The sequence below is a fragment of the Branchiostoma belcheri genome, unplaced genomic scaffold, assembly GCF_001625305.1.
Source record: "Branchiostoma belcheri isolate BF01 breed outbred unplaced genomic scaffold, Haploidv18h27 scaffold7, whole genome shotgun sequence".
Lineage (NCBI taxonomy): Eukaryota > Metazoa > Chordata > Leptocardii > Amphioxiformes > Branchiostomatidae > Branchiostoma > Branchiostoma belcheri.
Window position 1 is genome coordinate 3,659,377 of NW_017804353.1, and position 60,948 is coordinate 3,720,324.

Consider the following 60,948-nt stretch of genomic DNA (forward strand, 5'->3'; position numbering starts at 1 on the left):
CAGAGCCAAGGACATCTTCCCCATCATAGACCTGGCTGTGCAGCACCAGTCCACACCAGAGTCCCAGAAACCCCCATGTGTACTCCCAGTCTTACAGGCTCACAAGTTTGTCAGTCTCAGGCTTGTTCTACTCAAGGGGTGCTCAGAAGGGTAAGCAGGGTAAACTGTATTCATGTAACAAGAAAATTCAAACTCATCTGCAAAGTACCACCAAGAAGATGCATATTTTAATCTGATATTTGAAACAGTAAATATATGTGTACTTTCATTATTTACTAGTATGATCTCATAAAATGTTTTAATGATAATGCACGTCTTATCTATATATGTATCAGAATACATTTATTGTCCTCTTGCAGTTCTCTTTCATTCTAACATTTTGGAAAGTGATGCTTGAAATAGACAAAACACACTTGCCTGAAGTAGATATTCCTTTTCTCCAGAATCACACTACCCATGTGCATGTACATGTATGTAAGAAGTTGCTGTGTTATGAATGCTTGTTTGTATATCTAACTGTTTATTATTTTCCTTCAGGACTGTTCCAGAGTTACTGGTGAGAACCACCCCCACCCCCCACCTTCCCACCACACGGATGTTACTCAAGGACTGGTCCATTATCTTACCTCTACTCAGGCTTCTTAGGACAGCTCTGGTAAGGGAACAGACTGTACTCTTCATGATGTCTGCTGTTGTTGCATGTTGTTGTTGTGTGTGTTTGGTAGTTGGTAGTGTAGTGTTCATGCCCAAAGCCAGGATTTTGTTTGGGGGGATTCTTGCTACTGTCCAAGGGACCAGTGAACGCTATAGGCGCAATCTTCCTGAAAATGGAACCTTCTGAAATGGTACTTTCTGCATTTTTGGCAGGATTTCTGAGACAAAGAGGATTCCAGTCCCACTGGTCACAAATCAGTCCACCTTTTAAAGAAAAACCTCGGACCTTTTAGATAAAAAGAGGACTTTTGAGCATGTACATGTACATGTACATGTATATCTATGTGCAAGTATCATACATACGGTGTTTGGATTTGGCTACATGTGTTAACAAAGTTGCTTTCATACAAACTTGCTGTCAATTCTATGATGTGGTCTTCCCTTTGCAGGTGCTTACGGGTGATGCACTTTCAGGTAAACTGCCAATCCAGCTTGTAGGTGTGTTAGGTGTTGAACACCTGGGAAAACCACATGGCCTCGCTGATGGCATCTGTCTCACCTTACTCTATACACTTGCAGTCGGGGAAGACACGCCTCCAGAGACAACTCATGAATATTCATGGTGTCCAGTGACCAATGAGGAGTTGAGAGCAAGGCTGATTGACACTTGCGAGAACAACAAATGTATAAAGTTCAAAGTGCATTAGAAAGAATAGATAAGTCAACTTCTTGCCAAATATTATGTTAAATTTTTTTAAAATCATTCTCCTATGGAAACATTTAATTTCAGGTCATTTGCAATTACATGTATCTTTGTGAAGTTTTGATATATGTAGATACTAAATTAGACTAAATCTAATTGCTTCCATGAAAAATTGTATTTTGTGATTTATATGTGTAGCCATCTCTTATCAAAATATACTCTTTTGCTGTGTTTGAGTTTTTAGTTTGACTAGTATAAACAATTAAAAGTCTGACCAGTTTATACTCTTCATGTAATTAAGTGCCTGTCAGGACAGGTTGATTCAAAACAGCTCAACAAAGTTACATTTTTACACATTTATTGGGTAGAGAGAAGAAACATGTGGACAAAGCGTATCACATCATCTAAGGTGTGCTTTCTATCAGTATCAATTTTAACAGGTGGCACTTGTGCAAGCAATACTGAGGAATAAATACTGTATGTAGTTTTGCAGTTAGGTAAAGAAAAGGAATGGCATCGAAATCTATACAGAATCCTCTTCCTTTGAGTACAGTGTGCAGGTACATACGTGAAGCATTAAAGATGCACCATACTTTCCTATTCTATGTATATCACTTACAAATACATGTACTTTGTTTGTAGCTATCGAAGCATCTGCTTTTACCGAAATTGCTAGTTAATTCTGTTACCGAAATAACTAAGCATTCTATCACTGTACAATCTGTTACATTTCGGTAGGTACTAACACTGTTTCGTTCCACCAAATACCCTTATTTTTCACTGGACCACAGTGAACTTATCCTTGCTCTTTCTTCCTATATGTACAAAATATGGCTTTTCTTTTTAAGTTTTACACATGGTCGTTTTCCGAAAGGCTACGGATATATTATATAACACTATGCGACCGTTGAGAATGCATGGACGAGTTTGTCATCCTCTTGTTTCTGTTCCTTCTCACCGACGGAAGAAGCCGTAGTCGTAATCGTACTCATCATCGGTGGTCGAAAAGGAGGAGCCTCCTTGGAAGGAAATGAAAGAAAATAGTTAGAAGATTACATTTGGATATGAGTGTATTTTAGTATATCATAAGCAAAGTGCAAGACGTAAATAAGGCTAAATTCATTCACTATTTATTATTCACCTTTTTTTGTAGATAGCTCGAAGCTTGTGTCTAATATTCATTATGCATTGTTCAAAGCTAAAACTGTTATGTATGGTGCCGGTCATTGCAAAAATGCTGCACTGCAGTTTATCACCCAACCGCTAAGCGTCGTCCCTGACTCACCTCCGAATCTCTCCCTGAGGATAGTGATGAAGTCGTCGAAGACGTCGGACATGGCGGAGAAGCTGCCGGCGTAGAACAGGTGTTCGGGGACGGGTTCCGAGACTATGCTGCGCAGCTCGTCCTCGTTAATCTGGTTCTCAGGCCCCACGGCGAACGCGAACATCTCAACGTCTGGAAAGAGAGACAAGATGTCCAAAGTTGCATATGATGGATAGCAAAGTTCTTTCTTCACAACCATTTATATTTCACGAGCCGACGTTTCGATGACCGTCTGTCATCTTCATCAGGGCAATTCTGACTGGTTTAGTGTGCACTAGTACTGACGTTAAATATTACTTAGTGCATAGTGCACTAAAAATATTACATCGTTCACAGTGCACTGTTACTTGGTTCACAGTGCACTTAGGTTAGTTTTTACTGTTAACAATGGATTTCCGAACGTAGTGCAATTGTGACATACATACTAGGCCCTGATGAAGATGACAGACGGTCATCGAAACGTAGGCTCGTGAAAAATAAATGGTTGTGAAGAAAGAACTTTGCTATGCATTCGATTACCAACCTGATGAAATTATTTACGGAGTTACATATGATGTTTCATCCCATGTCTCCCATTCTAAAGACGTACATTGGGTGTACAATATCCCACTTTTAAGGAAACAGAACATTCTCAGAAGTTTAGAGTAAAAACATATTATTGTCATGACTTGACCAGCTAAGCGCAACCTGTTTTGTATGAGCTAAACGAATGTTGTTGCCTGAGACTTTCTAGTTCGATATTACAAAGAACAACCACCACCCTTAAAAAGGGATGGAAGAAGTGAGAGTTGCTAAACGCAACCCATTTTGTACGAGTATGAAGCAAACGCAATTTCTGTTAATTTTTTTAGTTCAATATTACAAAGAACCACCCTTAAAGCTTAAAGAAATGATGGAAAAAGTGATAGTTGCTGCTTTGGTTTGTTAAAAATGAGTAAAACTAATATGTAGCACGAGTGCGGCTTTACCGTTGCCCTTGAGCTGGTCTGCGATGGGGATAGGCGCCGCTCCGCGGTTGGACTTGCCGTCCGTGATGAGGAAGAGAATCTTGGCGGCGTTGGCACGAGACCCGGCCACGGACTGGAACACGTTATCACGGGCCAACTCCAGAGCCGTGCCGGTGGCCGTCCAACCTCCTGCGGAAAACACGGCAAGGAAACACACGGTGAATAAATTAAAGAGATACGTTTATTGCAAATTCATGCCCGAAGGCTACTTGCAAATGACAAGGATAAAAGAACATTGAAACAGAGTACAAAATAACTTTAAAATCTGCATAATAAAAGGTAATTCTCTGAAACTATAGCTATGTCTAAGATATATGTCTAAATAAAGGGTTTGACTTCTCTTTTGCAAACCATGGAAGACGTAATGTCCCACCTTTTCCAAAATTTGTGGGTTTTGGATATTTAAAAGAAGAACATTTTTTTTTTCTTTTGGTCATTCAGAAAGTGCCCCAAGTACCAAAGTATCTACATTTACATGATGCCACATGAATCTTAAAAAATACTTTACAACCATGAATGTTACTAGTGGACCACGTTGCTGTATGTTTATCGAATGATGTATCTAATGAGAGTTTGAGGAATACTTCTGGACGAAAACTTCACGCCAAGTCTTACTTTCGTAATCGATGTTGCCCAGTGCGGCCTTGACTTGGTCCCGGCTGACGGTCTGCGTGAAGTCGAACTCCACACGGGTCCTCTCTTCGTCTGAGAAGGAGATAGCGGCCACACGGGTGTTCGCCTGGTCCACGGGCGTGGGGAAGTTATCAATCAGATCCTAGGGAGTGAAGAAACATCGGTAAGTAACATTCAAATATGTCATGTTCGTCTATTTTAACATCGCAGAAATATAATAAAAACACGTACATGACGTAGCGACGTAGCTTTAGCTATAGCAGTTAGGTCATGAAGTATTTTATATAATTGGCATGTTTCCATATGACAAAATTACCCTTTACACACTTATCGGGTAGAGAGAAGAAACATCTGGACAGAGCATATATCACATCATTGACACATCATCGATTTTAACAGGTGGCGCTAGATCAAGCAATACAAGCAATGAAAGCGTCGACAACGTTAACTTTCAAACTTTATGCCAACACCAAGACGTCCGTCTGCAGTACCTGAATGTTCTGCTTGGCGTCGTTGAAGTTCACCTCCCTGACGCTGCCGCTCTTGTCGAAGAGGAACACCATGTCGATGACGTCGGTGGACCCGTCGGCCTTGCGGAAGCCGTCTCCGCTGAGAGGGCCCAGGAAGCCCGAGGACATGGCCCCGACTGTCTGCTCTTTTGTGGGAATCCCGCCTTTAGAAGAAGGAAACAATATATTATTTGCGTGACTGTGATTTCATCATGTTGGTGTATGTCGTAGTATGATTGAGAAGCAAAAGTTCTTAATCACAACCACTTCAGTGCTAGCCTCCTGTGCAGGCCCCGCGGCGGTGGGGAAGAGATTTTAACGCATTATTTTAATATAGCCGGCCATCCTACATAGCCGCCGAGAGAAGGTTCCATTCTGCCCACGGGGCCTGCACAGGAGTGCACAGCAGGCACCAATGAACAGGTTATCATTGCCATGATAAAGATGACAGACGATCATCTTGGCGCCGACTTTTGTTAAACAAGAGGTTGTGATTTTGAATAAAGAACTTTTCTATTCAACGCATTACTAGTATTTGTAATTCATTAATACTGTACTCTATTTTTCATGGTCACCATTGACTAATATCATCGATTCACGAATCCACTAAACGCCTTGTGTCAAGTGTTATGGCGAAAGCAATGTTTGCTTAATTAAAAAGCATTGATAGCAAACCAAATGAATCAAGTGAAAATGTGTGTCAAAGTCACAAACAGTACGAATTGGAGTTCTATGTACAACGCTTTGGTTACAGGTGAGTATGAAGAAGACAGTTACATTTGGGATCATATCTCGCTAATAACCATTCTCAAAACAGGCTTCGGCTTATTGTCTTTGACGTGTTTTAGGCGTTTTTAACAGGCTATCTTTTTTTTCTTTTGAGTACTTACATTGTTCCTTCTCCTCCCTCAGTGGAGGGCAGCAGGCAGTGCTCCCCAGCGGGTTGTCGATCACCTCGCGTGTTCGGAAGACCCGACTGCAGCCGAAGATGTTGTCCTTCGGGCTCCAGACGCTCCAGTCGGAAACCTTCGGGGTCAGTCGGAAAAAAAAGTTCGATGTGTGAGTGTCAAAAGTATAGATGGTAGTAGTAACTTACTAGAAAGGACATCAAATTACATCAGGGAGTAGGTAATGGGATGTTGTCGAGTTCAAATACCCCAAAAGAAAGAAAAAAATTATAGAGAAAGCGATTAAGCCACAGAGTTTGAATAAGGAAAGTCGCTAGTAAATTAAACTCAGATGATTGAAAAACGGGGCTTCAATGTAATGTTTTCTTGATCTTCTAATCTCGCCTGTATTATAAATTTGAGTTGATTCCGGTTAACACAATGCAAGATATCGCCATAGGTGTAATGACAATACTTTCATAGCGGAAAGGAGGGGCTGTATTCTGAGTTATCAGAAGGAAGTTTTGGTGGGAAGTGGGCATTCATTTGAAACCCTATCTTTAGTTAGTCCAAAGCATGGCTCTAAATATAGATAGTGTAAACATCCTATCAAGTGTAAATTTTAAGTCTCCGCCCCTTAGCTATTGTCCATTTGAGACCATTATTAAGACCCCCCCCCCCCATCCCTTCTCAGGCACGCACGTTGTGATGACGTAACACATTCACCTGTACGTCCGAGGTGTTCCTGACGGTACCGGAGTACAGGTAGTAGCTTCCGGGAGCCAGTAAGGAAGTGAGCACAGCAGTACATATTAATTACAGGTACGCTGTTATTAGCCTGGTATCCAGTCTTTAATACGTGGTAGGGGCGGGTTTTTCTCGGGGCTGCAGGAGCTCTTCCCCGCCCGCCTCAGCTAGGTTTTCACGAGAGATTGTTTAGCCCTACCACGAACGTGTTGGGACAAATTAAATCCCCAGGCATGCCATCTGTATTAGCGTAACCTGGTCGGCCTGTTGTACTGGGCGGGGGGAAGCTAGTTGGGCCCCGAAGACACAGCCTGCCTGAACAACAGCCCCAATCACGTAAGACTGGATACCAGGCTACGCTGTCATGCAAGCCGCCTTTTTTTCTGGAGAACTTTGCAGGGTAAGGCTTATTAGCAATTCTTGAGAAAAAGCATGTAAGGAAGTGAGCACAGCAGTACATGTTACAGCTTATCTGTACGCTGCCATCAAGCATTTTTTTTTTCGGAGAACTTTGTACACTAAGACATAGTTGTTATTCTTGAGAAAAGAGCAAAGAGATGCATGCATGCTAGAAAACGCGATAGTAAGAATGTAGTAGCCTCTAACAGGCTTCGGGATGCGGTTGGAAAGAGTAGAAATCGCCCAAATAGAGAGATAACATGCCAATGGAGTTGGTCCGGTAGAGAGTACAGTTTGCCGGCCGCACCCGAACTCTTTAGCCGTCCCCTGGTTATCTCTCTACTTGGGCGATTTTTACTCTTTCCAGTCGCCTCCCGAAGCCTGGTAGAGGCTAGAAATGTATTAAGCTAACGAGTTAAGGAAAGCGACAGAGAGTTAGTGAGACATTTAGAAATTAGTTAGATCACGCGCCAAGAAAAAGAAAGAAAAGGTACTCACTCTGCATAGTTTTCTGTACAGTGGCGTGCAGGTGGGATTGGCTGATGACAGTTGTACGGCTACGATAGCCAGTACACACACCGCGGCAAGCAGCGCCCTCATGCTGTTATCGTCTGTTACTGCAGGAGGACATGAAATCAATTGTCAGAAAAATCAGTGTGAACAGATAATATGGAGACTGAGTTTGGACTATTACAAGTTAATTAACGTTACGCATCGCATGGATTATGATGATACATGTAGTGCTAGAATATCAACTCTTTTGACGAATCAATTAACGTTGATAACATTTTGAACACAAAACGTACATGTAGACATAATACAGCTTGACCTTCTACAACAAAAGGTATATACGTATACAATATACTTTGCCAACTGTACAAATGTATGCCTAAGTCAAGCCGGCTACAGTTATTGGGTCCAGGGAGAGAGAGAGCAGAGCGCAGAGTGGCGTGTCTGACTGTGGCCCTGGCAGACGGTTTCACCAGGCCACCTAGACTTACAACTTCCGGTGGGAATGGTAGGCCACATGGCTGCCCCAATCACGCAAACCTGACACACTCTGTCAAGTTCATCGGTAAATTCAAAAGCTAAAACATGCAAGACGTATTCCCTAGCTTCTAAACAATGTTTGAGTTCGAGAAAACCTTCTTAAATCTTCATCAAGTTCGAGAAAAAACAACAACAATGCATTTCTTTGCTGAAGCATTTGTGTGGAAATAGTCGCTATAAATCACCACCCTACCCTCCCAAATTAAACACTGTGTTTGCCCATTATAGCAACCAACTTTAATGGACAGAACATCGTAAAACAGTCGCCTGGTATCTTGTTACACCTCATTGGCTAAGTGGTGGTAATGCTTTTAAAAGAAACCGAGATTATAATCGCATATCGCACGACAGAGCTAGAAACGTCATATCTGTGCGCGCGTGGCGAACCCGCGGAGAATAACGTCTAAATCTGGCTCATCTGTCTTACTGATCCCCGTGTTACCGTGTGGACCTGTCCGACACAACAACGGGGAGGCTACGGCAGGAATTTCCGCAGAAACACTGGCTTTAAAAACACTGCAGTTAAGCCTTACAAAACTATCAACGGCAAAGAAAAGGATCCTCCGTTATTCACTGAACATTAGAAAGCAGCATGCATAATATCAAATACAAGAACTGCATCGCAGGTGTATCGACAAAAAATCATAGAAGCCAGCATGTATCTTTGGTATAGATAATTTTTCATGCAGATTTATATATGAAAGAGATTATTTCTTAAGCATTTAGAAAATCGGAGAGCAAATATCAGCTTCCGCAGGCTTACCATGGATGCTTTTCACAACTTGAGCCGCATGAATCAGTATGAGTCACAACGGTCGCATGAGAAAAGCAGAACAAAAAGTCACTCACCAGTGGATGAACAATATACCGTGGACAAGGGAAAGCTGGCGTCTGTAGCTAGCTTCAGCCAACTTCCTTGGATCACAAGTCTGGACTGACGACTCTCTGGGCTCTGCCCGCCTTTTAAAGGGTCCTCCCCGGTGACCGGAAGTTTCCAAGAATGCAGAAAAAAGCCGCAGCTTTAGGGAGAGAGAGCGGGGCGGGGGCGCGCGAGTTGCCCAGTCGGTAACAGGAAGTGCTCACACAAGGTTTCTGAGGACAGGAGGACGCAGTTTTCATCGTAATAATGGACACTTCCGGAGTCGTACTAGATACAGCGCACAGATATAACGTCATCGGGACAAATATAAACACGGAAAAAAATCCCGGGGGATGGCCCGCGCAACAGATTTGACGTGTGAATCTGAGATGAACCTCCCGAAGTTTTGCTGTATCATGCTGATACCGGTAGTATATACCTACTGATACAACCTGGAGAGGGAATATGTGTCAAACCGTGTTGAAACGTGTTATGTGCTAAATATGATATATGCGAATGAAGTGTATACAATGACATAATATGATGTCTTGAAGTTATGTGTAACATGCATCCTCAAAATGTGAAAATAATCAATAAGACATGGAGTCGAAATATATGACGCGAAAGCGAAAGATATATCTTAAGGCCGGATTTGTATATATAAGACTGTGGCATTTATATACACTGCAGATATGGTTTTGGTATCTGTTGTTCCCTAAAATTGAGGTTGTAGCCTCTGTTCCTGTTCTGTTGGGGCGTGCAGTTTTTTGCTATCTTCATGTTTTTATGATGTTTGAGCCTGGAGGTAAAAAATTACACTTTACCTCCATGGTTTGAGGCTCAGAATTCGACCAATGAGCTTTGTATGGAATAAATAATGCCTCAATTTTCTCCGATCTATCTTGATTCTCGTCGCCACATGCATAGTGAGGCTATTTTAAAGCAGCTGTCCTTCTACAGGCCTACATACTGGTAGGCTTCGAGATCGAGTAAACGCCTCCCGGAAGTCTGCCGTTAGAGCATAGTTGTAAAGACTTGGCTAATCTCCAAGCAGATCATACGGTGGCAAGGCAGTATCCATTGGCCACAAGAGTGTCCATTAGCCCAACGGACTTCAGCCAATTCCAAGAATTAGAAGCGTAGCTTGCCCCCTGTACCCCATTCGCTTTGAGGCTAGCTGTGTTCACTTTAAGCCGGTCTTATAGAAACATCACAGTCCCATTACGATAACGCGCGTCACCGTGTGCGGCGCCCAAACCTATCAAGACATCACCTGGAGGCGCCACATATTACAGATGATATGGTTTGACATTTGACTCTCCAAGCAGAGGTCTGGATTTTGGGTTATTTTTTTGGCGTATTTTTAGGCTTTTTTTAATCGGGGTTTCTTTTTTGCACTGGAATTTTATCACCCTCCCCCAGAAAAAAAAAGACAAATAAATTTCAGTGCAAAAAAAAAAAAACGATAAAAACCCAAAACCGAAACCTCTGCTTGAAGAGTATGAAATCATATAACTGATGGTCCGGCTAGAACGGAGGAGATGATGATACTATAATCAATTCAAAAGTTTCAATTTCTCACTGAAAATATCCAATTATTGGCACAACGTTTCCTATTTATGATATCAAAGATATGAAAATATGTCTCCTGTTGATAACATAATCACACGGCGAAGACAGCCACCTCCCACCGACGGAACCTAAAAGCCGCTGAAGAGTAAATGACGCGGAAAACCGGGATCAAAAAAAGATTATAATATCACGGACGATTTACAGAGACACCTACACCGCCCACGTAAGGTCCCTGTGTAGGGATCATGCATGAAAACCATCCATTAGGATGTCGGCAGATTTCTTTAACCTCCAAGCAGATCCTAGGGTGACAAAAGATTGGCCCGACAATATCCATTGGCCAGAAAGGGTCCATACTCCCTGGCCAATTTTTACTACCTTTTGCCACGAATGGATACTGCCTGGTCAGTTTGATACAGTCTTTTGCCACCCTATGATCTGCTTGGAGTTTAAGGTTGTTGTTTTTTTTCTCTTCTGTTGCTCATGTTGTAGAAAGGTCAGTGACCCCACGTGTTTTCCTGTGATGAAGAAGCTCGCTGCGCTGTGTTTGCTACAAAAGTGTTTTCGTGTGGTGGAGAATCTCTCAGCGTTGACTCGACCGTGCAAAAAACATACTTACAGATACTTAAACCTGTTTTCGTGCTGGGGACAAGACATTAGGTCGGGGTTTGGGCCACGAGTAGAGTCATGTTTACTGAGATGATTCATGACCTGCTATTATTCTGCAGCCGTCAATGAGGATGCGGTTTCCGAAGAATGTACCTTCTGCGCCAAGAGGTTAGAAGATCGCTATTTGTACAGAAATTTACTGTGTTTTTAAAAACAGCACTCAACAGTTAACAGGGATGATCAAATGTGTTTAAATTGGCGACTGACTGAAGGCCTTAAAAATACGTTTGCATCGTGTGTGGGGAGCTAGGTGGGCGAACTGTAGGAATGCAGGAATTGTAGAATTGTAGGAATTGTAGGGAAGATTACATAAATAATACTTTATTTTGAAAAATCATGCCAGAAGGTTAATTGCATGTACAGGGTCAAAGAAGTAAAATAAACAATAGGGAACATACAACTGCTATCTGATCAACGTTCTCATGTAATACTACGTTTGATTGTAATATACGTAGTTTTTTTATGATCTTCTAGATGGTAAAATGATAGTTCATATACATGTACAGTCACGATTCCTTGGGAAAGGGGGGGGTGTCGATATTCGCCTTCGGCCGTTTTCCTTCAGAAAGGTAATAAAATAACCACATACAATGTCGTCATACTGATGAAATTCCTCTCCCCCTTCCTAACTACAACTACAAAGAAGACTGTGACAGGTTTGAAATATCATCTCCACTGAACCCGAGGATGTGCGAATGTGCGGTCATTGCGGTGACTTCCTTTGTTTTCAGTTTTCCTCATTTCTCGCTAGATCTCTACAGGTTTTACCTCCATTAACGTAAGAAGACAGTAATGTAGCGGTGGCGCCATACTGATGAGTTTCATTAGTATTTTTGACCAATGAGTAACCAGGGGGATGACCGACTGTTCATCACTTAAACGCCCAGTGCGTACTTTGAAAATGCGTCAATAAAACTTGGTTTGTCTCCCTTAATTCAGCTTCATACATTACGACCAAGACGGTTAGAGAGAAAATAAAGGTTCCCTCCCTAATCTCCTTAGTAAGCATAATTTCACATTGCACCATGTACAAGCGTTTTTGTGAACAATCTAGCTGTTTTGCGCCTTCTTTCTTTTCTTGACGTTCTTGTTTTCTTTCTTTTTCTTCTTTTTCTTTCGTTTTTCTCTCCTACTGTAGTTTTGAAATGTTTGGTTTCCCTTTTGATATCAATAACAAAGATGAAGTCGTATTCAAGGCTGTTTATATTTATAGAACTTGTTTATAAGAGAATAGACCTATATAAGTTGAATCAAGTCGTTCCCTTATCGTTCCCCACACCGAGCATGCCCTTTTTAGTACCATTCCACAGTTTTACGAGTTGATAGTTCACATAGTCCCGCCGCGTTGGTTGTTTTAAACTTGACCTCCCAAGTATTTCAAACAACCTTGTACAAGGTGACAGACCTTGAACATGGCCATGTGTTCGGTATTTTACGACCGCAGCACCACGCTATCTATCTTGTCTGGTGGTTTCTCGGAAACCGCTGCATCTGCTTTTGTTTGAGCAGACGAGTTTGGCTTTGTCCCACGTGACCCTGCCCCAGACATAGCTGTGAGATGTACGTCAGACAGGAGCTAGCCAAAACAGGTGGAGACCTGACGAGAAGTGTCTATCCTACCTGACGTCTCAACAGCCCGAGGATTAACAAACTAATCCGGGGGATCATCCGGATTACATCCCCCAGGGGCGGATCTCCGTTTCGTCACCCTGGCCGCTGAACTGTCCGCCACTGACACGGAAACTTTCAAGGGCCCTAGTCTCCTTCTGGTAGCCTGGATACCATCCTATTTGTATGCCCATACTCCCCACCCCCTAAGAAATATTTCTTAGGGGGAGTATGGGAGCCCCGGCATACAAAAAGGATGGCACCCAGGCTATCTTTCTGGTAAAATAATGGGTTAACAGGGGTGCTATCCCATTAATTTACCGTATAGAGAACCATATAGAAAGGTTTTGGTTGTATAATGGGGCCTATAATGGGCTAAAATTTTCTATCTATAGCTATCCCATGTAAAAGTAATTAGCACGTTAACGTTTTTTAAAGACACCAAAGCTCTCTCCTGTGCAGGTCTCCGGGTGGTTGGGAGTTTTGATACTGCGTTTTGTAGAATCTTTAAAACGCGTTCTTTTGCCGACCAGCCGCCACGGCGGGTACAAACCTTCTCTGGGCGGCTGGTTGCATGAAAGAACGCGTTAAAAATTGTACAAAACGCAGTATCAAAACCCCCACCCGCCCGGAGGCCTGCACAGGAGGCTACAAGGGCCGTCTGTTTTGGAGAGACCTTCGCGGTCAGAATTGTTTTCACAATTACAACCATGCACAGATGACCCACATCATTTTTCGTACATAAATATGGCCCCTTGGACCTCCTTGTCCGACAATCTCTCTACCACCTCTCTCTCTTCCCCCCTCTCCCCCTCTCTCTCTCACTCTCTCTCTCTTTCTTCAACTTCTAGAATCTTTCATCAACTTTTCGTTAGTCTGAATCAAGCCATCACTCGTCAGGTTGGCGCGTGTGTACATAGTTTTACCCGAGTTTCCAGTCAGCGACATTCCATCAATGTTGTGGATTGACGGGGTGCAGTTTTGGGGTCAAAATCTGTTCAAGTCAGGAAAAAAGACATCGCGGATCTTCCAATTTTCCTGAAACAGGAAATTGCAGAAATAGTTGATTTTGAAAAAAAAAGGTGATTGGACGTCCCAGCAAAACGATCACAAGGGAGTGACCATTTGGATCAACTGAAAACGTTTGTATGTCAGGGAGTGTCTAACCCGGTCCGGAGCAGAAACGGACGGTCCCTTTCCACCTGTTCTTGATTGCCCAGACGTGTGCCTAGCGGGCCGCTGTCTCCGGTGGGAGATTTGTAGGCCATGTTTGAAGGAGGCCGCAGGGACGTCTTGAGTTTGTTTTTCGTCTCCTAAACCAACAGCCTTAAATCTCGCAAAGCCTCACCTCTGTTTAGGGAATGGTGTCAAGGACAAAGATGTTTATAAGAAACAGTTTTATTAAGTCGCCTGATTTAGGTTATTCACATAGATTGTATCGAGACAACACACGAGCTCATACCCGTCTTATCAATGTTTTAGTAGCCACAGTTGTCTATCTTTAATCAACGATAACGTCTGGAAGGTACTTATCGTAAGATAGACAAGCAGCAAATAAAGAAATATCACCAGTTCTAAGAAAGAACAAGCCTTGACTCGAGCTTTTGGCTAGCAAGGATAAATCCCGTACTGTCACGCTTGTGGCACAATGCCTGATTTGTACGAGTGTTCGCTTGGCACCAACTTCAACATTTATCAGTTAGAACATTCCGTAAAGCAGGTGTCCTTAAGGGGCCCTTAAGTGTCCTTGGGATAGATCCACGTAACCCTTGTCTCAGAGAAGTTCCATCCGGTGAAATAAAAAACGGTAGATTTTGAGCTGAACCGCTCCCAAGATTGCACAAATCAGGTGTAACGTACACAAATTTAGTTCACCATTTGTACAGTCACCGTTCAGAGCTGTTGCCTTTCAGTCGAAGCATCACACAATAACATTAGTAATGTTTTCTTGAGTTACACTAAATCTCTGTGGCATTCGGCTTATATACAATCGGTGAAAGGCCGTTCACCCTTCGCGAGACTGTGGTTTTCTAGTTGCCAAGACGCTAAGACCAACAGAGAAGAAAACACAGCATAGATAACAACCGGAGGCCTCGTTATACAGTCATCCCGTGGTGCGCGATGAAAGAAGGAATGAGAGACCAGATAAACGACATACCTCAAGAAAAAGGTCATTAGGCCACAGCAAGTAATTTCTATGGATGACATCACGCGCATTAATTTTCGCCTGATTTTGGAAGAAACTTTTTTGAAACTTTGCTGCCCTCGCGACAGTGGTCAACATGCCGAAAATGGGCAAAGATGACTGTTGCCATGCTGGGACATGGATGGCAGATAAATATGAAGAAAGGCTTTGGTTTTGTCATTTACTTTGATGCAGTGATGTAAGGTTTGATGTCAAAATTTGAAAATGTAGGAAACATTTTTTGGCCCGCCTTGTTTTTTTCGCCCCATCGCATTTGATTTGGTGCCCCTGCTGGAGGATGTGGTCCATAACATTTACTTGCTGAGGCCTTAGCTAGTCAACAAGAAAAACAGTGTGCGAACGTGAAGGGTTGCGTGTGTTACTGTTGAAAAGAAGGACAGCGGGCATTGAACTTTTGGCAAGACTTCAACATCCCAGAATAGAAAGGAGAAACAATATATCGCTGGTGGTCGTGATGAAGGCCCTGGCGGAAGGCAGAACGTGCAGATTCTTGGAACTTGTGTGGGCAGATTTGTAGTGGAAGTGGTTCGAAAGCTAGTGCCAAAAATGTTAACAAAATGTTGTTATCATTACTTGTCAGTGATGGGGACGTAAATTTTCGTATATACCACTGTAACCGTTTCACCCTCGACTCGCAGGCCGTACTTTCACAAACAGAGAACTTCAAATTTGAGCCGCCCACGTTTGAATTACGAAGTTCATATTTTCAGACGCGTTGAATAGTCAGTCGGAAGATTTATGGGGCATGTGAAAAGCTATTCATTGATTTTTAAGATTCTTTTTCATCTTTCTAGCTCGTATGTTTGTTTGTATGTAGATAGTGATGCTCAATTCTGTATTGTTACGTCCTTTCAAATTATTGGCGAAGCTTTTTGCTCTATCCATGCATGAGTTCCAATTCTAAGATAAAAATATTTCTAAAATGAAAATATACTTATTGTGTGTAGTACAGTAAGTTTTGTACGTGAAAGTATTGCCTAAGCAGAAAATAAGGGTAGCCCACCTTTCCCCAAACTACACAATGTCCCAGCGGGCAAGGTAGCTGTTTCTGAGTAGGGTTGATTAGGAAATAGGGATTATCAAGTATGCACAAGTGTATACACGAGTTGATACTAGTGGGCGCACCCAATCGTTATGAGCACCCACTGTATTAAGTAAGCCCGAGGGAGAGATCCCACTGTTATAAAGTAGTCTACTTATTTAGGTAAATGACCTCTAGTTGCTGGCAGTTGGGAAACAGTACGTGATACAACAATAATCTTAAGCAAGCTTAACTTAAGTTTCGAGAAAAATCTTAAATTCTTTAAATGTGCCAAGTCACGTCCTGGGAGCATTCTCCACCTTTCCAGGCGACTTTCCAAGATGGAGGTAGGAGGTCGTCCCACGTGTGATTTCGGGGAAGGCTAGAGTCGGAAGGAGGAAACAGGGAACACTGCCAGTCATGTAAAGGTGACGTCGTCAGCAGGTCAGGGTGGGGGGCGGAACCGGTGTCAAGCCATATACATGATCCTGCCAAATACATGACTCCGACACTACTTGGGGGTGTCCTATATACCTGAGACAAGGGGTGGGAGGGATTTTAGTTGTGATGTGGGAGACTAAACTTAATCTAAACTATCCCTAGCCCTGAACAATGATCCCAACTCTAACCCTAACTATCTGAACCCTAACTCTAATACCAACCCTAACCCTAACCCTAGCCCAAAACACCTGACCTCTCACGTATGTTTCAGCTCAAGTATTTGGCTCAACCAACAGCGGAACCGCGGGTACGGCAGTCGCATTTTTCCTCGCGGAGGTAAAACTTCGAATTCAGTGAAGTTTGTACGCTAAAACACACTATTACATTTGTAAAGTCTTCTTAAGCTTGTTTCACAAAATAGTTTAAAGATTTGGACGTCACAGTCCTTTAGAACGTGACAATTTATAGGCAATGTACACTAAACCATTTCTCTTCATAAAATGCGAAGGAAACGTGTCATTTATGAGATTATATCCTGTTGTTTTGTTTAGAAACTGTCTTGACTATAGCTATTGTTGCTTTTATATGGTCACATTTTCGAAAAAAGCCACAAAACTTCAACCCCTTTGAGAGCCTTTAGAGATTTGGCCATTCCGAAAAGGTCGGGAAATTTGTACTATTTATTCTGGGTGCGGCCGGGAGCGGTACTGCAGGTTAGGCTCTAATAGGGTAATACTACATGTATGTAGTACCGAAATGTAAATGGCGGTGTTTTAATAATTAAAATACCTGTAACGTTACATTCATTGCTGTACAAAAGAAAAGACAAATATACACTGTCAACTTTATTGTGCATTTAAAAATTTTACAATGGTGGTAATCTTTCAAATCATCATCAGAGTCCATTGCAATCCATCAATACTACAGAACCTAAACAAAAACTCTACTAGGGTGTTGTGTTTTGGAAAGTGTCATCCTGTAAATCTGTTTTTAATTAGTCCAGAAAGTCTATGTAATATGTGTTATGATGTTGACGATGTAATTGGGTTGGCATAATTCATTGCGTATGCCTGATTACAGCTGTATATTGAAATCATAGAATATGAATCAAACAAAACAGTAAATCTTGGTGGTTGTAATTGGCACACAACACCCTACAACTACAGAAAAAAGGATGTTTCCTTCCTACAAGTCTTATACAAACTTCTATTACAGTTTAAGTAACAAAAACAACAGAGAAATAAATGCTAGGTAAGTATGAGTTTTGGCAAATTCTCAATGCAATGAGATCACAATTATGTACAACAGACAGATTAGTCTTGGTGCAATATTTACATCAATCCAGATTAAAAGCAGTTCAAATGCAAACACAAAAAACACTGGGTGGAATGTGCAAGTTCTGGGCTATAAGTCAGACCATACAACACTGAGGTTCTAAGAGTTACTTTTTGGTCTACATTTTCCTTCCTCATGTGAATCATACAGAAAATATAGATTGTTAAAAAGGGACTGAATAAAAATCTTGATTTGACTGAAGATGAAAAAAAAGGGTTCTCTCTTTCCAATCCCAACACAGCTCCTTTTGCATGTATTGCAGCAGCTTGCAAGAAACAGTAGAAAATTCACAGACATTTTGGCCATAAAAACTCGAAGGCACTCCCTTTCACAGACAACAGCTAGCAAAGTTCATTCTTGTGCACAAAGACTAGATATTCAGATCATTGCATTAAGGTAAAACTTGTGTTTTCTTTTAGTCCCTGTAGATCAAAATTGGCTTCTAACATCATCCTAATACCAAAGGTCCCACTCATAGACAAGAGGTACATTTGTATATTCTATTTGTTCAGGCAACATTAAGGTGTTTTTTCATCTCTAGAAATGATTAGGAATGTTTTGCTGTCAGTTTTGGTGTGTGATTGTTTCAACAACTCTAAATTACATGACATCACGACATGAATATCTTCTAGTCAATTTTTTTCTATTTGGCCTATCCGCACAGTGTGGCAGTCCCTGTGTTCTGTTGAATTATCAAATGGCACCCCTAGTCTTCATTTGGAACACTCCACTGTCAATACTCAATAGGGTTCAACCATTGTCAAATAGGGGAGCTTAGGTAATAAGCCGAGGGACCAGTTTTGTCAACCTGAAAATTTCTACTGAATGTCTACTGAATACAAATGTCTAACACATTATTGTAGCATTTCTGAAAAACCAAAACATTCATCAAGCCTAAGAATGTTCCTAAACATGGTAATAAGCTAATATAAGCAATGCTAGGTAGAAATGTTTAAAAGCTATAGTCACAAAACAGAAGCTAGGACGGTTCATGTAAGGCATTTCACAACTTACACACAGGACATTTTTGCAATATGTACAATAAAACAACTTTGTGTATATACTTCATAAGGAGGGAATATCCTCATCCTACATTGTAGCATTAAGTTTAAAAACACTCGAGGACAGCTTCATGTACTAAGAGGTGTTTCTAGCATCTACAAATCATACGTGACTTCTAAAAAAAGTTCCTCACTTCACTACATCTCCTCATAAGAAGGAAAGTTCTATAACTTCTCAATAAAAATACCTGCCAGTAAGTATGGCAAACATTTCTGACATTCAGTCCCTGCTTTGTCTGCAGTATAAAAACAGTCTATGTGACAGTAATACTTTCTTGAAATATTTGTATAAAACATACATGTATTTTAATTTCCATTTTTACACTCCTCGTTCCTTTGTGTGATACACAGTTTAATGTCGAATTTCCAACATTGCATCACAGAAATTTTTCAATCCTTTGCATTTAAAAATTCATGTAGATTTAAGTTTTGAATGTGTGATACATTTTCCTATAGAAAAAGTCCCTATCTTGTAATCCACAATGTTGATAGCAGATTTGTGTTCCAAATGTGAGATTCCTATAGAAGAAGTTGAACTTGTTTGAATCTATGCAGATGGTCTACAGTACTACTTGTGTACCACACAGTGTCTCTTCCATGGTACCAGATTTAAGTTTTGAATTCATGAGATTTGTTAATATACAATGTAGGAAAAGTTCCCATCTTTGTAATCACAATGTCAATAGTGGATTTGTGTTCCAAATATGTGTGATTTGATTCTTATAAAAGTTTCCTGGTGACAGTACTAGTTGTCTCCTCCATGGTTCAAGATTTTGAATGTGTGGTACATGTTCCTATAAGAAAAGTTCCCTATCTTTGTAATCACAATGTCAATAGCAGATTTGTGTTCCAAATATGAGTTGAAGACAGTCTGCAGTACTACTTGGGTACCACCCCGTGTCTCCTCCATGGTACCTAGCAGCACCCGCAGCATCCCTTCTTCTCCTTCTCTCCCTCCTTCCTGTTCTTCTTACCCAGGATGCCCATCAGCTCCTTGGACATGTAGTACGGCTTCTCAGGAGAGCCGTCGTTACGCTCCAGGTCTTCCACTAGGGGGAAATCAAAACACAAGCCTTTAATACAGAGATTACATTACAATTTGGCTGAACTTTCAGAACAAAGGTGAGATGAAGGATCTAGCATGTAATACATCCACAAACTGCTAGGTAGCATTTTTGTCCAATGAATCATAAGCAAAACTTGATACTTGATACTTAAACTAACTTTATTGGGATTTCCATTAGTTGCTAAAGCGACAGAAAAAGCAACTAGTCTTCATGGATTCTAAAACAACCAATAGTTTTCCTCAGCTGTGCAGATTTCAAATTCAAGAACTGAAAAATGTCTATTGAGCAGATTTGGATGGAGTGATCTTAAAATATCACACTTATATTTCCTACTTGCCAAACTTTATAGTTTGTTTACTTAGGTTAATTCAATATGTACATGTATAAATAAGACATCACATTACAGTCTATAGTACATGTAGTGATTATTTCCTTACAGAAGCAGAGGAAGAGAGTGTCCACTGCCATGTTGTACACGCTGAAGAAACAGGCAGCCACCATGTAGGCACCAATCACAACAACCTGGGGGGGAGGGGAGCACAAAGGGGAACATCAACAACATGGAACTGTAATACACTGATGATCATTTCTTCAACCTACAGGTATCATGATCTTCAACAACCTACAAACATTGTACAACATATTGCACAGTCAAAGAAATGGTCACACATGTGACATATGGGTAGCTCCACAAAGAAAATTGAAGAAAACAATTCCTGGCTTACATCTATTCATCAACAGGCATAGGGACAATACGATAATAAACTATGAAGCAATATTGCACATGTCTGGATCACAAAGAGGTAAATAAAACAGAGGAAATGATGTTTAGCAGATGGTTATTTCTTAATGTTGGACATAAGAATGGTTAGACTGTACTCACAATGATGGGCACCATGTAGTACTTCAGGTTGGGAACGTACTCAGCTGCGAAGGTGATCCTCCCAGTGAAGAAGTAGAAGGACAACGTACCTGATAGGATGGAGAAGGGGGAACAGTTTTCACATACTCATAATAACAGCAGATGACTAGAACAGAGAACAGTTTGCTTTAGTCTGTATAAGTTGGAATAAAATTTGATTCTTTGTGTGAAGAGCCTAAAATTCTACAAAGAACATTTACATTAACAACAGCAGAGCAGTTTTTTTTGTTTGAAAGTTGGATTCTTTGGAACAATTCAAAAGAGGCTACTAGTATCCATTACATAGAGTATGGTGCTGTGTCAAATTTCTTACTATGCTGAAAATCTGAGCAGTACTTTGGTCAGTTAACAGTTCAACTCTGACCAGATAGCCTTTACAGAATAGTATCAAGATTTTGGTATTACCATTATGCGTAACAATTTGTATCTGATCTACCAGATACAGCTTACTTATGACTTTTACAGTGTACATAATGTGAAATTGTTACATGTGATGGTTGTTGTCGATATGAATGATGTACATTGGGTATTATGTTTGTGAATGTTTGCTGTTAGTGTTACAATAAAAGTAACAATTAGCAAGGCCATTACTAAATTCCATTCATCAAAAATTTCCTCCAAAGCAAACTGGTACTTTCTCCCTGTCTTTGAGACTTTTGATAGGATCTCAATCTTTACTTTGCTTCCTTGTTACTTGCAACTACAAAATGCAACTACAGGGACAGAAGAGAATGATACTAGAAAGACAGTTAAAATAAGTAACAGTTTTGAGCTCTAGCATGTTAGTGGAAGTCTTACCAAGCAGACCAACAACTACCAGCCCAGTAACAGCATGAAGGCAGTCATTTTACATACTATAGCCACCTTTGCTGCAAGCATATTACATTACATACACCACACCATACCACAGCACACCATAGCATGCACAGAACTACAGACAGGGTGAACTTCACTGCAAACCCACACGTGAGACTCAGGAAAAGGGACACACTTTATCACAAGACAAGGACATTTTAGCTCTCATACATTCACTTTAGGTGCATGTACAAAATTTCTGCTATCAATCTTAAAACACTTCTGCAGTTGAATTTGATAAAATTTGAATTTCTAAATCTTTGAGCTAAAGTTGATTGCTGCCAATGATTCAAAACCTAGGTGGGATCATAATAATAAAAAAAATATTTTTTAAAAACTTTTATGAAAGAAAGCAACAATCTTGTCTAGGATGTAAAATTGAGTGTCCTATTTCTGAGGAAAGGTTAGGAGCATATGTTATTTAGTGAGTGAGTGAGTGAGTGAGAAGAAACCTTCGCCACAGCAAACAGTGCAAGCACACGTGACAGAGCAGTGACTGGCCATTAGTAACAGGCACAGCCCTGTGTTACTACGAACCAACAATCCCAGTGACCACCAGCTTGCCCAGGAACATAAGGAAAACTGTGACACTGTTAACAGCAGCCACCCTGGGGTTAGAACAGGGAGGGTTAGCGTGCTACATGCTTCTTTCCTGCTTCACTGGGACAGTATGCCACTTGCTGACAGTTTTTGCTAGCCACACCTCTTCTAAAACATCCTCGAAGAACAAAATCTGCTTCTTCAAGTTGCTCATGAATTTTTGACCAAGAATTGCATTCTGTGGTACGTTTACCACATAAAAATATGCATACAGGAAAGACTTGTGGAGTGGCTAACAACATCTATCAAGTGCACAGTAACTGTTCCAGCAGTAGAGAGAAAGACACCAGGTGCATGAGTGCCATTCCTGTTCAGCCACCCACCACTGCGGCAGGGTTAGACACCTTCTGTGGGTAAGAACGTTGGGTTACGGACATGCCAACCACTGAGTGAGGAAGCAAAGCGTGTAGTTTGTGGGGTGCAGGACAAGGTGTAAAATACATGAATCAGCTTGTAGGTGAGAGGGCATGTTACATGTTTGAGTGTGGCACAATGTTGTAGTTGGATGATATGGAGGGTGTGATTGGGTTTATAGATGAGGTATAAGGTGAGTTCGAGTGGAGGCTACAGTGGGGGTTGTAGCTATGCCTCGCCCAGGCGGGCCTACTGACCGATGGCTCCAGTCACCACCAGTTTGGAGAGCAAGAAGAGGAAGTTTGTGACGCTGGTCACGGCAGCAACCCTGGTGGAGAGGTGAGACAGGCAGGACATCATCAGGACATGGAGGTGGCATGATGTCAGCACAATCAAGGATCATCACACAGTACAACAGTATAGCAATGAACATAAACATTTTCAACATTGGAATGTCTTTACCAATAACAGTGCATGACATCAATCAATCAATCATAACATCAATCAATCATGACATGAATGAATCCTGACATCAAGCAATGACATCTGACTATACTAAATATGCACTTACAATAATGCATTCGTAATAATTTTTCAGATGGTGATTAAAGATGTTAATGTTTTTGTTTCAAATTAGATAACACTGTGCAGTAAACTGGAACAAAATAATAATAATAATTACATCGTATAATTTACATTACAATGTATAATTCAAATAATGTAGCTATTGGGATATCAGTCTACCATAAGCTTCTGAGGTCATCTACCAAATTCTCATTGTCCATGGTACTTCTATTACCATTTAACTCCAGACTTACTCAAAACAATAATTTTTTTACATCAATGAATGATCTATAACAAGCTTTCATCACAGCCCCCCAGATCACCCTTCCCCAAACTAAGCCCCACCTACCTCAGGATGTTCCTCATGATGAGGAAGAAGGCTTTCTTAGCCGACACGCAGAAGTTCTTGCCATAGATTGCAATCTGTGGAAAAAACATGATGAGGATTCAACAAAGGTTTGCATCAAAATTCTACAACTAATTGTTGTCAATGAAGAGTGAAATATTTTTATTCTAAGCCCACCATGACAACAGAATGACTCTGACGTACCATGATGTAGGCATTCTTGTTCAGGAACTTCAGCAGTTTTTCCAGGCACCAGAAACAGCACTTCAGACACCTAAAGAAAAATCAGATCCAATGATATTAAAAAAAACAAAAGTGGAAAATGCTCACAGACACGGCCCATATCAAACAGTTTGAATGACTTATTGTACATGTATCTGGTATATCTTTGAGAGTATTTTTGAGTCAGTTTCTGTTAAATGGGAGCCAACTTTTCTACACTTAAGAACTGTCTCAAAGACATGAATATGAGTGAAATGCACAGCATACTTGAGGAGGAACTTGGCTGCTCTGTTCTCGCTGTCCTTGAGCTTGTGATCGATGTACTCCAGCATGACACGGATGATCTGCACAACCGCGATGATGAAGGAACCAAACGCCAGAGAACCCAGATGGTACCTGCAAGGGACATTGTACGTTACTCACTCACTCACTCACTATCCAGGATTTAATTATTTTGCTGCTGTTGCCCCTGTTACAGGGGTCAGATCCTACGGTGGCAAGACTTTATCCATTGGCCAGAGGAGTGTTCATTAGCCACTGAAGGACACTTCTCTGGCCAATGGATATTGTGTTGCCACCAAAGGATCCTCTTGGAAATTACCTGCAAAGATATGTTGCCACAAGTAGTAAATCAGACTGACAACATGCCTGTTCCATATGCCTGTTCCATGTACCTGTTCCATGTACATGGTGTACCTGTTCCATGTACCTGTTCCATGTATCTGTTCCATGTACATGGTGTACCTGTTCCATGTACCTGTTCCATGTACCTGTTCCATGTACATGGTGTACCTGTTCCATGTACCTGTTCCATGTATCTGTTCCATGTACATGGTGTACCTGTTCCATGTACCTGTTCCATGTATCTGTTCCATGTACATGGTGTACCTGTTCCATGTACCTGTTCCATGTACCTGTTCCATGTACCTGTTCCATGTACCTGTTCCATGTAGCCAATAGAAGAAGGAACATGAGAACCCACCTGAGGGATCGTCCAAAGGATGCGGTGAGAGGGAAGGTGGGGATGTCCTTGGGCTTGGTGAAGGCCCAGTAGTAGGAGGCGAAGGCCCCGGCCAGCGTGCACTGTCCCAGCGCCACGATGAAGTTCATCACCCAGAACAGACCAAACAGGTTGAAGATCTGCAGGTAGAACAGGTTCTGGTAGTACCTGGGGCAGGAAAAGAAAACAGCATTGTATTCAATACCTTAAGGGAAAACATACAAGTACAGTCACTGTTACTGTAGTACAATGTACTTTTCAAAAACCTACATGTAGAAGTGAAATTGGTCTTTAGAGTACAGTTAAACAGTCAAACCAACTGGGCATTCTTTTATATATAAATGCCTAACATACATGTACCCTATACCTAAAATGTACGTGTACAGTGTGTAGTTCCTGTTTAAAGTTATGTTTCTCTGAGGCAATGTTTTCTTACAATGTATGTTACGTTGTGGAAACAAATCTAATAGATTACTTGGAACATGAAAACCCTTTTCACCAGTTTTTTAATGTATAAACCATTCATTTTTACTACAGTATAATTTTTCTGATCAACATAATATCATTGACAAGGAAACTATAAGATTCACTTACAGGCTGGTGGCTCCATACTTGACAAATGCACACTGGACACTGCTGGAGACAGCACTGGTGTCAAAAGTCTGTGGAATATCAAGTATGAAAATGTATGCACATCAGCATCATCCAAGGTAAAGAATAACTTCAATCAAGAAAGATAAAGAAAGTGAATCAAGCAATAAAAATGATGACATCAAAGTCAAAAACACAATCTTCAAATTTCTCATAACCACACCAGTGTTAACTTTAAGTTATCAAAAATACACTGATACTTTAGATATTGAACCCAGAAAAGAATTGTCCACTACTTATCTGTACATATGTGAGAAGCAAGCTTTAGCAGGAGGTTTTTCCGTCTGTACTTACAGAAGGAGTGCAGGACTGCCCAGTCAAGTTGCTGGGAGTAGAGGAGTTGGTGGTGTTGTAGTCCTGGACTTCAAACTGGGCCTGACCTGAGGATGCCAGGAAGCTATCCAGTGGTCAAGGGACAAACACGGCACAGTGAACTATTCTTAACAGTTCTTTTTAAACTGATCAGACCCCTTAGCAAACACGATTTGCTGTCCCTTGCACTACTGTAGATCTCGAAATGTTTGTAGCGGTTTTATTTTTGTGGCTTTTGCAGTGACCTCTCAGTTGCAAATCATGATACGGTGAATACATGTACGTGTATATATGTAATGACATTGTATTACTATTGTAACCGCAACTGTATTACAGAATTGTTTCAATTGCAAACTTAAAACAAAAATGTCCATTCCTCTCCTATCAAGTACATGTACCAGCAAAATAGAAAGGAAATTTACAACTCCAACAGTTCAATTTTGACAGCCACTCGCCAGAGTATGGCAAATCTACATTGTCAGTAGTCGTTTTGTTGCTTCCAAAATACCACTTTTTCCTATGAATAAACATGCATCAGTCATTACAGACAAGTCTGGCAAGGATACAGAGCCACGGCTCCCCAGTAGGCAAACAGGATGAGCTGCAGGATCCAGGGAATCAGGGGGAACAGCAGGGTGGACATGATGTTGGAAACAGCCCTGGAACACAAGATTAAATCAAATACATTTATTACACTGTCTAGATACATCAGGTATCAAATTAACAGACCTGAAAACTGTTGGATAAAATGCTACTGAAAGGCTGTAATCATATTATTCGTTGGCACTGGTGGATGCATCTGAAATGTTTTCATTTTATTTTGGACAGGAACCTCTACCAAAATCGGAATCTTCCTTGAAAAAAGGACAGAGTTTTTACTGGTTTTAAGGAAATGCTTACTAAGAATGCAGCATGGGTGCAGGCCTATAATGGCATCAACTGTACTGTAATTATGACACTAACTCTAACACATCACTTGTGATACTGTCTTTAGACTAAAGACTAGATTGGGTTTAAAACCCAATCTAGTCTTGATGTTATGCAAACCAAACAAAACTGTGATTAAATGGCCACATTAAAAACAATATCATCAAAAAGCATGTTATGGTTCATATTGTCAACATTGAACAACAACAAGAACTGTTGTTCAAAGCCAGCCTAATAGCCAGTCCCACCTGCTGGACTCCTTGATGAGTGCGATGGCGATGCGGATGCGGTTCCTGAGGAAGATGAGGATGAGCAGGATAATGAGCAGGATGACTGACAGGGCGATGCCTGGAGACGGGACAAAATGGCAGCATGTTGTTAGATGTAGAGGAACATGAACAAAACAAAACAATACCTTCGTCATTGTGAATGTGTGTAGACTTCAATAAAAAGTTGATGTAAGAGTAAGGTACTTTTACTCGTGTTGAACAAGAATCAAACTTCACCATGGAATATATCTACACAATTTAATGAGCTTTCATGCTATCCTACAAATGTAATACCATCAGACAATCATTGTGAATGTGTGCAAACTTTCAGTAGCATGTTGGCTTTTTTTGCAATTTGCATGAAGAGCAGCAGCCACTAGCTTATAAAATTATACTGTGAGTCCAGAGTTATACATAGACATTCACTACCAAATTCAATGGTCTTCAGCAGTTACATTGTACATCCATCTTTCGCCTTTGATATGTAACTGAGCTTTTCACAGACTACAAAATGTACATCTTTGTCAAACTTCTAACCCTGGTATTTATGGTCCAGTTACTGGAAATTCTCCACTTAAATGTGGAATTGTTCTTACCAATGCCCAGCCATGTGTCGCGCAGTTTTGTGTAGGTGCTGATGTTGGTGGTGAAGCCCACTTCAGAGATGGACAAGTCTGAGCCTTGCACATTCTCCAGTTCCACGTACTGGGTGTAGCAGTAGTAGATCCCTATTTATATAAAGAAATAATCAAGTCATCAAAAATGAGTTCACACTAGTACCTTGATGTGTTTTTCATACTGAATAGATCCCTAAAGAAATACAAAGAATTCAGCAAATAAGACACAAAGTTCTGACTGACAAAAAAGAGTGCTTACCAAAGATGTTCAGAACAATCACAGCAAAGATGGTGAACCACACCATGACTCCAGCAATCCAACTGTGAAACAAAGGAATAAGACATCATAATTGTAATTAAGTATTTCTACAGGCCTATGTAACACACAGGAAGAAGGCTGTTCTTCTTACTACACATATTTGTTTCTTAAGTCTGTAGCAAATGTGACCCTATATTCATAGCGTCACAGTTACATACATGTACTGACTGAAATCAAGAAAGTATGTTTGAAGCTTCACTTATTTACCTATGGATTTGCATGGACCAGGTTGAATATCAATTACATTGTATCAAGTACCACTCTTCCCCTGAACATACGATAACTGTTACTAGACCATACTAAGTACAAAATAATGTGACTGTTCTTACCGCATGATGACGATGTAGATGAAGGAGACAACCATTGAGGCACCCAGTCCACTGGAATTTGAAATAGCAATAATTAGAGTGGCAGAAATGTAAACACTGTCAACAATTCTTTTACAGCTCAGAGATTCCTAATACAAGGTTCTCCCAATAGTGCAATATACTGTCCTGAATTTAAGTATTTTGCTATTGTGGTTCTCTTACACTATTATATACGTAGGTAGTTAAGAAACTAAATGTTCTAAAGATGTAACTTACCCAAGGATGAGGTACCATGAGGCCACCATATCTGTGAATATCTGAAATGTACACAAGTCATCTTTAACTTGAGGACAATAAAACTACATGTATGCATGACGCATATACAACAAAGACTGAATGCCATTTCTCTTGTTAAGTTGGCTACTTTCAAACTCTAGAAAGTGTACACCAAGTTAGAACAAAGATAACATTTCACATGCAACTCAAATAATATTACTTGCATAGCAGAGTACAAAAAGTTGTAACAAACCTCTTGGACAACTTCCTGTGCACTGAGGACCAGAGCCAACGCCCTGTGAATAAAAGAAAATAAATTGTTAAGAAAGTTTCTTTACAATACTGTACAATGTCGACATGTATACATCTGATACTTTCAACATTTACACTGTAATATATGTACCAAATTCATGATGTCAGAATGTAACATCTACACAAACATTCTTTCAATCACTACATACACACACATGACTGTATAACTTTCCACAGCAAGAGGAGTCAAAAGAAAAGGGAAACAAACATTAAAAATTTTAAAGTGAATAACAACTGTACTTACGCTGTTCCAGCTGAAATCTGCCCAGCGGTGATGTTGTTCCCAGAGCTGTCCGTCAGAGCGACGTTACCAGCACTAGCACCAGTATCCAGCAGAGTCTCACCAATAGTCTCCACCAGGGACGGGATGCAGCGTCCACCGTCTACGCAAACAGCAGGGGTCAACTTTCAGCCAAGTATCAATAATCTTTTTATATTTATCACCTACATGTACATGAATTACTTACTGAGGGACGACTGCGTGTGCAAGATGTCGGTAGCTTGAGGAATGAATCCCCTCTACTATATATCACCTACATGTACATGTATAATATATAGGAAAAAAGATACACACTTGACAATGTTTACTTTCAATTGGAAACAAAAGATATTATTTTTCTTTCATTACATTTAATTACATTTAGATGTCATTGTTCATATGAACCACTTACAGATGATTTCCTGTCTCAATTCTTTAATATAGGAACTTTATTGCACAATCCTTCATATGTTCATGTTAATTCCAGCAAATATCCTGCAACACTGGAAACTTCTCTGTGCAAATAAGAAGAAACCCAGTAGAAATCAAACTACCTCTCATGTTTTGAATAGATTCTGTAGCAAACATTTTTTGCTGTTTTAGTCAACGACAGGCTCTCAGCATACTTTTATATGAAACTCAATTGACAAGATTTCACTATAAGTTATAATACTTACAGGCCTTGCTTGATACAGTGTAGGCTGCACACTTTTCATCCTTCACATACTGCTCAATTTGGGCAGCAGTCTGTAAGTTGAAAGGGGAAGAAAAATATGCAGATTATTTAAACAACAAAGGGGCATGATAGAACTTGAAATATCCTGGCAATTTACATTGATTTTCTTTTCTCCTTGCTGTACAGTATCCACACTAATTTCACAAAAAATGCTTCTTAAATATAAGCTGATTTATGTATAAACTTTGGGGATGTGTGTGTATGTTAGCATGATAAATGCACATGTACATAAAACAACATATGATATGACATGCACTCTATACTAGACACATACATGTATTTCCAAACACATTACAGTGTTTAGTAAGACACAAAAAACACTGTAACAAAAGTAAAATTAGCAAACAAAACAAGGACATTGCAATTCTATCTAGCTTGTGCACATGAACAACAAGACAAATAAATATCTAACATGAAGCTGTGATAGAAGCATGGTGAAAACAAAATGTCAAAACGAAAAGAACAGTTAATAGCAGACGTGCTGTAAACTAAATGCTGAGAGCCGTGGAGGTGGGGGTGATATAACATGTAGGCAGCATCCACCAGACACCACTACTACTAAGCAAAAACAAAAAAAACAATGATGTTAGTTAGTTCTTCTGGACTTACCAACCCGGCCCCACTGCCAACATTCACGCCTTCTACGCAGATAAATTTGGACCAGTCTGGTTCCTGTCCCAGGTTCATCTTGGTTGTCTCTATGGCGTATGCCCAGTACTCTGTGGGACAAGTCTCCACACATACCTATAGGATGTGTGACAAGAGACAGGGTTAGAGATCACAAGGCTTATTCACACTTACCGAGCCAGTGATATTGACGTCAGGGGTGCAGATGAATTTGGACCAGTCAGGTTCCTGGCCCGCTGTCATCTTTAACAGCTCGACGGCAAACGCCCAGTACTCTGTAGGACATGACTCCACACAAACCTACAGCACAAGAGTTGTACATTGTACATATAGAGAGAACGCCACAGTGTTCATTATTTGTGGGTCATGACACACCACTGTTCTTTGTGAGACAAAGTTTGCAATCAGGAAATGTTTCTTGGCCAAGATCCTTGACACATACTTGACACTTGGGCAAGATTAGCTCATGATACCGGTGATTTTGAAGTGGAAATGGTTTTAAATTTGACCACAAGGTTTTTTTTGGATGCCCAGCTTTACCTGTGGTGTAGGGCAGCCATTCAGCACACTGGCAAAACTTGCACAGTCCAGCAGGTTGAAGAAGTGCAGGAATGGTTTGTTCCTATGGTGGAAAGACATAAAAGAATTATGTTACTTATGCACATACATTCAACACCAAATGTATCTTCTGTTCATCCTATGGATTTTTGTACAAGCTGCATTATGCTTCAGGTTTTCATATAATTTCATTGATATAGTCTTCTTGCTTTTTAACTATGTCCATGACCAGTCTTCCTTTTAAAAAGAGTTTACTGTTACATGATTGTTTTGAACCATCTAGAGTCTATATGCAAATTAGTACAGTACGTCTATGCTATACGCATGAATTAAAACAGGAATCACTGTCCTGAAGTTAATGGTAATAAAGCTTTTTCATGACATTCTATAGATACAAATTGAATAGGCACTCCAGTCTGTGAAGCATTTATTGATTGCACCCGTTTCTGCAATTGCATTAAAGCTTCACATATACAAAGAACATCATTAGAGGGAAAGAATTTTGTACTTTCATCTGTGCAAGACGTGATTATCTGTTGCTATTGGGGATAAGTCAACACAATCAGTGCTTACGCATAGGCTCCATTGCCACAGAGGTTACCCTGGGAGTCGGTAGGGTACAGCAGCAGTTTGGGATCTCCATGCACCCATGCTGAATAACATAAAACACAACCAGTTAGAATACTAGTACCTCACATTAGAGACAATAATTTTCACAGAGCTTAAAGCAACTTACTTGATTTGGACTAAAATTTGTATACAAACACTCTGCAGTATAACTATAATTAGCCACATACTAAAATTTCACATACCTTTGAGCTATCAATCATAATATCACAATAGAGACATCTAAATTTTATATGTGGCCAGTTATCAGAATATTTTTCTGTACATAAAGATCAAAAATAACATGCCAAATGAACAGAAACATGTCCTTTTCATCTTACCTAGGATGCCGACAGCCAGGAACCCAGCAATGAAAACAATGAACAGGAGACAGCAGAGGATATCTGTACAGCTCCTGAAACAAACAAACAAACAAACCCTGTCAGTATGCAACAAAGTATTACTTTATGCTTTTAACTTTTAATTGAGTGTGTTACACATAATATACAGTTATGTCAATATCAAAAATTCTTTCCATCTGTTTTAGTCTTTTATAAAGTTGTGACATTGTCATGGAATCACTACTCATTTTTCTCCTGTAGGAGATATGAGCTTTCGTGTTGTACATGTCAAAGGCACGCTTTGTGTTCTATTTTGGTACCATACATAATTTATGCTCTCATACCGGTATCTTTATTGACTAAACCAAATGTAAACTTATCTTAAGCCATTGATTGTTATGGCAATTATTACTAAATTCACTGTGGATTCTGATGCACGAGTTTTTGTATATAATGTTTTCGTTCGTTTAATCTTTTTCTCTGTGACTTGTGCTGTAACATAAACAAGAAAGGCTCTTGTATATATGGATCAAATCATGTCTGCACATGCTTAGCATTGTGGTATTTCTTGATTAGTCTGAGGGCCTGACTGTTTTCTCCATATAGCAACTGACTCAGCTCGAAAGCATGTTAAACTGTCTAGCGTGTCACGACTGTACCAAATGTCAGACTTGCACATTGAGATTGGTGATGTACACATGTATTCTAATGTTAATATTTCAGAACATCTGAACATATGGGAGAACAAAATGAAAACATTTGTATCCCCACCATATAGTGCCAAGCTTTTTAAAATACTAAAAATTAGTACAGTTATTATCCTCAAAGTTTATTATATTCCAACCATTATCGTGCCATGCTTTTTAAAAATACATTTGGTACAAAAAAAAAAGAACAATTGTTCAAAGCTCAAAGTTACGTTTTCATTTTCAAAACCAATTCTGAACGTTTTTCACCAAAATAAACTGAATGGTCCTATGAGAAAATACTTTCTCATTAATCGTTATACTGTGTAACAGCCCAAGGCTAGTCAGGTTATTTATATCAAGACATTCCAGATGAGACTACACAATACATATTGCTGTTGGCAACTAATCAAACTTCAAAGCTGTCAGTCACTATCTTTAAAACATGTATCACACCTGACCTCATCTGACTAAAGGCCATACTGACTTGATTCTATGAAACAGGGCCCTGCTATGAAAGACATTTACACCAACAAACTAAAAAAAACACTGACTGAGCGTGTAATCCTTGGAACTAGTATTAGTACATGTAGAGTACAGTACAAAGATTTCCTATAATATTATTAATAATCCATGATAATATTACCTACATGTATAACTTAGTTATTATACAATTTACAGTAGTTGCACTATCTGTTTGGCAACTGGCAACAATTGACCTAAAAAAGATAACAAAAATGCACTAGATGTGGTCCCAAATGACTACTTAATCTAATAGTCTAACCACATGTTAGCGCTCTGACTTCCAATATTAAGTGAGAGCGGGTCGATTCCAGTAGTAATGGACAGATGTTGGCGATCACATGTAGAGAGCAAGGGTCTCACAATCCAGGTTATAGAAGTTTACACAGTACAGATGGAAACTTTTGAGTTAATCTTAATGTTTTACCTGATGACATTAAATCTTCAGGTCGATGCTAAGAAAGAGCAAGGACATTAAAAAAAAAGAGTTGTCATTGCTACATGGAAAGAACATTTCAGAAATATTAACTGGCTACAGTGTAGCAAAGGAAAGTAAAGGGGAGGTCCCATATGGTAATTTTCATCTCTCCCTAGTAATTTCCCTTCACACTTATAGTTATACATGTAAATGCGTTGATTTTACGTTTGCAAGGACTTGCAACCATGCCAGCATTTCATGATTTTAAGTTCTATAGTTTCATCATTAGATTCCCCTGTAAAATTTTCAAGTGAAATGTACACGTATATATTTAACTCAAGCTACATCTGCTTGTAACATGTAAATGTGTATAAACCTCTAAGTAAATGTTGATGTTTTCCTAGCTTGTTGCTGTAGCTCTTCTTAACCTATACTGTTGACTCACCTGTTGTCAATGGGACCTTTGAACTCAGGATCAAACTTTGCTGGTTCACCTGCAACAAAAGAAGATCTGACATAAGTACACTCCTCTCCACACAAGAGCGCACAAGGATGAACTTCAAAACAAACACACCTGTTTGAAATGGTTCCTTTAACTAAGTTGAGTCGTGTATTAAAGGTGACATTGCAGTGTTTGCTGCCTATTGTATTCTACATCCTTTTACCATGTTAAAATGCCAACACTATTTAAATCAATGTGTACACCTCCTTGGGATGTAATGTCTCATGAGATATTCTTTTTTATGTGGAGTAAAATTGTCTGAACTGGAAAGCCTGCCAGCTATAGGTTCATCATAACCAGTTTTCCAGATATTTTATACAAATTACTGTCACACTTATTAGAAAGCTGGACAAGATGTAAATGACAATATACCAATCAATACTCAGTCTTCAATAATGAATACATTTTTCTCTCTTAGTCGTATTCAAGGTTCTCAGACTGCTAAAGACGAGATCTTGTGTATTTTATGAGTTTTTATTTTGCACTCAACAACATGCATTTCTGGTATGTGATATAAACTGTGGCAATGTTACAGAAAAATATTCTGTCTGTAAAGTAAGACATCTTTCTCTTTTTGGAAGTTTGAAAGTCTGGACCATTTTCCAAGACAGTAACAAATGATTCTGTAGCTGCGTCAGAGAGGTCTTTCTTCTGCTGAATTATTAATATGTTGTCAGGCAACCATGTCAAAACACCATTAAGGAAGGGCAGAGAAAATTGAAACTGTCTGGTCACCAGATGTCAACAGGACTTGTGACCTTGCCCTTTAATTTTTCTATAGTCAGACTGTTGTTTCTGTTAACACAACACATTTACCAAACACCATTATCATAAAGAGAAGTCAATTCTCAAACCCTTATGGTGTTTGTAATATGAAAAGGTGTTCAGTCAGGTGTTTGTAGTAGCCATAGGAATATCTGATTTGATTAAACATGTTAGTTATGCATACGATCAATGACTCACTCAAGTGTACATCTTCTTGCCATTAACATTTATCCATAGTTCTGTAGAAAATATGCATCCTTAACAGCAAGGTTAGCATTTTTGTGTATTTCCCTATCTCTCACACCTGTGCATCAGGCCCTGCCTGTGCATGAGGAATGGTGTGACGACCCCTGTGGCACTCCCTAAATACGGTAACCAAAATAGTCGTCACAATAATGCCCTGGGACAAAGGAGCCGACTAGGGCAACCCCGCCTTTGTTTTCGTAAATAGATCGCCATCTCCATGTCCAGTGACGGCAGCATCTTTTGTCCCACAAGATCGGGTTTCATGGTTTATTCAGCCCCGTTCAATGCACGCCAAGCACATAGGGGCACCGCACACACGTTGACTCCCTTCTTTCCTTTGCTACGAATCATGACCAAAAAATAAAGGAAGTCGCGGCTAGAGTATCAAACAAGTCTCCTGGGTATCATTGTGGACAGGTATATTTACACAAAGTGACAGTAGTGTTCATGCTATCATGTCATAAAATTACACTACTATAACTTAAGCTGCCAAAGCTACTTAATAAATGCTAATAATACTAAAGACAAAATCATAGTACATGTACTAAAGACAAAAGAGAAAATTCCTCTGTTCGGAGACCTTTTAGCAGATAAAAATGTTTTTAAACAAACAAATCTTGTTGATGATTGCAAGGCACATACTGGTACAGTGGGTGTATGTTTACACAACTGCAAGTCTATAATAGTTTCAACAACTAAAATAGCAATAAAACTACTGAATGTGATCTGGCTACATTTGAATTTTTGATGTCACCTGTATCTTACCCATTATCTACAATACCACCTGCATTATATAGAAGTACAAATGGAGTTGTGCAGGTATTTTTTGTGCACCTAACGTGCACTTGACATTCCAAAATGTACCAATGACCAATCGATAGATCATATAGAATTATCTTTCAACACGGTTTGTTTGACTGCTCGCTCTACCATGGTTACATAGCTTCAAGGCAAATTAGTACTATTTGTCCACCAGTCTAGGTTCCAGACTATTACTAACAAAACAAGATAAAATCCACACTGTTTTGGGACCTGTCAATGATTGTTTAGATAATTACAGGACCTTTTAGTCCTGCTTTCTCATTGTGGTTCCCTAGGAGTGCAACAACAAGTGGCTAATGATATCACCGGGGACTGTAATTTCATTTTCTTGCTACAAGATCAAATGCCAGTCATCAGGAAAGATGTAGGCCTAATACTCTGTACAGTATTGTGTTGACCTGTGTACAAGATATATTTTATTGTTAGGAACAGCTTGCACCAATGCTAGATTATAATCAGAATTAGTTTCTGATTAGTCTGATTGCAACCTTACCATTTGTACTATATAATGTCTGTATGTTGGACAGAAAAGCAGACTTAAATCTCCTGTGACTGTATCCAGACTACCAGGTAGGTTATATAAATGCCACTATCTCCAGCATACAATCAGAAGTTTACAGTCTGACTCTGAATACAGATGAACATGATGCTAGTAATTTTATTTTTTTAAACACTAGTTAAATTTTTTATCTCACATTTGAAAGGATTCAACTTCATTTCTTTGGAAAAGTCCAATGGTACTGTTAGAACCTATAAAATGTACATGTAGTTTTACTCTAGGTCTCATAATTATGGTTGATTCATCGACAAGTCAACCACAGAATCATGACTCATTCAAGACACATTTAGAATACATGTACTATAGTGACATCACCTTATATTTAGTTCTAATTATTATTTACATGCAGGAAAAATGTGATGTACACAGTTTGCTTGTGTATGTATACAGTTTTCGTACCTTCAAATTTTTGCCCACACGTTACTCTAACATGTGTTACAGTTACAGTTCATTAAACGCAATTCTCTTCCGAACCATAAACTTCGAAACCAGCAGGGCATGCTATGACTCAGTATGAGTTCTAACCCTTACATGTTATTCTTAGGCGTCTGCTTTAAATTTTATCTCTTAGCTGCAAATTGGAACATTATCACTAGTTCTCGATATGGTAATCTATATTCATAAAAAAATTCTGTTTTCAGATCAGATAGCTGCCAGGATGTATATCAGTGTACACTGTACATCCACATATCAGTTTACATTTCTAATTGTTTCAAGGAGTGTAAATAGACTTTTTCCATTGGAACAGGGCGTCACCCTATTCCTGTCAACAAGGAAGTAGACATGTGTCCACGCATACGTCATACTTATAAACATAATACCTCCAAGAAAATGAAATTTTCTCAAGATATTGGCGTCAAAATGTGCCGTATATTCTCCAAATGTAATTTATGATACCTCACACGGCATTAACGCCGTGTAAGAAGGTGTAAAACAGGATGTGAAACCAGCGTCAACCTGTTCTGCACACCTGTCACGACGCACGTAGAGCGCCTGGCACACCTTGACGCGGAAACAACAACAGGTGAGTGACGGACAAATTATGGGTGGGCCGAGAAAGGCACTGCAAACAAGTCACACTTCATCATATTCTCATTAACGGACTTTTCCGACACGGTGAAGAAATTCTGCACAAGATGACGGGTTGTAGACAGCAGGGAATTCTACGATCGCAAGTCCCGTTACAAAGATCTACATGCTCCATTGCGCTGTACATAAATTAGTCGGCGCCTTACTTGGAAAAGGACGCCCGACAAACACTTGAGTCTTGACACCCGTATGATCGCGCGCTCTCCCTACGTTTCCGCCATCTTTACCCTCCTTTTCCGTCGGAAAACATGCAGCTCGACTTACCGTACTTCTTCTCCTCTCCCTCGTTGTCCTTTGCCATGTTTGTGGTGCAAACTGGCAGGCAAATCGGAGAAATTTAGGGACGAAAACACCTTGTCCCAGACGCTAGTTTCGAAGCACCGCTTCCAAGTAGCGCAAACCGGAAATTACGGTCACGTGACGCTAATAAGTGCTGACGCACTTCCTCTCAAGAGGACTGGTCTATTGTTACAATCGCAGGGGTGTTTTTTTCAACTAAGTAGTAAGTAACTTTGTGGACTAAAAAAAACATTTCCTATCACAAAACTTTTAGGAAGTGAGATGATTTGTATCGTAAAATGGTATTCATTTTGCAAATATTTGTAGAGGCAGCGCTATGTGATGTTTACCATAGTACAGTGATGGTCACCCACAATCAAGGAGCTTTAAATATAGTTCTTATAGTAATTATGTACTGTATACTGTGTATTATATGTGCTATGCATCTCACTTAATTAAAGCTATCAAATGACGATATGGAGATCAAACTGAACTTGAAATTGAAGCCAAAGTTGCCAAACTACCACCTCACTGCTCGTTTTAATCCGTTATATCATATCAAGGACCTTTCACGTTGCTTTACTACAAGAAAATTATACAACAAGAAATAAGTGCACTTTGTAATATTGATACATCATTTATTTATTCACATCGCCTGCTCAAAATGATGCTTGGAATTATGATTTCGTCTCTCTGACGATGACACCTGTAGCGATGACGTCATTCCGACGACTTGCCGGAGAATGCCGAAGACGTCCGACGTTGCCATGGCAATCACCACGGGATTCTGGTGCAGCCCGAGTCCAGGTAGTTCATCAGGCGGTTGACGAAATGATGACAGTTGTTGGTAAACAGGTTGTAGGTGCCGTAGCGAGCCTTGAAATCCCGCGTGAACTGCTCAGCCTAGAAAATAAAATAAACAAGAAAGTACAATGAAACAAAGAACAGAAGATAAACTGGAAAAGTTAGCGCTTAAAATGCATTTAGAGATCATACAATGCAATTTGATACAATGGTATCGTAGATTTAACAATCATGTCCATTTTTCATAACCGCAAAAAAAGCTGAGAAGCATGGAAAAGTTTCGACGCATCTTTAAACCTTTCATACCTGTTCTCGGGTACAAGTGCTGTAACCGGCCGCATAATTCGCCCAAAGGATCTGGCAGTCGGACGGACAGCGGTAGCCTTCCCACGCCACCTGTCGGACACATTATAAACTACAGCAGTAGATTATACACGATACGAAAGGTACAACAGGATATTACCAACCAGCTGAAGTACCCATCATAAGAAAGAGTTACGACTTTGTTGACGTCAAAAGCTCTCGTTAGTTGACTAGTTGCGTGTGATCGGTCATGTGCCGGTGACAGGGCAATTTGACAACATAGGACGGCAACATTTTTGTGAATTGGTACTCTTCCGATCCGAACGTGAACGAATAGCCAACCGTTTCAAGCATGGGCCCGGGGTTTATCGATACAAGAGATGGAGTGAGAGGATCTAGAGAGAGATCTAGGAAGAGCTAGAATCACCAGATTTTGTTAAGAATACTGTAACACGTATTTGAGCTGTTCATATTTGTATATTTGAATCCCATTTCTGTTCAAGTGATTCCCGCAAAAAAATTCTCAACTAGAGTTCCACGATCTCATACCTTCGCCAAATGAAGTTAGCCTTTATGAATAAGAAATTATATATTAATCCCCCTCATTATGCAAATAGGATCCTCAATTGCATGAATTATATCTGTTGATCATATTCTACACCAAAAGACAGTCTTATCTTAACAAAGAATGCCATCATAGCATTTCCTCATAAATTATGCAAATGTGGTCCTTATTTGAGTAAGTTATGTTTAATTATGCTCACCTTCACTTAACTTTCAAACACCCCAAGTATGAAATTCAAGGCAGTTACCACCATGCAATTATAACATTTTCTCATTAATTATGCAAATTAAGTCTTCATTTGCATAATCGATATCTGCCTGTGTTTCTCTCGTTCTTAATAACATATGTTACAAGCTTGGACTTCCAATAATGGAATGCAGCTGATTTAGAGAATTTCCTCATTAATTATGCAAATTACATTCATATTTGCATAATTGTAATCTCATTATGTCAAGCATCACTTAAGCTACCTACATACCAAAATTCACGATGATCCATCAATCGGTTCTTGAGTTATCCTCTTTTAAACATTTGTCCTTTAAACCCCCCTGCAGTTCTAGAGCAAGCAACTAGGGGGCTCAAACTCATGTCACTTTATTCGCAGCACAAGAGCTATCTACCATCCAAATTTGATTACCCTAGCTTGTCTGTATCATGAGATATCAAAACCGGAAGTTCTGCTGCAGTACCATGACAAGCCGCCAGGGGGCCCAAAATCTAATCATTTTGAGGTCTCATCAAGACCTACCCAACTACCAAATATCAAGTCAGTCCATTTAAGCCTTCTCAAGTTATCGTGTTTACACACACACACACACACACACACACACATACACGAACGCCTCTGAAAACATAACCTTCTTGGCGAAGGTAACAATCCAATTACAACGTACCTTATCCTCCCAGTCGTCGGCGCCGACGCCCCACTCGAAGACCTCCCCGCGGAAGAGCAGGACGCGGTGTACGGTACACAGCGTGCACACCTCCGTCACCTCACGCCGCCGGAACAGGGGGGTCGTGCCGTGGTAGAACGGGGCAGAGGCGACTGTGTTATAGACCAAAACCTCGAGAATTATATCAACATTTCAGACACACTCAACGGACAGTCTGACCAAGACTATACAAAGTTTCTACACTAAACCATTGCTGCACCACCATATGTGTACCCCTCTTCTAACACGAACAAATGCATCCGACGGGAACATATGGGGGTATCAGAGGTTTATAGTTAATCGCTGATGGAAATAAAAATAGCAGGGAATGTTTTTCGATCATTTCCGTTATAACGTTAGATGATCCCAAACGCATCCCAAACCTTATGGCAAATCCCTGTGTGATATTGGGAAAGGCTTGGAGAAAGGCGTTCTCTTAAACATGTGTATCCTCTTCACATTTAAAGCCCTGTCCAACACTCCAAAACGGCACCAAAGCATATTTTAGAACTTGAAACAAAATGGAAAATGTTCAGTAACAGAGGAAGTGAAAAGGTGATTCTAAAATGGCTCTCTCACCGGAGTTGCTGGAGCTGGGGTGGTCGGTGCAAGAAGTGTCCTGGTTCACGGTGGAGTCCTTGTCCTGGCTGCGACCAGACGTGTCCAGCGGGTACGGAAGGAGCCGCCCCTGGGAAAATTCAAAACGACTGAATGAAAGAACTTTGTAGCTCGACAGTTGTACATGGTACAATGTATGGCAACAATTAATCCGTACTACGACAACCTTTACTTACCTCACGGATACACTTGGTGTATTGCTGACGTCCTGTCGCCACAGAAGAAGCGATGGCGATTAAAAGGGCCAACGTTAGAAACCCCATGTTTCCTTTGCCCTTTTACGTTCTAGCTGATGTTTAAGCTATACTCTTCCCTGGTATGGACCAAGAACACATGTACAGGAGTGCCCGAACTAGGCATGCTATCGCCCATGTTATATAGAGGTGTGTATGGCAATAAATTTTAGATTTTAATATAAGTAGCAGACGTTTTAAGCACCTCAACTACAGTTATATTACCATATAGTTTATCTGAATATTTCCATTATCATAATAAGACGCGTATCACCTGGTGGGTTCTCAAACTGTTATTAAGGCATACTTCAATTTCATACTTTTCTACAGTTATGTTAAACTGAGATCCCGGTGCACGTGGAACAAACAAAAATGTATACTAGTATATCATCTTCAAACACAGAAAAGGCAACAAATTTAAAACATGCCCGATTGATACATCTGCTTGGCGCTCGCTGCATGGCGCTAAGTGGTCGAGTTTCAGCCTTGTAAGCTTTCGTCCGCTCCCCATGATCCGCTGAGTTTGCGAGCGGAGCGTAAACTCAGTATGGTAGTCAGACTATCACCTCGGTATATGTATGTTTACGACTTTTGACAAAGTCGTGCATGCAGTGTGCGACACGTAAGATCATGACCTCATGAATATTCACAAAGTCTTCAAGGTTCACTGCACTTCTGTGAACTTGAAAATTGCCTCCGCTCACGGCACCACGTGAAATCTGACTCTTATTTTTAAGTCACTTCCTCGAGTGACGATTTGCTTACCTGTCCTGCTTATCGGCAGAGGTCTTTTACAAACCTGAGAAAAGTTTACTCTAACTCGTCATGAAGTAAGTTTATCATTTTTTGTGTGTTTTGAACGCGTAGGTAGGCAAGACATGGTCTAACCACGTAAAGTAGTAGCATCGTATCAAATCATGCCCACCTTTTGATCGTTCCTTGCATCTTGCAATTGCTTTATATTTGTGGCTCATTTTGATTCTTAAACCAAAACAGTGACATATGTATACTAATACTAATACTAATATTAATACTAATACTAATACTATACTAAGTGTTTTCAAAATGTAGTTTTACGGGACTTGTGTTGCACTGGATAATGAACAACATCTGAGAAGGAAATGGGCTTCATAAAAAATACGATCTGAGCAGGAAATAGGTCTAGTAAAAAATAGCTCAGATCAACTGTACAAGCTACAGTTGACCAAACTCCATGGCAAATCAATCTGCCCCAACCCGCGTAGTTAGTCTAGTGGAGTAGGTGGTAATAAATTTTTCAACTGGTTGAAATGACACTGACTGAACTACATGTATAACAATGGATATCACCGATAGTTAGTTCTCTTTCAACTTCTGATGCCGGTCGTCTAGAGGAGATATTGCGATGCGTGTGTTCTGTTTAATATGTACTAGTATTTTAAAATTATTGCTGTAAAATGGCACCAATCGACGCGTTTTACCACTTATCCCATATAGGATCTGGCGAGCAAGTCTGCTCCTGCTTGTTGTGTTCTGCCTGGTGTGGCAGTCTGAAGGGTGGTGGAGGCGGAGGAGGAGGAGGAGGTGTCCAAGTAAGTTGTACTACATGAAATTTCCTAGGTATTTCACTTCGAACTGCACAGAGAATTTTACATGATTTGCATAGAGGTACAGTTGAATAGGAAGTGCAGCTATATTAATCTCCAAGCAGATTCCGTGGGGAAAGGGGAGTCTACTTTTAGCTGTCTGTATCCATTTGCCTTCTGCGGCCAATGGTTACAGGAGGCCAATGGTTACAAGTGACCAGTATAGACTCCCCTTGGCCCACATAATCTGCTTGAATATCATGTGCAGCTATATATTGCATCATGGTGATTCCAATTTCCATCTTCTGTTTGCACACAGGTCCTAGCCCGAATCTGGCGGCACCGACCTACTGGAAATGTATCGGCCAGGTATGGGGGGGGGGGGATTGTGGGTGGAAGGGTTTGTACGATGTTATATGTGTGCACCGTCTGACCATCCTAAGTCATGAAAACTGCATCATGTTGTCTGTTGGCATGTAGGGGAATGTCTATTGTCGTGGTACCTAGCCTCCTTCGCAGACTTGTTGGGCGTGGGCGTAATTCTTTTCTGTGGCGACGCGAGTAATATGCAGCCGCGAGCGACGATTTGCTGCCGAGGGAGTTTTTGTCGCCGAAACAAGCTGTTGGAGCGCGAATCATTCCATTCTTGTCTCTATAGTATCCATATTTCTATACATTAATCCTACTGATGCGGAATTACATAACAAAGTTGACTATGGCAGCCATGGTTGACTAGCTATGCTTTAAGTTTTCGCCGCTTGTGTCGATCGTGATTTGAACAAATCGATATTGATTATTGTTCTGTACACCATGTAGACTCGCTCCAGCCTCATGTCCTCTGGGCCAGTGGTCAACAGGGACACTTCATGCTACGGCCATCCACGCTCAAGTAACTCAGGTGATTTTGAGTTTAGATACTTTCGTATTCATATATAGTATATGCACGTGGTTTTTATGTTCACCTTTTTGTCTACATATAGTAGAAGTACTCAACTTCGAAGTGTTGCTAATTGAGAACTTGGTATTTCCAGTTGTTGTTTTTTTTACTACAGTTTGTTTTACGTTGATTTTTTGTATTCTTTGTGTAAATCATGATCATCAGAAAGCTTTAGAAACTTCTGCAATTAAATGTGCAAAGATTGAGTGTAACAAGTCGTTCGGTGTGATATAGCTAGCTGCCGCCGCGCCGCGTGCTTGCGAAGTTGATGTGTTACGCCGAAGGGTGGTTATACCGGCTATACTTGATACAGATCATATACAAGTTATATATAGTAGTTGCTTCAGTAGATCATTAATGTGTGATTTGTCCCACGTGCCTATCCAGCTGGCTCTGCCCCGTTCTTCCACGGGAGAACCCGCCTGTTCCGCCGCCGCCGCCGTGGCGTGGACACGGTGTTCCAGTGGAGCCCGTCACACCGCGTCCTCCTGTTCCGCGGAGAGGTCTTCGAGTGGGGCGTCGGGGCAAAAATGGTACTGCCTTATCTGCCTGGTTGTGACGGCTATGTGCACGGTTTGTTCATAGCTACATCTTTAACGTGTACAGAGCCGAATTGATTCGCTTTGATCCGGCTTCGGTCCTACTTCGAGTCGGCTCGGAGCCGGATCAAAGCGAATCAATTCGGCTCGATCCGGACAATTTTATCCTAGTGGGAATGGGACCATAGTCGTCTTTGTACGTACTTTCTAATTAAGTAGGACTTCACACCGCCCTGAAATCATATTGATGCCATCTACCACTAGCTGGGTGTACTTGATTTTCATACAAATCATGATCGAGGCACTGCTTGAAAGAATCCAGCTTTAACACTGATATTTCTGGTGCAACCGACAGAGATGGTGGGAAGGTCTCCGCTGCCCATCTGACTGTGCTGTCAAATGGAAGAGGTCTCCTGCAGGATACAGCACCTGTACCCGAGCGCAGGTACAGCATATATACACTATTGCCACTGATCATGGTGTCCCAAATAATCAGTAGTTACCTTCGCCAAGAAGGGTATTTTTTTCGGCGCCATAGGATGATATACTTGTGGATTTGTTTGTGTACAGCATACATACATGTATTGTACAAACTTTAATATACGATATATCTATCAAACGGCGAGGAGTGGATGGATGAGATTCGGTATGTGGGTAGGTATTGGCAAAATGAAGGACTTAACGGTAGGTGTATGGACCACTTGGTGCTAGTACTGGAGCAAAACTTTCGATTTTAATGGGCCGGGTCAATAAATTATATCATGATCCTATGTTCCGAACGGTTCTGGGCATGCTAGGAGGTTGATATTAAAAGATCATTAATGTTATTGCAACATTATCTCTACTCAGGCCGAGTTGTTCAGCCGACAGTATAAGTCTTGCTATGGGTCCTACCGCCTCTTCACCAACAACTGTCACTACTTCGTCAACCGCCTCATGAAGTACCTGGACTCGGGCTGCACCAGAATGCCGTGAGGGAGTCCGGAGACATCGGTATTCTTCGGCACGTTTCGGACCGACAGTATCGTGTATACGATGCCCGCTATAATTGAAAATAAGTTGAAGTTTATAAGCTTGCTACACCGTAATTAAACACGTAGTGCACGTGTCATATAACATGTGTTGATTTTATCATCGGTCTGTTAAACGCATAAAAAGCTTTGGAGTATTTGCATAAGCCATACCTTTGGTTGTCGATAAACAAAGGGCTGTTACAGATGCATTTTGTATAAAGTTCATTATTTGATGTTCTGAGTACAGTGTATTAGTAAAGCTTAAGGGAATGATCATATCCAACACGAGGAATATGTCACCGAATACGAAAAAAATCCTGCTAACTTTTGACAGTAGTCTTAGTCTTTATTTACGCCTATAATTAAATGCTTATTCAGACTTTTGTTAGAGGTGTTTTTAAAACTAAGATTATTATGAATTCTGGGGCTAATGCACATGTTCTTGAATCGAATATCTTGATTCATGACTTTCTTGATTGGAGGTCTTCTGTGGGTTGAATAAACTATTGCTATGCACGATCCACCGCGTTGTGTCTTGTCACAGCTGCTTATTTCTATGAAAACTTTATTTGTATGATAATGAAATAACGTTACAATAAACAAGGGATCAAAGTTTTAGAAAATCACGAGATCTTCAAACTCTCGTTGGATTACATTCGTCTCAAACCATCAACTCACCGCCAGCGGGAATGCATCTGTGCAGTTCTTGACATTATCGCTAGAAGGCACTTGCATAACATTGTTTGCGTAACCCCAACAAGATGGCGTCACGACTGATCCCGAGTGCTGGACAGGTGAAAAAAAATCTGTTTTCTCCTTTCTTTAGCGAACAAAGTGTACTCTAAGAGTGATCTTAGATTACTCTAACATCCAAGAGAACTGTGGTTGCAGATTGATGATAAATTCGAGCTGATTTATGGTCAGTCTTGCTGAAAATTATGGTCGGCCTAGCTGACCTGATCAGGACTCCTTTGTTATGACAAGGACACAACAGCACCGGGCACGTAGTGGCATGGTCCTTGCTAGATTGCATTAAAACAGAAGCAAATGCTCTAGATTTATCCCCAAAAGACGAAACAGAATATTATATGGAGCCAGAAGCAAAGATTATTAAAATTTCTGACGTAGGGGCCTAGGGGTCAAGGTCTTTAGGATCAGTAATTTTTGGAACGTCAGAGATCTTCGCAAAGTTTGTTAGCTGTCCACCTTCTTTTTTTCTAGAATTGTCTGACTTAGACATAACTTGTGTACCTTCCCTCCAGTATCTGCGTCTTGCGAGCAGACTGCGGCAACATGTGCGCACAAAGGCCACAGCACCCAGCCCGGCTGCTACTACTGCTGAGGGGTCGCCTAGTGGTGGGCGGGGCTACTCATTCGGTAACAACGATCTTATTTTTTCCATTGTAGAAGATGAGTTACCTAAAATAATGGTATCTTTTGTTCAATAACCTTTCAACAGTATAAAATTTGTGATATAATCGATATTTTGTTATAGTTGTAATCTTGGCAAGATTTAGAAAGGCATTCATCGTATCAAGGAGGTTTAAACCTGCTTGATCTTTTGAGACAACTTAAAAGTTGTATATTAAACCTCTAGGTCCCAAAGGGGCTAATCTTCTGCAGTTTATAGAATAGGTGTCTATTATAAAATACAAAAGGCTATTTCAGTTATGTAAGTACCTAAAATCTGACAGACTGAAATATTACACAGACCATCAATTGGTCTTCTGTGTTATGTGTATTTGATCTCTTTTCTGAAGAGTTACAGTTGGTTAAATTTTCTGTGTATTTTCCAGAGCTGACAGATGAACAGAGAGAGTTCCAGGAGCTGGCCCGCAAGTTTGCACGTGAAGAGATCATTCCTGTGGCTGCAGAATACGACAAAACCGGAGAGGTACTACAGCACAGATAAGCATGTTTTCAGAATGTACTGTGTTTGTGTGGCACTCAAATTTTTCACAGTTTTCATTGTATGTTTGGTGAATGTTGCTTGAGTATATCTTTTCGGAAGCAACATTTGAAAATTATTGATGGTATGTTGTCTTAAATATGTGAATACGACCTTAAAAAAGTGTGCAATGTTTGCCTGTGTTTACACAAGCTCTCAGCCGGAGGTCAATGACCCCCATGGCAACCTTTGGGGCAGGCGGCTGCCAGGAGTGCAGTTTAGTCAGGCTAATGCAAGGTGTACTGAGTTGAAACAACTTTGTTTCTTCCTCTGTAGTATCCTGTCCCAGTGCTGAAGAAGGCATGGGAGCTGGGCCTGATGAACACCCATATTCCTGCAGAATGTGGTGAGTGGTTCATCCAGTTATGTATCACGTACTGGTCTAGTAGTAATAGGATCAGCCTTGAGGCAATCTGGAGTTTGCTTCTGAAGAATAAGATCTGCTACCTCACCAACCGTGGGAAGTGGACTGAAATTAACTGGACTCCAGTCTATAGTAGGATGTTTCTGCCTAAATTTCACCATTGGCTTATGGCTTCATCAAGTGCTTTACTGAAATTCCAGCTTTCTAATGCTGACTTCTCAATCTGTAATCCTTGTGTTTGCCCATGTACATGTAAGTATATAATATATGTATGTACCCAAGGAAAGAGAAGTTACGTACATAACACTTGTTTGTTGTTTGTTTGTACTTAGGTGGCATGGATCTGGGGATCTTCGATGCCTGCATGATCACAGAAGAACTGGCGTACGGCTGTACAGGCATCCAAACTGCCATCGAGGCCAACTCTCTTGGGGTGAGGACCCATATACATGTAGATGTATTAGAAAATAATACATGTCTCAATGTTGTCTAAATTGGTCTGCATGTAGACCTATATTGCTGGAAAGACATACTGACAATATGACATTTCTTTTGATTTTGATGTATGACTGTTTATATATGATATAAGTTTAACATTGGATTGATTTTTCCCTTCCAGCAAATGCCAGTGATCATTGCAGGAAATGCAGAACAGAAGAAGAAATACCTGGGGAGGATGACTGAAGAGCCTCTGATGTGTGTAAGTAATGTTTATATATTATATGAACCACGTATCTTCTACCTATACATGTAGGGCTCTATCTACTAGAATGGAGAGACTCTGTGTCATTTTGTATGTAATTCACATTGATTATGTTTTTGCATGTAGCTTTACATGCCTGATGCATTAAAAAAAATGTCTGGCTGTCCTTGTATATTCCGTAGAATTGCATAATTGGGGAAAGTGTGTACAGTAATACAGGTACAGATTCATGTCTTTATTTGCAAACTCATGCCCCAAGCAAGGCTAATTGCTTTACAGAGTCAGTATGTGGTACAGTACAATGATAGGAAACAGACAACTACTGTCTGGGAAAACTTATACTTCTACGCTTGCTATCATGTGGTTTGACTTCTTCTTTGAAGGCAGTGGATAATATAAATACTGTTTTCCAGGCCTACGGTGTTACGGAGCCCGGTGCAGGGTCTGACGTCGCCGGTATCAAGACTAAAGCAGTGAAGAAGGGCGACGAGTACATCCTGAACGGACAGAAGATGTGGATCACCAACGGTGGACACGCCAACTGGTACTTCGTGCTGGCCAGGACCTCGGACGACCCCAAGATGCCTGCTGGGAAGGCGTTTACTGGCTTTATCGTGGACAGGGACTGGGAGGGCGTCGTGCCAGGCAGGAAGGTCAGATTTTTGTTTAACTGTTCCCCTGTACAGGGAAGGAAAAGGATTGTTTCAGTCATATTATTCTCTCGAATGGGTAATTATATATATAAAAAGGAAAGATCTCATAGCTGGAGCCAGTAGGGGCAGTGGGTTGTTGTTAATCCACTCTGTCTAGGGCATGGCATCCTTCCATTGCCTTTAACTCCCCAACTGTACCTGGGTAAAGTGACTAAAGATAAAATGCCTTTGCCAAGGACACAACATCTAGCCGGGAATGCCAGGAATCAAACCTGTGAATCTTTCATCATCAATACAACCAAAGGTATTGCCATTTAGTAGAGACTGAACACAAGAGCTTTTCTTTCATAATTTTTCCTCTGTGATTGTTATTTAGGAGTGGAACATGGGCCAGCGGGCGTCAGACACGCGAGGGATCACGTTTGAGGATGTGAGGGTGCCGGCTGAGAACGTGCTGGGGGCTGAAGGGGTGGGCTTCAAGATCGCCATGGGAGCCTTCGACAAGACAAGACCTCCGGTAAGACTTCAGCTTCTAAGGCTATGAGTCCAGGGATATTATTTGTCATTTTATTTGCTGGCTACCTGCTGTTGGAAAAGTTAATCACCACCAGACGTCTTTATGGTTCCACTGAAGAAATCAGCGAAGTGAATTGAAGTCTTGTCTTAACTGTTATTACTTTTCATATCAATTCAACTACAACCACTGAATCGAGTAATTGTCTGAACAAGAAACAGTGCATGCTTTTGAAGTGTTGTAAATGTAGAGGAATGTTTATAAATGTTGACTTGTGTAAGCTGTGTTTCTGTATGCCCAGGTTGCAGCAGGAGCCACTGGTCTGGCCCAGAGAGCGCTGGACGAAGCCACCAAGTACTCCTTGGAGAGGAAAACTATGGGGAGGTACATCGCTGAGGTGGGGAGAAACAAATACTGTAGTGTAGTCCACATTTTGGACACTTTCTAAGTTTCATTTTTTGGAAACTTGGAGGTTCGACAGGTTTCTTAAGGAGAGAAGAAAGATTTTTTGCATTTAATTCATTACTAATTGAGATTGTAAGGGTCACCATGATTTCAAGGGATTTTTTGCCATATAAACTGTAAATGACAGGAAAAAAGCAAAATTGCATCTAGAAATAGTTTCACCTGGTTGGTAGAACACAGAACATAGAATAAAGTGCCACTTGCAATGTCTATATATAGCAGCAAGAAGCAGAACTCAAGTCAGAAGCTGATAGACACCAAAACAAAAGCAACGAGACATTACTGGTTGTGTAAAAGAAAATCCCAATACCCAATTGCATCTTCTTTATGGTATAGGTTTTCATGTAATATTGTCTGTCTTTCCCAGCACCAAGCCATAGGCTTCATGTTGGCAGAGATGGCCATCATGGTGGAAACCTCGCGTCTGCTGACTCAGCGGTCGGCCTGGGAGATCGACCAGGGCCGGAGGAACACGTACTACGCCTCCATCGCCAAGGCCTATGCCGGCGACGCCGCCAACAAGTGTGCGACAGACGCCGTACAGATCCACGGTGGGAACGGCTTCAACTCCGACTACCCTGTGGAGAAGCTGATGAGAGATGCCAAGATTTACCAGGTTAGTACACAGGAACCCCCACAAAACTTCTGAACAGATCATAGCTTGGTTGATTGCTACAAGGGATCTCTTACCTACTACACTGTAGTAATTTATACATTTTTTTTATCAGTAGGTATGGCCAGATTATTATTGGGAAGTGTAACTGACGTCTTATTTATGTCAAAACAGCAGAAAGAAAGAAAAAGAAAAAAAATTAGAAAAGTTTATCAATAAAACCTTTACAGCATTTACACAAGAGTAGCCATGTGTTATATTCATTGTTTGTCTTTTTCTTGTTACCTACAAGAATTCACAACAAAACCACGAAAACTTATCATTGTTTCCCTTCACAACACAATGCATTCTAATGTCTCCATTTTTCAGATCTACGAGGGCACGGCTCAGATTCAGCGTCTAATCATCTCCAGAGAGCTGCTGGCTAAGGCCAAACAGACACAGTGGTGAAACAGTCCTGGAACTGGGACTTACTCCAACAACACAATGCACTGAAGACAGGCTCAACTCTACTGTAGTAGATACGTGTACATGTATAATGCTGTGAAAATAGATACATGTATGGGCATTACTAATATTACTAGTAATCAACACTCAGCTGCTTACATGTACATTATATCCAGCTTAACTGAGATTTTCCTTGATGTCTATGATATCTTGCTGCACATAGCTTAACTACATTACCTCATATTATAAAGTACAAATGTATATGCTTTGCATATTGTGTATAAACAATGTAGAGGGTAAAAGGGTGCCTTCTGAAACATTTTAAGTCCATTTTTACATCTCATCCAATCTGTTTGCAGTGAAAATGTATTTGGTTGATGTTACTGTGATCAGGAGAAAGTTATACACTTACAACAGGACTAGATTCCTGTGTACAGGGCACTGGTATCCTACATGTATCTTGATTATATGTATGAATACAGTATAAAAATACCACTTTGTCATGTTATATATATGTTGTCTGGCCATATTCTGTCTGCATGTGTGAAGAATCGAACTGCCACATCACTCAATGAAGTACGTGAAGTATGGATGTGGTTGACTTTCCCTAACAAATTTCTCTAATTTAACATGATCACCATGGCAATATACTAGAAGGAGATACCCCCACCCTAACCCATAGTCCTTTCAGTCCCTCAGACAAAGAAAGCATTGCAGAGAATATTAACACACAGAAAATGACACACAGACAGACCAGCCCCAAACAATGCTTCAAGCCACAACTATAGAAAACCATGCTTCCGGCATCCATGTTATTCAACTATGGGAAAACATTCTGTAAGACGAAGTCCACAAAGACGTGAACGTGAGCTCAGCTGCCCTGACAAACTGTCCTGGACTTTCATTAAGCTTGGTTTGTGTTTGTCTAAGTTATGATGACTCTGATAATCCATGCCTATAGGCTAAATAGGTACATATTTCCCTATAAAAAGATGGGAGTAGAGCCCACATCTAGCCTTACAATGCAAGTTCAGCTGTGTCGGAACGATATTTCTCCAACCTGCCTTAGCTTCATGAATTTCTTTATCATACAAAAATCAAGCCAATATATTGGAAAAAGTGATACTATGTTGTTTTTCACCCTTATCGAGTCAAGCTCAATAACGTGACTGGACTTAAATGTACAACAACAATGCTAAATATTTCGACAGGAACAAAAAGTTCATTCAACCATGGACTTCGACCTTTCGTTATCAGTTCAAGGCCTTGGCTCAGGTCAGCATGGTTAATGATTTCAGCTCTACATGTAAACAGCTACTGTGTGTAAACATACTCGTGCCTCCGTTAATTTTAGCGGCTTCTGCATTGTCGATCTAAAGCGCGACTTGGGCATACCCTAGCCTTGATTTCTTTTTATGTATCACAGTGGTCCCCTTGGAAAGACCATTCGGAATGTCGGACAGTTCGGCCCCTGGACAGTTCGGCCCCCAGCCGATCAGGACGTTTCGCACCCAGGCCTGGGACGTTTCGGACCCACACCGTAGACACTAAAAACGCACCGTAGAAGCGCTACAAATATTATTAAACTCAATTTCATGACATAAACTCGCTGGGGTATTTTGCGGGGTCGGTTTTAATTGGATCGCCTCTTCATTACTGCATTACTGCAATAATTATTAGAAAGGAGATATGAAGTATGTCAAGAAAGGCCTGTGCTATTGTGAGTACCCCCGTATTTCAGTCCATCTGGGCCACGGAAACACGGTGGTGGCCCACAATACTGCACCCTTCACCGAACATCTGCTTGGAGATCAGCCATCACACCTGAACAATAGGCCACAGCAAAAGCAAGGAGGTTAAATAAAAAAGAAAGTGAAAGGTGAAAAATTGCTATCGGACAAAAGTCGCGTCTTCTCTTTTCTTCTCTCTTTCACGTCTTCAGTCTAGACTCCTGTGCAGGCCCGGCGGCGGGTGGGAAAGAGTTTTTAACGCGCTATTTTAATGAAATTGAAATGAAATGAAATACCTTGATTGTACATTCATGCCACGACGGGCTAGGTACAGGTCAAGATATAACAGACACATAACAAACGTATATAGAAAATTGGAGACAAAAGATACACTACTTGACTTAGACATACATACATGAGGAACATATGAGTACTACTAGGCTAATACAAAGTGTTCTAGTCACTGAGCTATTTGATAGCCGCCCATCCAACAACCAGCTACCGGGAGAATGTTCCATTCCGCTCACCCGTGCACAGGAGGCTATCTTCAGTCGTCCATCATCATCCAATTGACAGAAAAGGGGGCGTTGTTTCGGACACCAGGACAATAGGACACAAGATACAATAGAAATAAATCAACGCTTGCCTTCTAGCAAAATTCATTCGATCTCTTTTCCTTTGTTTTCTTGCAAATTGACCTACATACTAGTAATACTAGTATCTAGTCGGACACCATGGCGACAGAAAAGGGGGCGTTGTTACAAACGGAAAATACAGACAGCGCAATATTAGGGCCAATGCCCCCCAGTCCTTGGCTTCTTTGGTCGGACAACACGTCTTGATTGACAGAAAAGGGGGCGTTGTTGCAGACATGAGCAAAAAAAGACAAAAAAGTAGTGCCCAATTGAAGACCCAATGACCCCACCGTCCGTTTGGCATTCAGTGTTCGGACAATACGGCTTGAGTGACAAAAAAGGGGCGGTGACCTACGATAAAGACAAGATACAAAGCTTTAGATCAAAACGTTGAGATGATGAAACTTCACTCTAGAAGAACATTGTTTTGACGCCGTATCCGTTAGTGATCTAATATGTTATGTTTCATTACGGTCCGTCTTTAGATAAATCTAAACATGGACATGAAAGATAGTCAACATGTTGATTTCCGATAGAGTACGCGTTTGGGCCAGACAACAAAGTACAAACTTGTGTTAAAGTAATCTCTGACGAAGTAAAGCGGTCGCTATTGAGAATCATCTTGATTGCCGATGCGCCTGGCGCTGCACTGGATTCTCAAGCGTAATAAAGGACAGGTATTTATCCCACCATGCGCTTTATCAATTATCCGAATCGAGCATGTTTGTTTGTTGTTTCAGATGCAACCGTGGTATACGTAGGTCAGTCTGTTTGCTATACATACGGGGCCGAACCGTCCACTGCCTCGGGCCGAATTGTCCTGCACTTGGGGCCAAATTGTCGGGGCCGAAGTATATAGTATCTAGAGGCCGAAGTGTGTTGCAGCGGCCGCTAGGACAGGATGAACTACGACGCTGTCCTGCAGCACATAGGCGAGTTTGGCGCGTACCAGCGCCGTATAACTGTACTGTTGAGCCTCATTGCCATTCCAGCAGGCTTACACACAGGAGCCATGACTTTCATCGCCGCCATTCCCGAGCACCACTGCCGGGTGCCCCAGACAACGTCGGCGGGCGTCAACCTCACCAGGCCCGAGGCTTTAAACCTGAGCGTCCCGATGGAGGTGGTGGAGGGGACACGGAGACTGAGCCGGTGTAGGAGGTACGACAGGCCAGACCAGGCGGGTTGGCTGAACAGAACCACAAGCACCTGTACTGGGGGCTGGGAGTATGACCAGAGTCAGTACCGCAGCAGTATTGTCACACAGGTACATCAACAATCTTAATATGACAACACAGTTACGGTCTGGTGGGTATTTTCCCCTTTGGACTTTCATGATCCTGTCTACTAATATATCATGCACGTTGTCTACTTATAAGATTGTTGTCAACTGCATACATTTATATCGGGGTTAGTATTTTGACATTGCACCAATCCATTTGTATATTGACACGAAATATACCGTTCTATGTGATGCAGCCTTTCGTGATAATCTTAGTTGTTGGTTCACTGAAAATATTCTTGTTACTGAGAAGATCCGCATTGCCAACATTGCCACTGAGATTACTAGTATCATTCTTCGGATCAATGCTGGCATGTTCCGGGGTCAAACCCAGGGAGCTGTTTTGATTTTTACCTTCACTGAAAACTTAGTATTTCCCTCACGTAGGCCTCCGGAACTTTAGAAGCGCAGTCGTGCTGTTGATCTATGAACCCATTGCCATGCATGTAGGTCACCAGGAAGGCTCCACTCTCTCTGTATTGCATAGTATTGGGGAATCACACAAAACTTCAGAAGAGAGCGGGCTACTGAAGAACAGTGTACAGTGTACAAATGTAGCCGCTGTTGTAGCCTCTACTGCGTTAAGACACAGAGAATATCAGAATTACTGTATATCGTGATCAGTGATTTATAGAACGGAACAGGAATTCGAAAAGAAGCATGTACCTGTCGGATCGCCGATGTTAATGATCTCCCCCCTTTTCATATTGTTCCCCTTAAAATCATGGAATCCCTGCTATTTGCCCTGTTTTCCTCCCGCGCGGGATCAGAGGCCATTTGTCCTATATACATAATATTGTCCTATATACATAATGTCCTGCGCCGTTTACGTTCATATTCCTGTAGTAAAGTAGTCTCTTACTTAGAATAGACTTGATTGTATTGATCACATTGTACCATGTACAACTGTCGAGCAATAAACTTCATATTGCGGGCAGTTGCGTTGTGTTAGATAACTTATTACCTATTAAAACCCTTAGACGCACCTTGATAATAAGGTTTACACATTGAAGGTACCTTCCCCAAATGTTGAACAGCGATAAATAGTGATTAATGCCAACCAATGGTAAATCTGATAATGGTTGTCCGAAACATCAAATGTCAAAAACATGCATTACTAGACTTGTCAGAAATGTGTCACCACCAACAGGTCTCATAGCGCAATCTGTGGCATGCAGTTTAATACTCTCCAAGCAGACGGGTAGCGACAAAAAAAATGGGTGCCGAAAAAAAAGCCATGTATAAAAAGGTAACGATCCTCTCTCATCAACCTGTGCTTGAAGAGAAGCATGCAGTAACAGTTTATATGTGGTTCCATGATAAAAGAACTGTGGTTCTCTGTGCCGAACAGTACGACTTGGTGTGCGGCAGGGCCTGGCTCAGAGAGCTGGCACAGTCCATCTTCATGGCGGGGGTGGGCCTGGGTGGTATCATCTTTGGCGTCATCTCTGACAGGTAGGGACATCAGACAGACAATTCATTCTTTCCTAGAACTATCGCAGAGTGGAACTCAGCTGTCACCAAGTACAGTAGGGGTATTGTCATTAGATAGCTTTAAAAATTTTCTAGAGTTAGAAGTTCAAGGGTTAGGTGTAACAAGTCGTTTGGTGTAATATAGCCAGCTGCCGCCGCGCCGCGTGCCTGCGAAGCTGGTGTGTTACGCCGAAAGCCGGTCATACCGACTATACAGATACAGATACAGATACAGGTCAAAACAACGAAAGACTTTCCTGGACGAAATTTAAAGTTAGCACCATAATGTTGACAGTAGCACGTTGTTTTTAACGTCTATGGATTTCCAGACATAAAGACAACACCCAAAGAATGCATAAAATTAAACTCAAACTTAGGTAAAGGTCAAATAAAGTGGGGGAGGGGGAAGATCAGGGTAGGGCTACGAGTGGGGGAGGGGAAGATCAAGGTAGGGCTACGAGTGGGGGAGGGGGAAGATTTGAGTAGGGCTACGAGTGGGGAGTGGGGAATGATTTTTATTTCGTTTCTTGTTGATTCCTTTCTCCCAGAGTCGGACGCCATGTGACGCTGATGACATGCCTCCTGCTGCAGCTGACGTTTGGCGTGTGTGCGGCGTTCTCCCCCAGCCTGACCACGTTTGCCGTCCTCCGATTCCTGGTGGGAGCCTTCTGCAACGGCGCCTACTGCGCCGGGTTGGTCATGGGTACAGTACACTAGTCTCCACCATACTCCTTTTTAGGATGAACAAATAGTAGAAATCGGCCTAAAATCGGTCCACTTTGCATGCACGGACTGGACTCTCTATATATGGCCGTCCAACTTCCCTGGCCATTTATTCAGCCAGAGGTGCAGAGAATGATATGCTTATTCAAAAACCTTCTCAACCAAAACCACCCTGCCAAAAAGAAGAAAAGATTAGAAAGACACAAGAACCTCTGAGGCGTACAAAACAAAACAAAAGTCAGAAAGATAGATAGATCTACGTTCATTCATTAAACCGTATACGTATACGTCGTTGGGGCACCGTGACTTGATCCAGTATCCTCCTCCCTCTAACCCTGTCCTCTGCCGCTCTTATGGCTTCAGCTAAGCTCAATCCAGTCCACTATTTTATGTTGTCCTCCCACCTCTTTCTCTGTCTGAATATGACACGTTATTCCCGTACCGCTGCAGGTATGGAGAGTTTAGGGCCGTCCAAACGCACTGCGTTCGGCATGTTGATGTGCCAGATGCCCGCCGTCGGGTACCTGGTCCTGGGGCTGATGGCCTACTTCATCCGGGACTGGTGGCTCCTGCAACTGGCGCTGTCCCTCCCCACTCTACCCTTACTCATGTACTGGTGGTAAGTTCATGTTCTTATTATACATAAGGGTTCTCGTAGGCTACAAAGTACGATATCTTTGTTAAAGATTTGTTTTATTTTTTTTTTCATTTAGGCGAGGACTAGGAAAGAGAAGGATTCCTAAACTAAACAAAGACATCAAACAAAATAGTTCGACGTATTGAGTATCAAGTACATGTCAAAGTTCCTAATATAAGGTCTGTGAGTAGGTACGTTGTCATTCAACCCAGCGGTATTAGCAAATGTAAGTTTCTTCTATGTCCAAACATTCCTTTGAGGGCTTTGAAAAGTAAACTCAAACAAATCAAAAGTAGCCTCGGCTAATCTGAATTTGTCTTTACATCAGGTTCGTGTCAGAGTCGCCACGATGGTTGATAGTTGCCAAGAAAACGGACAGGGCCAGGCTAGTCATCGAGCGCATCGCCAAAGAAAACGGCGTCAACTTTTCACAGGAAACCTTTCAAAAGTTGAACGGTTGTGCGGAGGGCCAAAATGACGACGGAAGAACGCCACCTAGCAGCAAGAGTAGGAAGTACAGCATTGTCGATTTGGTCCGCACTCCGCAGATGAGGAAGATAACGCTGGCAATGAACCTAGCATGGTGAGTTAGTAAAAGAAGAGAACTCTAATAGAACAGGATTCTGATGTGGAACCGGCTGTAGCAATAGCCACTTGTTCGTACGGTACAAGTACGATCGAAACGAACATTCGTCTGCAAAATTAAATTTAACTTAAATAACGATGATGCTTGCTCTATGATGCTTGACTATCAACACTGACATTGCAACCGACAGTTAGATGGATAAACACACATATTGTCAGTTTTAACTTTAATTTTTATTTTCATCCCCGTTCCAGGTTGATAGCCGTGTGTGTTTACTACAGCCTCGTGTTGGGGACGTCACAACTGATCGGGGACCACTACGTCAACTTCGTCCTCGGCGCATGCGTGGAAATGGTGGCCATATGCGTCGCCTGGCTGCTGATGGCCAGATTTGGCGGGAAACGTCCGTTTATCGGCTTCATGTTAGTGGCTGGAGCGTCCTGTCTGGCCCTGGCCGGCGTGCCGCATGGTGTGTAGGAACTTTTAACATGAATGTGCATCTCATGTTTAAAGTTAAAACTTTTGGTCCAACACAAAAAGTTCTCTTACCGACTAGCTTTCGACCAGTCACTCTGGTCTTCCTCGGTAGACTGACCCGACATCGTCTACCAGATACCTTTGACCCAGTGTTGACGTCACACTTCAAAGAAGCCACGTGACAAGCTTCACTGGGTCAGTCTACTGAGGAAGACCAGAGTGACTGGTCGAAAGCTGTAGGTGAGAGAAATTTTTTGTTGGACCAAAAGTTGTAGGTGAGAGAAATTTTTTGTTGGACCAAAGTTTTAACTTTAAACATGTAACTACCAACACAGATGAACTTTCATGATAATGTTCATCTCAGTTGGTAAAAGACATTATGAGAAGCTTTAAATTGTTCTCCAACTCAAAGAATCATCGAAATTTTTGGGCCGAATCATTCGAACGTCCTCAGCTTTTTGAATTTTCCTTTTCCCGGCTTTGCCAGACTCAGGGATTGTCACCACCACACTGGCCATGGTCGGGCGCTTCGGCATCAGTATCGGGTTCGGTACTCTCATGGTGTTTTCGGCCGAGGTCTTCCCAACAGTCATTAGGTGGGTGCAAATACATAAGCCTTCATGAAAGAGAGATCGTTCGGTGTAATTTAGCCAGCTGCCGCCGCGCCACGTGCCTGCGAAGCTGGTGTGTTACGCCGAAGGGCGGTTATACCTAGCCTCTACCAGGCTTCGGGAGACGGATGGAAATAGTAAAAATTGGCCAAATAGAGAGATAACAGAGAGAGGGGGATTTGGTCCGCCAGAGAGTACGTGCGGCAAAATGTACTCTCTAGCGGACCAACTCCCTCGGCATGTTATCTCTCTAGTTGGCCAATTTCCACTCTTTCCAACCGTCTCCCTAAGCCTGTTTGAGGCTAAGTTATACCAGTCATACAGATACAGACAGATCAAAAACTGGACAGATAGACGGAAATTGTCTTTTGAACTATTCTATTTCATTTGTACACAGAAATATGGGTGTGGGTCAGGCCAGCATGGTCTCCAGACTGGGCGGGATCGTGGCCCCGTTTGTCGGTCTCCTAGGTAACGCGTGGCGGCCCCTCCCGTTCCTGGTGTACGGGGTTCTGTGTTGCCTGGCGGGGGTGGCCGTGACAGTCATCCCCGAGACGCTCGGTATTTCTCTTCCCAACACACCCGAGGATCTGGAGCGTTTAGTAAGGTATTCTAGCAACTTTCCACATTTTCGAACCAAGAAGTGCTTATAGGAAGAACCATGTCCATATGGGCCACGGTACAAAAAGTTTACAACCGTGATTTAAATATCAAGCTGTTGCTAGGGAAACTAAAGGGAATTAATGTGTGAAAAACAGACATTTAACAATGAGAACACGAGTTGAAAACGGTTGATTTTATGGATTCTCCAGTCCTGTCCTTAACCACTGAGTGGCTGAGTCTTCGTTTCAGCTGTCGTATTGTCCCTCCCCTTTACAATCTTTCTTTTAATATGTCTAATAATATATCTATATTATTGTTTAATATAAGAGAACTATCTGAGACGATTTCAGGAAAGAAATTTATATTTGGTCTGTTTTTTCAGAAGCCAGTTGACCACCGCTGCACCAGAGTTCCCGGATGAAGCAGAACGCTCACGCGCGGTACCTGGCGTCGCCAACTCGTCTGCCACTACAACCGTGTATCAGATGGTCTCAAGCGTGTGAACCGCGCATGCGCCATCGTCTTTGACAATTTGAGTTTGATTGGCTTTGTTGATGAGAGGCCAACATCAAAGTATTGCTCCAAGATCGGAGAAAAGGAAACGAAAATACAGAATTTCGCAAGAAATTTAATTAAAGTACACTTGAATTTTTATTTCGTCACAACATTCCGCATCCAGCATTGATGTCCAGATGATTGTTATGATATTTTGATATTTTCTATCAAAGAATTATGGAGGTAGAAACCTTAATACGAATATCATGTTATACTTCTCGTAGTCTTACATTTTTGCAGTTTAATGTCGCCCGATAAAAGAATGCATAGGTCTCTTTTGACGTTATGATTAGTTGTGTCTGACTCTTAATATAATATTCGTTCACACAGGTGTACGTTTGTACCTCTAGAGCTGATACTTATCTCACATCATACACGTCATGAAAGCAGTGTTAACAAGTAAGAACTCTAACTATAGGCTTTTAAAGTGGTTTGAGTTACGCATTAAGGTAGGTCAACTTCCTATTACATGGGAAGTGATTGGCAACTCATACAACAGAACTATGAGACAAGGAGAGGTGGTCAGTGTTACCCGAAGAAATTTTAGAAGGGGAAGGGGACTTGAGACTTAAAACCAGACATAGGACGATCGACCATGGACAGTGACTGTAGGAACACGGGCTGCACGTGCTCTCCTGTGGACAGAGGGTGTGCGCACGTGCCCGGGAATGGATAGAGCCGATAGACCAAGCGTTTTAGACGAAATACAGCTGACAGAAACTCATTGACGGACGTATATTATGCCCAAATTGACATTGTCTTTGCTACATGTAGTCCAAGGAGAAGGGGGGTTACCAAC

At 41.2% G+C, this 60,948-nt stretch overlaps 7 protein-coding genes across 9 annotated transcripts in view; 4 read left to right on the forward strand and 3 right to left on the reverse strand.

The window, feature by feature from the left end:
* Positions 1-2,018, forward strand: part of LOC109484668 (8-oxo-dGDP phosphatase NUDT18-like) — a 4,126-nt gene extending 2,108 nt beyond the window's left edge. Inside the window, exons 5-7 of the mRNA XM_019788015.1 lie at positions 4-150; positions 538-655; positions 1,104-2,018. Of these exons, the coding sequence (XP_019643574.1) occupies positions 4-150; positions 538-655; positions 1,104-1,361 (523 nt within the window). The 3' untranslated portion in view covers positions 1,362-2,018. The remainder of the gene's footprint in view (positions 1-3; positions 151-537; positions 656-1,103) is intronic.
* A 274-nt stretch (positions 2,019-2,292) lies between these two features.
* Positions 2,293-7,500, reverse strand: LOC109484560 (cartilage matrix protein-like). Its single transcript, XM_019787880.1, has 7 exons — positions 7,362-7,500; positions 5,721-5,856; positions 4,813-4,994; positions 4,304-4,463; positions 3,650-3,817; positions 2,643-2,813; positions 2,293-2,376 (listed from the first exon to the last, which is right to left on the reverse strand). The coding sequence occupies exons 1-7, from the start codon at positions 7,461-7,463 to the stop codon at positions 2,312-2,314; spliced, it is 984 nt and encodes a 327-aa protein (XP_019643439.1). The 5' UTR covers positions 7,464-7,500; the 3' UTR covers positions 2,293-2,311.
* Positions 7,501-17,121: 9,621 nt separating this feature from the next.
* On the reverse strand, positions 17,122-37,759 carry LOC109484509 (choline transporter-like protein 2). 3 transcript variants are annotated; one of them, XM_019787804.1, is made up of 25 exons: positions 37,607-37,759; positions 33,805-33,853; positions 31,734-31,807; positions 31,360-31,438; positions 30,769-30,850; positions 30,403-30,528; positions 29,543-29,612; positions 28,851-28,989; positions 28,548-28,590; positions 28,295-28,335; positions 28,040-28,090; positions 27,651-27,712; positions 27,371-27,502; positions 26,754-26,853; positions 26,145-26,237; positions 25,561-25,663; positions 25,210-25,277; positions 24,598-24,783; positions 23,883-24,011; positions 23,598-23,667; positions 23,397-23,470; positions 22,741-22,811; positions 20,636-20,724; positions 20,190-20,274; positions 17,122-19,734 (listed from the first exon to the last, which is right to left on the reverse strand). In XM_019787804.1, the coding sequence occupies exons 1-25, from the start codon at positions 37,641-37,643 to the stop codon at positions 19,601-19,603; spliced, it is 2,187 nt and encodes a 728-aa protein (XP_019643363.1). In that variant the 5' UTR covers positions 37,644-37,759; the 3' UTR covers positions 17,122-19,600. The 3 variants fall into 3 exon arrangements, with proteins under 3 accessions (XP_019643363.1, XP_019643362.1, XP_019643361.1); XM_019787803.1 differs by lacking the exons at positions 22,741-22,811; positions 30,403-30,528 and adding exons at positions 22,067-22,137; positions 30,211-30,345 and having other exon boundaries at positions 37,607-37,758; XM_019787802.1 differs by lacking the exon at positions 30,403-30,528 and adding an exon at positions 30,211-30,345 and having other exon boundaries at positions 37,607-37,758.
* Positions 37,760-38,241: 482 nt separating this feature from the next.
* LOC109484607 lies at positions 38,242-41,174 on the reverse strand. Its single transcript, XM_019787950.1, has 5 exons — positions 41,020-41,174; positions 40,805-40,913; positions 40,187-40,338; positions 38,732-38,821; positions 38,242-38,524 (listed from the first exon to the last, which is right to left on the reverse strand). Exons 1-5 carry the CDS (start codon positions 41,104-41,106, stop codon positions 38,396-38,398), a joined length of 567 nt encoding a protein of 188 aa, XP_019643509.1. The 5' UTR covers positions 41,107-41,174; the 3' UTR covers positions 38,242-38,395.
* A 592-nt stretch (positions 41,175-41,766) lies between these two features.
* Positions 41,767-45,552, forward strand: LOC109484604. The gene is made up of 7 exons (XM_019787946.1): positions 41,767-41,906; positions 42,553-42,647; positions 42,961-43,010; positions 43,458-43,539; positions 43,966-44,111; positions 44,473-44,562; positions 44,967-45,552. Exons 1-7 carry the CDS (start codon positions 41,902-41,904, stop codon positions 45,090-45,092), a joined length of 594 nt encoding a protein of 197 aa, XP_019643505.1. The 5' UTR covers positions 41,767-41,901; the 3' UTR covers positions 45,093-45,552.
* A 299-nt stretch (positions 45,553-45,851) lies between these two features.
* LOC109484541 (medium-chain specific acyl-CoA dehydrogenase, mitochondrial-like) lies at positions 45,852-51,340 on the forward strand. Its single transcript, XM_019787860.1, has 11 exons — positions 45,852-45,924; positions 46,393-46,507; positions 46,927-47,024; positions 47,355-47,424; positions 47,775-47,875; positions 48,062-48,142; positions 48,559-48,798; positions 49,175-49,315; positions 49,614-49,709; positions 50,145-50,393; positions 50,760-51,340. The coding sequence occupies exons 1-11, from the start codon at positions 45,892-45,894 to the stop codon at positions 50,838-50,840; spliced, it is 1,305 nt and encodes a 434-aa protein (XP_019643419.1). The 5' UTR covers positions 45,852-45,891; the 3' UTR covers positions 50,841-51,340.
* Positions 51,341-54,080: 2,740 nt separating this feature from the next.
* On the forward strand, positions 54,081-60,097 carry LOC109484373 (organic cation transporter protein-like). Its single transcript, XM_019787624.1, has 9 exons — positions 54,081-54,469; positions 55,836-55,939; positions 56,506-56,660; positions 57,131-57,299; positions 57,646-57,900; positions 58,158-58,372; positions 58,868-58,976; positions 59,389-59,598; positions 59,977-60,097. The coding sequence occupies exons 1-9, from the start codon at positions 54,104-54,106 to the stop codon at positions 60,095-60,097; spliced, it is 1,704 nt and encodes a 567-aa protein (XP_019643183.1). The 5' UTR covers positions 54,081-54,103.
* The last annotated feature ends 851 nt before the right edge of the window (positions 60,098-60,948 follow it).

Bases quoted from the DNA above. Each gene is read 5' to 3' on its own strand.
- LOC109484560 (XM_019787880.1), bottom strand. From the start codon at position 7,463: ATGAGGGCGCTGCTTGCCGCGGTGTGTGTACTGGCTATCGTAGCCGTA. The intron at 4,995-5,720 runs GTAAGTACTCAA...CTTCTTCTAAAG, and splicing joins GAGGGAGGAGAAGGAACAAT to GCGGGATTCCCACAAAAGAG. The intron at 4,464-4,812 runs GTACTGCAGACG...TTCACTCCCTAG, and splicing joins ACGCCAAGCAGAACATTCAG to GATCTGATTGATAACTTCCC.
- LOC109484509 (XM_019787803.1), bottom strand. From the start codon at position 37,643: ATGGCAAAGGACAACGAGGGAGAGGAGAAGAAGTACG. The intron at 28,990-29,542 runs GTAAGTATTATA...CTGTTTGCGTAG, and splicing joins CACTGTATCAAGCAAGGCCT to ACGGTGGACGCTGCATCCCG. The intron at 23,471-23,597 runs GTACGTCAGAGT...TTTTTTCCACAG, and splicing joins ACAAGAATGCCTACATCATG to ATTGCAATCTATGGCAAGAA.
- LOC109484607 (XM_019787950.1), bottom strand. From the start codon at position 41,106: ATGGGGTTTCTAACGTTGGCCCTTTTAATCGCCATCGCTTCTTCTGTG. The intron at 38,822-40,186 runs GTACGTTGTAAT...TGTGTCCGACAG, and splicing joins CCGACGACTGGGAGGATAAG to GTGGCGTGGGAAGGCTACCG. The intron at 38,525-38,731 runs GTATGAAAGGTT...TTTATTTTCTAG, and splicing joins GCACTTGTACCCGAGAACAG to GCTGAGCAGTTCACGCGGGA.
- LOC109484604 (XM_019787946.1), top strand. The intron at 43,540-43,965 runs GTGATTTTGAGT...GTGCCTATCCAG, and splicing joins TCCACGCTCAAGTAACTCAG to CTGGCTCTGCCCCGTTCTTC. The intron at 44,112-44,472 runs GTACTGCCTTAT...TGCAACCGACAG, and splicing joins GGGGCGTCGGGGCAAAAATG to AGATGGTGGGAAGGTCTCCG.
- LOC109484541 (XM_019787860.1), top strand. From the start codon at position 45,892: ATGGCGTCACGACTGATCCCGAGTGCTGGACAG. The intron at 49,316-49,613 runs GTAAGACTTCAG...CTGTATGCCCAG, and splicing joins TCGACAAGACAAGACCTCCG to GTTGCAGCAGGAGCCACTGG. The intron at 50,394-50,759 runs GTTAGTACACAG...TCCATTTTTCAG, and splicing joins GAGATGCCAAGATTTACCAG to ATCTACGAGGGCACGGCTCA.
- LOC109484373 (XM_019787624.1), top strand. From the start codon at position 54,104: ATGAACTACGACGCTGTCCTGCAGCACATAGGCGAGTTTGGCGCGTAC. The intron at 56,661-57,130 runs GTACAGTACACT...GTACCGCTGCAG, and splicing joins CTGCGCCGGGTTGGTCATGG to GTATGGAGAGTTTAGGGCCG. The intron at 58,977-59,388 runs GTGGGTGCAAAT...ATTTGTACACAG, and splicing joins GTCTTCCCAACAGTCATTAG to AAATATGGGTGTGGGTCAGG.